Source organism: Choloepus didactylus (genome assembly GCF_015220235.1).
Source record: "Choloepus didactylus isolate mChoDid1 chromosome 23 unlocalized genomic scaffold, mChoDid1.pri SUPER_23_unloc1, whole genome shotgun sequence".
NCBI classification, from domain to species: Eukaryota; Metazoa; Chordata; class Mammalia; order Pilosa; family Megalonychidae; genus Choloepus; species Choloepus didactylus.
Genome location: NW_023637590.1, coordinates 1,648,626 through 1,715,747, shown reverse-complemented (window position 1 = coordinate 1,715,747; position 67,122 = coordinate 1,648,626). Strand labels below are relative to the sequence as shown.

Below are 67,122 nucleotides of genomic sequence, written 5' to 3'. Positions count from 1 at the left end.
AATGGTGAGGACGGGCACGGGGAAGGGACCCCAAGCCCACGGTGGGGTGGGGGTCCTTCCCCGGTGTCCCTGGAAACCAGGTGGCTGGGGATGGGCAGCCGGAGCCGAGCCGAGCCCCAAGCGGGGACCCATCTCTCCCCACCCCAGGCACGCGGGCCCGTGGCTCGGGGCTGACCGCTGTGGCCGTCCAAGAGGGTGACTCGGACGTGGTGGAGGTGCGGCTGGCTGGAGAGGCCGGGGGGCTGCAGGTGCTGCTGAACCAGGAAGTTCTCAGCTTCGCCGAACAGAGCTGGATGGACCTCAGGGGTGAGTGGCCAGCTTTGGGGGGGCGTCTGACGGTGGACAGGTAAAATGACTCCCGTCTGGGGTCTGCAAGGGGGAAGGTGGCCTCGGCTAGAGGGCAGGGGTCCCTGCAGGGGCTGGGCTGCTCTCCCCTCCCAGGTCCCCCACCCCCTGCCCGGCCCACCGCGGGCAACCCCGACCCCCACATTTTCTCGGCGGCCCAGGCATGTTCCTGTCGACGGCCGCCGAGGAAAACGTGACCATCATGTTGGCATCCGGGGCCGGCCTGGAGGTCAGTGCCCAGGGCCCGTCCCTGAGCGTGGCCATCCTGCTGCCCGAGAAGTTCCTCATGCAGACTCGGGGTCTCCTGGGGACGCTCAATGGGGACCCCTCCGACGACTTCACCCTGCGCAACGGACGGGTGCTGCCCGCGGACGCCACGTCCCGGCAGCTGTTCGCGTTTGGGGCCGACTGTGAGTGGTGACCGCGGGGAGCGGGTGGGGGACTTTGGGGTCCGGGGCCCAAGGGGGAGACCCCAGCCCCACGGCCACCGGGCGCGTCCCCTCTGCAGGGGCCGTGCAGAACGCGTCCTCCCTGCTGACGTACGACTCCCGCTTCCTGGTCAACAACTTCCTGTACCGGCCAAAACACGACCCCACTTTCGAGCCCCTCTTTCCGGAAGAGGCCGCCCTGACCCCTGGTCAGGAAGCCGAGGTCATCGCTCTGTGCGGGGATGACCCTTTCTGCCGCTTCGACGTGGCGGCCACCGGAAACCTGAGTGCCGGAAGCTTCACGCTCGCTGCCCATCGGCTGCACCTGCAGCGGGCGGCCAGCCTGCAGCCCGGTGAGGGCCGGCGGCGGGAGGGTGGGCACCTGGGACAGGGACCCCCGAGCCCCCCGGGCCAGCTCAGCCCGGTCACCTGTCCCCGTCCCTCGTCTCAGTGGTCTCCTGCGGCTGGCTGGCCCCGCCGGTCAACGGGCACAAGGACGGCACCAGATATCTGGAAGGTTCCACCGTCCGCTTCGGCTGCGCCGGCGGCTACAGTCTGGCCGGGGCAGACACCAGCACCTGCCAGGCTGACGGGACCTGGTCCACGTCCACACCCAAGTGCCAGCCAGGTGAGGAGGCCTTGCCCCGCCCCAGCCCGGGGCCCCCCTCACCTGTCCCCGCCGTTTCACGCCGGCCATTCCACTCTCCCCAGGACGCAGCCAAACCGTGCTACTGAGCATCGTCTTTGGCGGCCTGGCCGCGGTGGCACTGGCCACGGTCATCTACCTGGTAGTGTGTCGTCGCCGCAAGGGCAGCAGGTGAGGGACCCGGGCTGCGGGGAGCCGGGGGCAGCCCCCCACCCCTGCCACGTGCCCGTCGGTCCAACCCCGTCTCGCTTGCAGAGACATCTGGGGCCCGCAGTCGTGACGCCGAGCTCACCCGGCCAGCGGCTGCATCGGGGGTCCTGTGGATTTCCTGGGGTCCCCCCAGTATGGCCACAAGCGGGCAAAGCCCCGAGAATGGACCCCCAGGACGTTCCCACGTCCCTACGTCTGGACGTCTGAAACCCTCAGAGCTGACATCGGTGCCCGCTCTGCCACCTGGGAATCCCGGAGCCCAAACTCTGTGCTAGAACCTTCCATTCCTTACCCTCGAGGCTCTAGTCCCTCAGGTGTGGCTGTGGGCCCTGGACTTTGACCCATGTACCCCGAGTCCTAAATGGAGCTGGAGCACCCGATATCTCAGACCCCAGAGTGCATAGCCCTGGACCCTGGATGTGCTGCAAACTGGCCCCCCAACATGGGGACCCCCCAATGCCGAGCTGCCTTGGTTCCCCGTCCCCACTGGAGGCCCAGGACCCCGGAGTGGAGGATGGACGGCCCCAGTGGCGGTGGCCGTGGGCTGGGACCACCCTTTACACTCCAGGCTTGTACATGTAACTCTTTGGGGGGCTTTGCTGGGAAATAAATACCCCGCCCGTGCCGGGAATGGGGGGGAAGACACAGCCTTCGGCGCCCCTTCCCTAGTGTTCCTGCATGTCGTCACCCACCAGCGGCCCCCGGAAGTGAGCCGAGCCTGGGTCCCGCCCCCTTCATCCCCTCCCGGGTCCCTCACCTGGGACAGGGTCCCCAGCTCCCCCCGGCCTCTGTCTCTAAATCTGTAAAGTGGGTTCGAGCATGGGGGCAAAGTCTGCAAAGAGCAGCAGGGCCACCACACTGGGGTAGGGGTGGGGGTGCTTGTGAAATGGGACCCCAGCCTGGGGTCCTCTGGAGACGGAGCCTGAGCCCGGGGTCCCCCGGAAGCCAGGTGATGGGTGGGAGGGGAGCCTGCAGGGGCTGGGAGCTGGCAGGAGGGTGATGTGGACCCCCAAGTTGTCCCCCCTCCCTTTGTGGCCAGGGGCCTGAATGGGGGTCGTGGATGCTGGGGGCAGGGTGGGCAGGGGGTCAGGTTTGCATCTTAGGAAGATCTCTGGGGAAGTTGGGGTCCCCCCCCCCACAACCAGGGCACATCTTTCTGCAATACCAGAAGTGGCCACACGAGGGCGGCAGAGGCTGCGCCCGGCTCCGTGTCCCGACCAGGCCCCCCCTGGACCCCGGGGAGGGCGGCGCTGGGCCGCCAGGGGTGGGGGGGCTTTCACTGCCACAGCGGAGGTTCGTGTCACTTACCCCTAGGGGACACAGCTGGCCCTGGCCCCCCAGGGAGGACCCCTTGGGCAGAGGGTCTCAGGCAGAGACAGGGAGCTAGAGGATTGGGGGAAGTCCTGCTGGAGGGCTTCCTGGAGGAGGTGACCGAGCCAAGCCTAAAAGGGAATGAGCCAAGGGGGAAAAGTGCTGAGGGTGAGGCATTGTGGGGGCTGCCTGGCCCCTGGGGACCCTAGAGGAGGGAGCTGGGGTGGGTGTGGGGCAGGAAAGCCCCTCCAAAGGTGGGCTCAGCCAACACCCTCTGTGCCCGTGCCTCCCACCCCCACCCCACCCAACACCCAGCTCTCCCAGCCTTCCGGGGCTTTCAGGGACTCGGGACAGGGTGGGGCCCTTGGCAGCGGGGCAGGTACTTTCCCCTCCCAGATGAGGTAAGGCAGGGGCTCGCCCACCACAGAAACCTGGGTCCCAGGGCACCGCTGTGCCAAGCCAAGCCAGCCTGGCACCCAGCAGTGGGTGGGGGCAGCCTGCACACATGGGAGCAGGCCCCCAGCAGGCCGGGTCTGCAGCCTTGGGGGAGAATTTCAGCTGCAACTGGCTGGAAGGGTGTTCCAGCACGGGAACAGCCTGAGCAAAGGCTCAGAGGAAGCAGGGCATGCGGTGGAGTGGGGAGGGGGCTACTTCACTCTAGGAGCAAATCATGGCCCTCTGCAGGCTCCCCCACCCCCGGGGCCCCCAGGCGAGGAGAAGGGGTGCACTGTCTGTGACCCTGGCTCCAGACGGTCCCAGTGCCAGGGGCAGGCCAGGCTGGGAAACCCCGACACCTGATCGGGGTTACCCAGAGGCCAGGGGCACGGCTGGACCTGTGCAAAGGGGCTACATGCAGACCCTGGAAAGTCCAGCTCCCAGCACACGGGCAGCTTGGGGGAGATGCCCCAGGGCTCAGAGAATGGGGGGGCCATGGGAATCACAGCCTCAGAGCCAATGGCCAGCTGTCTGCCTTTCCCATCCTTTGTACCCCTCATTCTCCAGGGGGGAAAGGTAACCCAGAAATCCAGGGAGCTGGAAATGCAGGTGGTGGGAGCTCTGAGAAGTCACATAGGAGACAGGGAAGCGGGGGCTGTGCAGGAGCCAGGAACCCAGGACCCTGGGCTGCAGGAACCCCTAGAATCCAGGAGACTGGGGACGGACCCCTTCTCCCTCCATGTGCCCTCCAGGGGACCCCTGCCCTCTTGAAGCTCAGTGTTGGCCTGGAGCCACTGTGGTAGGTGCTCCCCGAGGTAGAGGGGCTGTCAGCACAATGGGTTGTTGGAGGAGAAATCAGGGAAGGCTTCCTGGAAGAGGTGCCTCCAGTAAAGTGGCAAGGGATAAAAACCAGGTAAGGAAGGGAAGTTGAGCTGCCCGGGAGTCCATGTCCTCCTCTTTGGGGATGCGCTGGCTGTGTTCCAGTCTCCCAAGCAGGCAGGGGGGTCATGTGACCGAGCTCTAGCCAAGAGCCACTTCCAAGCCCATGGTTTAAAAAATAATCCAAGTGGCACACTTGACCAATTGAGTCCCTGGCTGGTGGACATTGGAGCTGAACCCAATCTTTTGCCCCTTCAAATGTGGTTGTGCTACAGGAGGATCAAGTCGTCGATCAACAAGGTGGTTGAACAGTTCGTGTGTTTTCCTCCTGGGGTTGTACCTCCGACCCTTGTCAAGCTTCTCGGACAGATGGAAAGTTTCGTGGTGGCCCAGTTATGTGTCCTCTTGGCCAGGCTGGATGGCATTTCCCAGAATCCCCTTCCCCACGGGTTTCTGGTCAGGATGGCTCACGAGCGAGATTTTGGGGGGAGATTTGGGAGGGCGGAAGTGAGGCCAGTGTGCTGGCTCATCCTTGGTGTCACTTTTCTGTGGACCCAGCTCCTCTGCTACAGACCAGGGCACCCCGTCCTGTGCCACGGGCCACGGGCCTGTCATGGCTCCAAGCCCCAATGTCTTCACTGCCTTCACCTGTTCTTGATGTCCGGTAGTGCAAGTCCTGTGATAAATAAAAGGTGGTTTATCCATGCCAGGGAATATTATTCAGCTGTGAAAAGGAATGAAGGGCTGGCACAATGACTATTGAAGACATCATATTGAATGAAATAAACCAGACACAAAAGGACAAATATTATGTGATTGCACAGCTACGAAATAATTAGAGTATGCAAATTCATGGGGTCAGAAATTTGAATACCGTTTACCAGGGGCAGGGGTGGATATGGGGAATGGAAAATTTGCATATTCCAGTTATTTCCTACAAGTGAAATTATTCAATAGACTGTCCTTTTGTGTCTGGCTTAGTTCACTCAACATAGTGTCCTCAAGATTCATTGATATTGTTGCGTGCATCAGAACTTCATTACTTTTTTATGGCTGAATAATATTCTACTGTGTGTATGTAATACATTTGGTTTATCTAGACATTGGTTGATGGACACTTGGGTTGTTTCCACCTTTTGGCAATTGTGGACGATGCTGCTATGTATATGGGTTTGCAAATCTCTGCTCTAGCCCCTGATTTCTTTGGGATATATGTGAAGAAGTAGGATTGCCAAGTCACATGGCCATTCCATGCCTAACTTTTTGAGGAGCTGCCTAACTGTTTTCCACAGCGGCCACCCCATTTTACATTCCCACCAACATTTCATGAGGGTTCCAATTTCTCCCCATCCTTCCAACACATTATTTTTTGTGTTTTTAAATAATAGCCATTCTAGTGGGTGTGAAGTGGTATCTCGTGGTTTTGACTTGCGTTTCCCTAACGGCTAATGATGTTGAGCATCTTTTCATGTGTTTACTGGCCATTTGTATATCTTCTTTGGAGATAGGTCTATGCAAGTCCTTTGACCATTTTTTAATTGGGCTGTTTGTCTTTGCTACTGAGCTGCCTGCTGGAGTTCTGATTATGATGGCATTGAATCTATAGATGAATGTAGAAGAACTGGCATCTTTAAATGGGCTAATCCATGAACATAGTATAGCGCACCATTTATTTAAGTCTTCTTTAATCTCTGTCAATTGTATTTTGTGGTGTTCAGTGTAGAGGTCTTGCATGTCTTTTGTTAGCTTTATTTCTAGGTATTTGGTGGTTTTTAAAAATGCTATTATAAATGATTTTCTTTCAAAAAGGTATATTTTCTGTTTGTGGCTGGTATATTTTTTGTATATTTTCTTGGATTTCAGTGACCTTGCTAAATTCACTTATCTCTAACATATTGTGATGACAACTTTTTTTCTTCCTTTCCAACCCTGACACCTTTAATTTGTTTTTCTCACTTTATTGGGCTGGCTAGGACTTCCCATGGCCTATTGAAATCCAGTGATTCTTATCTTCGCCCAAGGAAAACTTTTTACATTCTACCATTAAGTAACCACCCCTTATCAGATGAAGGAAGTTTTCTTGAGTGTCCCAGTTGCCAATAGTGTGTTTGTTTGTTTTTAAATCATAAATGAATGTTGGGAAATTTTCCCAAATGCTTTTCTGTGTCTGTTGATAAGGCCAGTGATTTTTCTTCTTTCTTCTGTTGGAGTAGTAAAGTGCCTCGCTTGATTTTCTAATGTGCAACCAACCTTGACTAAACCCAAATTGGTGGTGATGAGTTACCTTTTCTTGTCTGTCTCTGGATTTGGTTTGCTAATTTTTTTTATAGTCCTGTGTTTTTTGTTTTTAATTTTTATTCTAATAACATACATACAACCCCAAATTTCCCCTTTTAACCACATTCAGATATATAATTCATTGCTGTTAATTATGTTCACATTTTCTGTGCTATCATCACCACCATCCATAACTAAAACTCCTCCTTCAATCCGAAGAGAAGTTCTGTACAGTTTCAGCACTAACTCTCCACTCTCTGTCCCCACCCTGGTCCCTAGTAACCTAGAGTCTAGTTTCTGACTCTATGAGTTTGCTTATTCTATATTTCATGTCAGTGAGATCATATATAGTATTTGTCCTTTTGTGTTTGGCTTCTTTCACTCAACGTGTCTTCAAGGTTCATTCATGTTGTTGCATGTATCGGGACTTCATTCCTTTTTATTGCTGAATAATATCCCATACATGCCACATTTTGATTGTCCATTCATCAGTTGACGGACACTTGGGTTGCTTGCATCTTTTGGCAATTTTGAATAACGCTGCCACGAACATTGGTGTGCAGATATCCATTTGAGTCTCTGCTTTTGTTTCTTTGGGGTATAGACCTAGTGGAATTGCCGGGTCATATGGTAATTCTATACTTAACTTTCTGAGCAATTGCCAAACTGCTTTCCATAGTGGCTGCACCATTTTACATTCCCACCAGCAATGAATGAACATTCCTATTTCTCCACATCCTCTCCAACACTAGTAATTTTCCATTTTTTTTTAATCGTAGCCATTCCAGCGGGTATGAAATGGTATCTCATTGTGGTTTTGATTCGCATTTCCCTCATGGCCAATGAGGTTGAGCATCTTTTCATGTACTGATTGGCCATTGCATATCTTCTGCGGAGAAATGTCTATTCGAGTCTTTTGACCATTTTTTAATTGGGCAGTTTGTCTCTTTATTGTTGAGTTGTAGGGTTTCTTTATATATTCCGGATATTAAACCCGTCTTGAATATGTCATTTCCAAATATTTCCTTTCATAATTTAGATCACCTTTTCACTTTCATCATCAAGTCCTTTGATACACAAAAGTTTTTAATTTTGATGAGATCCCATTTATCTATTTTTTCTTTGGTTGCTCTTGTTTTGGGTGTAAAGTCTAAGAAACCATTGCCTGACACGAGGTCCTGGAGACGCTTGCCTGTGCTTTCCTTCTAGAAGTTTTACATTTTGTTTAAGAGTTTTGCATCTCTATTCATGAATGATATCGCCCTATACTTTTCCTTCTTGAAGTTTCATTGTCAGGCTTTGTTGTCAAGATTATGATGGTTTCATAAAAGGATTTGAGCAACGTCCCTCTTTTCTGTTCTCTGGAAGAGCTTGTGTAAGACTGGTATTTTTCTTCAATCAGGGTTTGAAAGAATTCACCGATGAAGCTTTCTGGGCTTGGAATTATTTTCTCGTCAGTGTGGGACATCGTTGTTATTTCAATTGGCAATGCTGATTCATGAGAGAGGTTGAGCAACTTTATATGTTGTAACAGCTTTATGCAGTTGTCGTTCTGTGGATTAGTGAGTCATATCCCTGTGCATATTTTAATGAGTTCTTGGTCTTTAATATTAAATATTTAAATATCAGGAAAATAAGCCTTACATTTGTGTTGAGACTATTTTCCCCCAAGTTTTTCACTGGTCTTTTAAGATCTTTTTCCATATCAAAAATTTTAATTTTTATGTGTCCAAAATTACCAGTTTTTTCTTGTTTGGCTGCTTGGTTTTTTACCATGCCTTAAAAAGGACTTCCCTGCTCTAAGAATATAAACAAAAATTTTTTTTTGAGTTTTCTTATGATTATTACATGGTTTCATTTCTTATCCTTTGCCCCAACTGGAATTTATTTTGGTGTGAAGTAAAGGGTAGGGGTTCTGCTTTATTTATTTTCCCAGATAATAATTTCCCCTACTTGCTCCAACACTTCTGGAACAATTCATCTTTTTCTTACCAACTTGAAACACTCCTTTAGCATAGACAAAATTCCCATATTTATCTGCATCTTTCTCTGGACTGGGTATTGTGGTTGATTGCCTTAACTACAGTGTGTTTATTATGTGCTTTAAAATATAATGGGTTCCATTTCTTGAAAAAAAATTTTTTAACCAAGGCACCAGTACAATTCAATGGGGAATATGATGGTTTTTACAATAAAAGATCCGGGAGCAATTGCATAGGATTTTTATTTGTTTTTCAACTTTCATTTGGAAATGACTTCAAACCTATGGGACAGTTGCAAAAATAATACGAAACCCATGCAGAGCATTCCAACATACTCTCCTTAAATCTACCAACTTTTAACATCTTGCCTCATTTGCTATATCGTTCTGTCTATGCATGCATCCATTCATCCAATGTCCCACCCATCTATCAATCATCTGTCTATCTATCTATCTATATCATCTATCTATATCATCTATCTCTATTTTCTAAACATTTGAGTGTGGGTTGTACACATCACGCTCCTTGAACACTTAATATTTGCATGGATTTTCCTAAGAACAAGGACATTCACTTCTGTAACCATTTGAAGTACAGTTATCAAGTGCAAGAAATTTAACCTTGATAAAAAGCTTACAGTCTATATTCTAATTTTTAAATTATGTCCCAGTAATGTCCATTATTAGATCCTGTCCAGAATCATGTATTGAATTTAACTGTCATTGTCACTTTAGTTGCTCTTTTTATTTTTTTAACCATGGAAACATATATACAAGACGAACTTTTCCACCCCAACCACTCCCAAACACAGCATTTAGTGGGATTAATCAAAGTCACATACGCTGTTCAAACCTCACCACCATCCATTACCGGAACTTTCCCATCTTCCCAAATGCACAGGATTTTTTTGGCTTTCATGTTTTGTTGTATGATCCATCTCGGATTAATTTTTGCATCTAATGTGAGGTAGAGGTTAAGATTCATTTTCTCCATTTCTCTGTCCCTTTCCCACCCCTGGCACTTACTCTCTATGACTCCTTGAACATTCAAATTTTGGTATTCTCCTCTGCAAAATGAGCAAAATAATAGCCCCCTCTACTCTTTGTTAGGGAGAGTTATATAAATTGAGTTAATACATTAAAAAGCAATAAAGAGCACCTGACAGTGCCCAACACATGATTTTGTCATTATCTATAGATGTATATTCAAATGAAGGGAGAATCTCTGTACCCCCAATTTCTTAGTTTGTTTTTGTCAAGAATAGGTGCTGAATTTTGTCAAATGCCTCTTCATTCTCTATGGAGATGACCTTATGGTTTTTCTCCTCTGGGTTCAAGTTTCTCCAGAGAACAAAACCACCAGGATATGTGTATAGAGAGACGTTTATTTTTTTTTACTTATGTTTAATGTATTTTTATTGTGAACTTTAACATATATACATGACAGTGATAACTTTCAAAACACGATTTAACAAGTAGTTAGAAAGCAAATTTCAAATAATATCATGGATCACAGGTCCACAACTTCAGCCATTCCCATTATTGTAAAATATACATACAGAAAGGTGTTAACTCTCGATGCACAGCTCAACAAGCAGTCATGTAGGTAATTGCAAAAATTGTTATGAGTTACATTTCCACAGTTTCAATTCTTTCCTTATTGTGCAATGCAAGATATATACAGAAAGGTGAAGACTTTAAAAGCACAATTCAAAGAGCAGCTATAGAGCAAATTTCAAAGAATATTATGGGCTACATTTCCACCATGTCATTTACCTCCTTCCAGCTCTTCCAGCACCCCAGCAGCTGAAAATATATGTATTTATATAAAGTTTCAGTATTCATAGACCTTTGTTTAATCTTATCTTGTTTAGTGCTACCCCTTCCTTTCATTTAATCTTTCTCCATCTTCAGGGGTGTCTGGGCAGTGAGCACCCTAACTTGTTCATATTGAAAGGGGGTGTCGACAGTATGGGGAGGGGGGCTGCATCTGATACTTGTTCTTAAAGAGGCTGTTGCCTCTGCATTTTAGGAATTGGCGAGACACTTATTTTGTCAAAGTTTTCAGATTTATTTGGCTAGAGATAAGCCATCTTTTATGATACTTTTGACTTCCTCTATCTCTGAGGTTATTTCTCCATTCTCGTTTCTTATTCCATGGAGCCATTTCCTTCCTTTTTACTAATTGATTGACTAATAGTTTATCCATTGTGTCTATTTTTCAAAAACCCATTTTTCTGATTTCCAATCCATCCATTTTCACTTCAGTTGTTACCGAGTCCTCTTTCTGCTTTCCTTATTGTCCTCTATTCCTTCTGATCATTTTTTTTTGCTGCAGTCTTAAGTTAGATGCTTTATTTACTTTGATTATTCTTTATTGATGTAACTCTTTTAAGGCAACGAATTTGCCTCTGAGGCCTGCTTTAACTGTTTCCTAGGTGCTGATAGGTACTGTTCTCACTATTATTTTGGGATGCTGCAATTTTGGTTTTGATATTCTGGGGGTACCAGAAGATGTTTAAAGAGACAGATATAAGCATCCCTGGGGTGATCTGGCCATGCCTGCTGGATGGCAATGCTGGTAGTTGGGGTGGGACGTAGGCAAGTCCTCCAGGCAGGATGGGCAGGGAGGGGCAAGGAGGGGGCTTTCTCCTGGGGCCCTTGGGAGCCAAGGAAGTCTCCACACAACAACGGGCAGGATCAAGGTGCCATTTTCGAGGCTCTTCAGGTGTCACAAGAGGGGGCATGTGGCTAGAGGTAAGGAGGCTGAGGAGGGGTGGGGAGGCGGGAGATCAAAGGGAGGGTTGACCAAAATGGCTGGGGAGAGGCAAGCCTCGGGGAGCTTCCGGCTGCCTTGGGATCACCCTCTGGTTGACGTGTTGAGTCCAAGGTGCCCGCGGAAAGCAGGCACCCCAGAGGTGTTGGGCGGCTGGATGTGCAGGTCTGAGGTTACAAATACTCATCCAGAGCTGGCCTGGGGTGGAGGGGCCCATCAGCTCAAGGATGGTGACATCCTCGGAGGATCAACAACCCAGGAAGATGCTCCCCTTGGGTGCGCCAACAGTGGGGAGCCCCATCCCTTCCTTCTGATGTCCCAATGCACAGTGATCCTCTCTGTGTGCCCTGGGCAGTGCTGCTGGGAGGGAGGTGGAGGCCCTTCCGGGGCCAGCTTCAGACTCACGGCTCCCAGCAGCCTCCCAGACCCGGACCAAACACAGGTCTGATCTGGGATGGCTGAGGTCGTGCCTTCTCCTAGTTTCCTTCGGCTACAGTGTTTGGGACAGCTGAAGGCCGCCTGCACCTCTCGGGATGGGTTCCACAGCCTGACCCAATCGGTCCTTCCCCAGCCATGCAGTTTTGGCAGACGAGAGGTGGGCCCAGGGCTCCTGTCAAACCCCAGAGAGGTGGGTGATGTGGGAATTTCCGTGGACACGCTGGAGCCGTGGCTCACGGTGGCCGAGAGCTTGGGCTGGAGCCTCCGTGGGGGTACATGTCTAACAGGCCCATCCTCGGGCCCCACCACCTCGGAACTCCCTTCTTCCTTCCAGGCTCACCTCTTCTGCACCCCTGACCTTTGAACCAGACCTTCTCTTTCCAGAACACCATCCCCACCTCCCTTCCAAAGCCAGACCCCCAGGGAAAAGCTGGTGACCCCGGGCCTGGCTGAGTGCTCACATGGATGTCCCCCGAGGGTCACCATGGGGTGCTGTGAGGATGGCGGATTGAGGGCTGGGGCGGGGGCTTGGCTCCCTCATCCCGTAGACCACCCTTTGCTCCAGACTGGGTCTGTCAGACCAGCCCCCCTGATATGGGTTGAACTGTGTGCCTTTAAACTATATGTTGAAGTTTTAACCTCCAGTGTATCTGAATGTGACCATTTATGGAATAGAGTCATTCCAGATGGAATTAGACCAGTTAAAACGGGGCCACCGAGACCCCTCCCAGCTCCAAGTCAGGCCCAAATCGGGGTCTTGAACCTTCTGGGCCCGTCTCCCCACCTGTCGTCAGCTAAACCACAGCTCCCAAATACATCCACCGTCCCTATGCTCGTAACTAGTGAAATGGGCCTTATACGGCAAAAAGGGTCTTTGCAGAAGTGATTAAGGATTCTGAGACGGGGAAATTTTCTTGGTCCCAAATGCCACCCCATGTCCCTAAAAGAGAGGGGCAGAGGCCACTTTCACAAATGTTTAGCAGAGAAGGAAATATGGCCCCCAAGGTAGAGACTGTAGTGAAGCAGCCACGAGCCAAGGTGGCTCCCAGAGTCCGGGAATGGGGTTCACCCCGAGAACACCCTGATCTCCGGCGATTCTGACTTCAGACTTCTGGACCCTGGAACTGGGAGGGAATGACTTTCTGGTATTTTCCACAGGAGACTAAGGTATCACCCCCAACTTGCTTGCCTGAAGGTCCGGGGAAGTGGGAGGCAGGGCTGCCCACAGTGACCCCCAAATGCACCCCCACACCCCGGTGGAGGTACGCCCCATGGGACATTTGGGGTGAGATGGGAGCAGGGGCTCCAGGAGCCAGTGTGGGCAGGACACCCTGTGTCCATCCAGCTGGGTCCCCCAGGCCGGCCACTGACCAACCTGTTCTCAGCTGGTTTGGGGGTTCATTGCACTAGGTTGGAGGTTCTCAACTGGGGGTAATGGATGGCAGACTTGAGATATTTGGGTTGTCTCACCAGGATGGGGAGGTGTGAATGGCGCTTGGGGGTCAAGGCCAAGATAAGCTCAGCATCCTTTAATGCACAAGACACCCCCAAACTCACACATAAAGAATTGTCCAGCTCAAAACGTCAATACTGCCGAGTAGTAGGAGAAAGCTGGTTTCCAGAACATGATCTGTTGGGGCTGGAGGCGCCTCATATCTTGCTTCCGCCAAACTTTTCCTGGCAGGGAGACGGGCTTTGGCCAAGGGCCCCCAGCGAGTTGGGGTGCAGGGGGAGCAAGCACCCCCAGGCCACACCCACTGCCTTCGCGGGGGCAGGTTGGCTGCAGATTCTCCCACAAACACCAGACGGGGCAGATTTGGGGGAGCAGGGGGGGCTGGTCTGGTCGTTCTCTGAGCCTCAGTTTCCCCCCTCTTAGAGGGTCCAGCGCTGGGCCTCCAGGGGCTCCGGGAGAGAGGCTTTGGGGGATGCCCAGCCCCAGGCTGCCCTCCCCGGCCTCAGTTTCCAAATCCAACCGAAGTGCGCCGTGGCCACAACCAGCCTGGGCGCGGGGCCAGCAGGGACCTGGAAGGCGGGGGGTGGGGTACCCCGGCTCTCGGCGGAGCAGATCCTGTCTTCAGTACCCGGCAGCCTCCCCGCCCTTTCTGGGGTCCGACACGGCGTCCACACAGGCCCCCTCCTGGGACACAGCCTGCACCACGTTCAGGAAATATGGCCTCGTCTCCCGGCTCTGGCCCCGCGCCTGCAGCCCCTTCTGCGCCTCCTGGAGGGGAGAGAAGGTGGGTACCCAGGTGAGTGGGGCTGAGACTCAGCTAACTCCAGAGGGAGGAGACCCAGGGGCAGGACTCGGAGAAAATCGACCCAAACCGCTGGACTGGGGAGGGAGGCCTGAGTCCTCAGACCCCATGGGCTTTCTCAGGAAGGACTGTTGGAGGACAGCCCTGGGGTAACCACGTCTGGGGTGCTGGAGTCCCCGGCTCCCACTCCATCCATCTCCTGAAGATACCAAACGCTTCCGAGAAGCGTGGCCTCCAGGGAGGATGGAGGAGGAGGTCCTGGGCCAGAAGGACTCAAGACGTAAGGGCCTCCCCAGCTTGGGTCTCCAGCTTGGGGCTCTTTGGGCCCAGGGACCCCGAGTTGTGGAGGAGAACAAGGCCCTGGGTGTCAGGTGTCCAGGATCAGCAACTTGAGCTCTTAGGCGGATCTGAGATCTCAACACACTTGGGTGTCACTTGTAGCTGTCAAACCCGTACAAGTTCAGGGCTGCGTTGGTTGAGAATCCGGCCAGGAGAAAACCCACCTGTCCTAAGGAAGGTTGCTCCCTGGGCTCGAGACACCAGAGGCCCTGGAGCCTGAAATTTCAGAGCAGGAGGCCCTAAAAACTTAGGTGTGGAGATGCCGATTCTGCAGAGTTTGAGGGCACTAGGGACCTCCACCAGCCCTGCCATCTTGTTTTCTAAGGTGTTGTGTACCTGGCCTCGGCGTTCAGGGCATCACACACCACTCTGTAAAGGGGCAAAACTTCTGGGAGTGGAGGAACTGGGGTAACTAGGGCCCTGTGTTCCCAGAGACCATTTGGGACCACCATGCCAAGAACATCAGCCCACCAGAGCTCTGGAATCCAAAGACACCTGGAATGGAAAACCCCGGTATTCTCCAGACCTCAGGAGAAGGCCTCCAGCTCGAAGGCCATCGGTCTGGGGGTGGGGGTGGGAGGGCACAGTCTTCGGAGCACTGTAACCGCTGATTATTGAGTTCTAGACCCTCTGATTGTAAGTTCCTCTGTGCCCAACCCACTAATTGCTCCTTAAACTTGAAGACTGAGGTCCACTAAGACCACAGGATCTATGGTTTCTTAGAGTCTAGTGGTGAAAACCTAAGTCCCTGATGGAATAAGGCCCTCCTTGCCTCAGTGCCCGGGCCTTGGCCACGGAGACCGTTGGAGACTCAAGGATTTTCTCAATGGAAGGCCGTAGATCTGCGTCAGCCAATATGTTGACCCCACAGGGAGCTGAGGATCCTGGCTTGTGGGCCACTGGATTCCATAATCCCTGGCATCCAGACTGTCGTCTCCTGTGTTTTTGGAGTCTTAAGTCTTTCGAGTGTCAGGTCTGAGACCGGTGCTCAGGGATTAAGGACACGAAAGGCTCAGCCAATGCTCAAGGCGGGAGGACTTGGGAAGACCAGCCTGGAGCATGCCATCCTTGGATCTAAATTTCCCAAGGAAGCACTGGAGGTATTCCCGTCACTGGGAAGACCCTACCCTGGGAGGGCCTTGGCTTCAAGTCCCAATCTCTGAGGTTCTCAGAAATTACACACCACCTCAGACTAAAAGCAACTCGGCCTGTGTTTCTCAGATTTCCAAGGGCCATGAAAAGAGGCATTGAGATCAAAAGAGGGTCACAGGAAAGAACCTTGACCCCCAGCTGGCCGAACTGACCCCAGTCATAAAGCTTGGGGCCTGGAAAAGCGTCCAGCCTTTTAAGCAGGTCCTAGCAAAGGGCATCTGACAGCCCAGAGAGGCTCTAAAGGAGCTGGTCATCTGGCCAGGATGGGAAAAGTCAACTGAGAGAATTTGCTTCCCCCATCCCCAGACTGGCTTTTGTGGGGGAACCAAGAAGTGTCATAAAAACTGACCACCTGGGCAACTCCCAACACCCAGAACAAAGTCAAACTCTGCAGACTTCCACAAGAAATATAACACTCTTTGCAGGTGAATTCCCAGGTAAAAGTTGCAAATCACACAAGGGACCAAGTCACCATGAGGGAGAGTCTGAGAAGCCATGGCCAAGAGAACTGGCTTCTGAAGAATGGCATAAATGCAGAAAGCAAGATCCTGGGGTCTCCAGCCTGGGAGGAGTTTAGATGACACCCCAGACTCTGCCTTGGAGGCCCTGGGGTTCCCCATGGAGGTGCCCAAGCCTTGTAGCCCCCAGAGCCCAAAGCGTGCTTGGCCTAAGATGCCCAGTAGCTGAGTTCCTTGCAGGCGGCTTTGAGCAGCATGGATTTAAGGGGGTCCTGGGCCCCAGGTGTCCAGCCTGGTTGTGGCCTGGACTGCAGCCTCACCTGGCTGAAGTTGGGCTCATATTCCACATGGCCCTTGCTATTGACATGCAGGATGGGGGCTTCGATGGCCGTTCTCAGGTCAAAGCCAAGCCACAGCTTATTCATGATGGCCTGGGGAGAGAAGGAGGAAGAGGTGGGAGGGAGGGGGCCGCCAGCCACCCCACCCCCCACCCCCAGAAGAGGAGGATGAAAGGGCTGCCCCCTAGAGAGGGGTTGCTCCAGCTTGGAGCCCCCAGACTCACCTGGGCCATGGCAGGGATGATCAGCTCCCCGCCAGCCCCTCCGATCACCAGCTTTGACCCCTGGGCTGCGTTGAGCAAGATGGAGGGGGCCATGGATGACGGGGGCCGCTCGCCTGGAACTGGGAGTCGGGCGGGGGTCACTCGCAGCCTCGCTTGCTTCAGAGCCAGCGCCCCAAAATGCCCTCCACCCCCTGCCTGCTCTGTCCCCCTTCAACGCTGAGCGTACAAGGTGGGGTAACTGGCCTGCCCTCACTCCTCTCCCCACCTGAGCCCTGAGGCACCTGAAGGTTGGGGGTGCTGGGGCTCCCCACTCTCACCGGGTGGAGGTGTGACCCCAGAGCCTTGCGGGGATCTCCAGCACAAGTCCAGGAGCTCGTTGTTGAGAAGGAGGCCTGTCTGAGGTGAGTACACCATGGCGCCAAAGCTGCAGAAAGGGGGTGCCTGGGCTCGCGGCTCAGCTCCTTCTCCACCCGCCATACCTAGCGTTCGAGCCTCTAACCTCCGGCACGCCAGAGCGGTGACTACCTGGCACTGCCCAAGTGGGTCCCCCGAAACCCACCCATGCCCCTCATCAGGCTCAAGGCCACCCCCGTCAGCAGCCGTTCCAGCCAGAGCTGTCAGAGCTGCCACGGGAACACGCAGGGGGAGCCCAGGGCACCAGTGGGGCCCAAGACCCAACTCGGGAAGTGGGGTGGCTGCTAAGGACCAGGGGGCAAAGGAGCAGGCCCCCCGCCCACCCCCAGGCCCCACGCACGGTGTGTTGATGGTACTGGTGGCAGCCACTGCACTGCCATCCTCGCCGATCACGGACACGTGAGCCGTGCCCGTCCTGTGGCCCCAGGCCCCGGCCAGGCGGTAGTGGCTGAGGGGGTGGTCTCCCCGGGCGTCGATCTGCTGGCGGACGTGCCGGGCCAGGGCCTCCCCCAGCAGCTCCTGGGAGGCGTTCTGGGGTGGCCCGACAGGTGGCAGGGGTCAGACCTACACCCAGACCCCTGCCCAATCCTCCGGGCCATCGAGGTCCCCCTCCTCTCTCCCCACAAATGCACACTTGCCCCTTCCAGTCCCTAGACCCTCCGCAGCCTCCCTGCCAGGCCGTCCCGGGCACCCACATTTCCTGCCGGGGTCTCCAGGGTCCAGAGTCTGAGCCCTTGGCCAGCGGAGCGGATTCTCCACCAGCCCAGGTAAACTCACCTGGGCCTCCAGGTGGCTGCGGGGGTCCCACAGCCGCCACCTCTGGCCTCCCGCGAACTTGAGGGTCTCCACGAGGCGGTGGTACACATCCACCCTCCCTTCGGGCCTGGCCACGGACTCTGCAGAGAAGTTGAACCCTGGGGGGGAGTGAGGGCAGGTGGGGTCACCCTGTGGGAGGGGCCGAAAGGAGCACCCCCCCCCAAGAAAAAAAGATTTTCCGCATCATAATGCCTGGCACCTGTGGCTATTACCTTATCTGGCAAAAGAGGTGACTAAGTTAGGGACCTCGTGAGCTCACAGAATGTTACAAGAGAGACACACAGAGGAGAAGATGCAGAGAAGAGGAGGCAATGGGGACCACAGAAGGGGACAGGAGAGATGGGGCCACAAGCCAAGGGGTGTCGGCAAAGGAAGAGTCTCCCCCAAAGCCTCCAGAGTGGCCTGGCCCACTTGTCGATTTTGGACTTTGGGCTTCCAGAACTGCCAGAGAACAAATGCCAGGATCTTGCTTTCTGTGCTTGTTTATGCCATTCTTCAGATGCTGGTTTTCTTGGCTGTGGCGTCTCAGACTCTCCCTCATGGTGACTTGTTCCCTTGTGTGATTTGCAGAAACCCACCCAGTTTGTGATCATGGGTTACAGGGCCCCCGGAAGCTAAGACAGTCCGCCTGGGATGGCCCTCAGCCCCGGGCCCTGCTAGAATCTTCTGTGGCCTCTGATCAGCTGTGCTGAGCCCCAGATCTGCTCCAGGCCCCTGGATAGGCAGGCCCCATCTCTGCTTCCCGCCTGCTCCTGCACCCCGGGCCCGGGTTTCCTGGTGGGCAGGGGGATTTGAGGGGCAATGACATGATGTCAGACCCTTCAGCAGAGCCCCTGGCCTGGGCTGAGCCAGAGGCCAGTCCTCCTGCCTCACCGTCTTGACTCACTTTAACAGCCCATTTGTCTGTTAACACCGGGTCATAGATTGGGGTGCAGAGCTGCAATGCAGGTTCCCGGCTGGGGCAGGGGCCCTGGGTGGGTGGCCTGGGGTGGGGCAGGGGGCTTACCTTTCAGCACGTTGAGGATGAAGCTGAGGATCGGGCCCCCCGCAGGCGGCGGTGGTGAGTACAGGGTGTAACCTCCCAGGGGCACCTCCAGGGCACCCCCCACCTCAGGGCGGAAGGCGGCCAGGTCCTGCAGCGTCAGCCGGCTCCCTGGGGTGAGAGGGGCAGGGCTCAGGGTGCCCAGCCCAGGCCAGGCGGGCCATGGTGCAGACGGGGAAACTGAGGCAGGAGGGCCCACACAGTGGGAGCAGATGGGGAAATGGAGGCAGGAGGGCCCACACAGTGGGAACAGATGGGGAAACCAAGGCAGGAGGGCCCACACAGTGGGAACAGATGGGGAAACCGAGGCAGGAAGGCCCACACAGAGGGAACAGATGAGGAAACCGAGGCAGGAGGGCCCACACAGCGGGAACAGATGGGGAAACCGAGGCAGGAGGGCCCACACAGAGGGAACAGATGGGGAAACCGAGGCAGGAGGGCCCACACAGAGGGAACAGATGGGGAAACCGAGGCAGGAGGGCCCACACAGCGAGAACAGATGGGGAAACCGAGGCAGGAGGGCCCACACAGCGGGAACATATGGGGAAACCGAGGCAGGAGAGCCCACACAGGGAAACCGAGGCAGGAGGGCCCTCACAGCAGGGTTTCTCTTGTCCCCCAGAGCACGTGGCAGCAGCTAAACGCGGAGGGGTGATGGAGGGTCGCTGGGCAGTGGCTCCCAGGCTGAGTCCTTGGAGCCGGGACTGGGGGGCAGGTAGAGACCAAAGGCAGGGATGTGGGGGTGGGGGAGCAGATTTGGGGGTGGGGTGCACAGTCCCACCTGTGCCTGACGACAGAGGAGCCCCTTTTCCGGGGAGTGTGGGCCTCTCCCGGGCCCAGGCCGGGCACCCCTCTCCATCCCTGGCACCCAGACCCCAGGCTCCTTCTCCAGCTGGAGTGGGGGCTCCGGAACCCCGGTGTCCTAACCCTGCTTGGCGATGTCCTCCACTAACATCCGGGCCAGCCTCCCCGTGTACAGGGCCTCCGCGCCCTCCGCGGCCACTGTCTCCAGGGTCGTGGCCAGCGCTGGCCAGGGCAGCGGGTCCTGAGGCCTTAGGGGTTCCGTCGCGTTGAAGAAGAGCTGCCTGGTGGTGGAGGCGGGGTGGGGGAGCCTCAGGGTGGGCTCTTGTGGGGTCCTCAGCACCCTACAGGGGAGGCAGCCCTGGGCTGGGGGCCTGGGGGGCTGCGGTGACATCGGTGTGGGGTGGGCAGGGTCCCGAGGATTGGGTGCAGCCGATGTCCCCCATCCACGCCGTGCCCTGGAGTCCGGAGGGCACATTCCTTGGCAGATCCCAAATCCAGTGCCCCAGTTGTCCCTCCACTTTGGCCATACACTGCCCTCCAGCCTAAGCCCCTCCTGGGTTGGGGTCTGTCACGGGGACCGAGCCACAGGTGCTGGGCACCCTGTCCATATGTCTGCAGTGTTTGTGGGGCGGGAGCCGGGAGATGTCTTTGAGCCCAGGGCCCACCCGGGGGACACACTCACTGCAGGGACGAGGCATACAAGAGGGGCCGCAGGTAGCTATTGTTCAAGAGCCGGCCGAGGGTGGGGGACACGCGGTGGTCCCCGCGGAGCAGCACGATCGTCGGCCGGAATAGCTGTGCCCAGGGCAGGCGGCCGTGGCGGCGATGGGCCACGGCATAGCCTCGGAGCTCCCCGGGCACCCCGATCCACTGGGCTCCTGCCGGGCACACGGTGTCACCCCCGCTTGCCCCCCACTCCTGCCCAGGGTCCTCTATGACCCCACACTTGGGCCCCCAGCCTTGTCCCCACCCCAGCTCCCCGTGCCGGTGGCAGCCAGAATGAGCTTTGGCCATGACCCTCCCTGTTCAACCCTCCGTGGCTCCCCAGTGCCCTTTGTACAAACTCAGGTGCCAGGTTCTGCAAAAACTGGCCTGAGGACCCTCCACTTCTGTGCCCCTCCAACCCTCCATGGCCACCTCTCTGTTTGGGAACAACCCCCAGGAGACCCTCCCCCAGGAAAACTCCCCCAACCCCAGCTGGTCAGGGCCCACCCCCCGCCCCAGGCCTCACCTGTGCCCAGCGGCTGGGCCTTCTCACACTGATCCAGCAGGCCCGGGACGTGGCTGGATGGCACCGTCTCTCTGGCGTTGATCGTCTCCACCTTCCCTGGGGTCGGGGCAGGGGGTCAGGGGGTTGGGGGGTCAGAGCGCCCTTCCGATGGTCCCTGCCCTCCATAGGCCTCAGCTTCCCTCCCTGTACTGCGAGATGGCCGCTGTGCTAGCATTAGGGTCAAGACCTATTTTGAGGGCAGCTGAGGCGGCGGGGGTGGGTGAGGGGCAGTGGGAAGGGGTCCGGTGGACGGCCCAGCCCCCGTGTTTCCCGAGCCTGGTCACCTGGGCATCACACACGGACCCACCTGTGGTCGCGTTGTAGATGGTGAAGATGACCCCTCCGCCCAGGCCCGTGCTCTGGGGGTTGACGACGCTGGTACACACCAGGGCCGCGATGGCAGCGTCCACGGGCGTGCCACGCTGCTGGAGGACAGCTCTAGGGGACATGGCACCGAGTCGGCCACCTGGCTCCCTTCCCAGCCTCCCCGGCCACACTGGCTCACCGGCCACTCACTGGGGAACAGTGACAGGATGGGGCCACCCATCTGCTGCCACCAAACCCCGGCTTAGGTCAACAAACACACAGGCAGCCCCTCAAGTCCAGCTGCTCACCAGTTGACAGCACTCTACAGTTTGCAAAGCAGGATGCCATTTACACTACCCTTTGCCAAGTACAAGGCACTTTTCAGTTTGCAAAGTGCTTCTGCTATCGTTATTCCCGGGTTGTTTGCAAAAGGCAGGGGTGGGTCTGTGCCAGCCGCTTGGAACCTCCCTGAATTCCCAGGAATCGTCCCTGGGCAGCCTCCACTCCCTGTCACTCTGGGAACATGCTGGCCCCACCCTTTCAAAGCTGGACTTTTGAGGACTCTCAAGATCCAGGGGGTGTTTCTGGGAATGGCCTCCTGGGTGCTAGTCAGGCCGACCCAGGTCAAGGAGGAGATCCTGCCCTGCTCAGCTCACCTCTTCCCTCAGGCCTACTAGCATAGTTATAATATTTTTTAAAATTTGAAAATAACAAGTTTTGGGGGGGATGTGGAGAAATTAGAACTCTCACGCTTTGCTGGTAGGAGTGGAAAGTGCTGCAGCCACTGTGGAAGGCAGTTTGACGGCTCCTCAAAAAATTAAACATAGAATCGCCAAACGACCCTGCAATTCCACCCAAAAGAATTGAAAACAGGTGTTCCCAGCAAATACTTGAACGTGACTGTTCATAGCAGCATGATTCAAAATGGCCAAAAGATGGAAACAACCCAAATGTCCATGGGCAGATGAGCGGATAAACAAAATGTGCATCTGTGCAGTGGAGTATTACTCTGCCATGAAAAGGAATGAAGTGCTGGGATGTGTGATGACATGGATGAAGCTCAAGAACGTCATGTTGTGTGAAAAAAAAAAACCAGATGCCAAAGGACAAATAGTGTGTGATTTCTTACAGGAAATACTTGGAATACACAAATTTGTAGGGACAGAGCGGAATGGGGTGGGGGAGGGGTGCGTGGGGAATGGTCACCAAATGAAGATGAGTTTGGATTTCGGATGATGGAAATGGTCTGGGAAATTGATAGTGGGGAAAGTTGCACCGTATTGTCAATGTCCTTAATGTCAAAGATTAATGGTTAAAATGCTTTTCACGTTATGTATATTTTGCCGCAATTAAAAATAAAGAAATTTTTAAAAACTGGAGGGGGGGTTGAGAATAGAGAAGATATGTGAAAATTATTTACACATATAAACTCAGAGTAAAAAGATATCCCTTCAAATGATGAGACAGGGGCAAGGAAAAACAGGGGAAAGAAGTGGTTACTGGTTAGTCTCATTATTACTCATAGTAGTAAACCAATAAAGCCAAAAAAAAAAAAAAAGAAAAGAAGGAACTAAGGGCATTATATCTTATATATCTAATATTATAATTATATAAAACACATAACATAACAAATGAAGATACTAATTTAACAATAACCATCAGAACAAAAATACAAAGTCTTCCAAACACCAAAAGTTATCCCAAAAAGAGAACTAAAAGGATGTATTTGCTTGCCTTCCCCAAAAGACACACAGGACAAATAAATCAAAAGCAAATGACAATGGTTGCCTTTGAAAGACTTAATAGGAGCAGGGTAATATGAATAGACAATAATATGAATAGAAGTGAAACTTCAGAGAATTCTCTTTTATACACTTTTGACTTTTTATTCAACAATAAAATCAAAACACAAGAGGATGAAAAGAACCTAACCCTAAGGCTGAATATTCAAGCAGAAAGAAATTAAGTTCATAGTAGGTCAATTTGATGAACTGTACATCTTTTTTTGTGGGATGCATCCTAAGGACAAAAAGAACTGAGGGGTGACTTGGGTTTTACCTCGTAGATTTGACTTCCGCGGCAACACTGTTGGAGCAATCCCGAAACTGTTTTGGGGGTATTTTGGGATTGACATTTTGGGCACTTCTATTGCCTTGGGAGAAGGGATATACAAATGTGGGATGCAGAAGGAAAATTCCAGTAATGTCGGGTCCAAACTGGAGGTGGACACATGATCTTTTTAAAATAGATTTTTTTTCTGGCTCTGTCCTTCAAATGACCCAGAAGTGATACACTATCCTAGTGGTCATAGGCATTCCCGACCCCCAGGTCGTGGTTTCTAAAACAAACCGATTTCGGGTCTGGTTGAGAAAATAGACAAGTTGATCTTGGAATGTCTTCTGCTGACAACCAGAAAGTGCCCTATAGCCCTGGAGACGTGAGAAAGAAGCAAGCTTCTGGCTAAAGAACTTCCCACTGGCCAAATCCGTGACCCTTTGAATAACAGCGATTTTTCTCATTATTGAAGTTTTAAAATCCATGAGTCGAAAATGATATTTGAGAATGGTGGGCTGGGGGGTGAATCTCTTCTTTCCAGAAGACTCCCCAGCTAGCGAATGTGGAAGGAAAGACAGGTTTAGAAAACCACCTTTTTATAAACGCAAATGAATTTATTCAGACAAGGATCAAAATCGATGCTAAAATCATGAGGTTTGGGACAATGTTTGGGAAAAGGATATTTACATGGTCTTAAAGTACCAAAGCATATGTTACTGATTTAATAGGGAAAAATGTACCCTTTGGAGAGGGGAGATTTGGAAGATAACCCCTGAACAAGTGATCCAACTTAGCGTCACCGAGGATGGTATGGCCTTAAATTTTGTCCCCTTTACACGAGGCAATCAGAAGGGAGAAACAACATCTACTTGATATTCTTGATAAACATGTTTAACCTGAAGCTAATCATAAAGAAACAACCAGACAAATCAAGATTATGAAGGAAGTTGTAAAAAACAACTGGCCTAGCTTCTTTAAAATATCAAAGTTATTTAAAAAAAATCACGTTTTTTAAAAGCCGGGGACTGTTCTAGATTAGAGAACACTAAAGAAATATGAAAATCACTGCTTGGATACAGGACATACAATATACACATACATATGCACATACATCATTAAAATTACTGGGTCAATTAGGAAACTTTAATTGGACTAGGTATTAGATAACATTATGGCATAAAGATTAAATTTCTTGAGAGTGATAAAGGTTATTATTCTCAAGAATAAAGTGTCATGATGAATGCAATTTACTTTCCAAAAATGTGGATCTGCATAGAAAAAGAAAGAAAATGAGGCAAAAAGTTAACGGCGCAATTAAGTGAAGGTATGTGGGCATATATTTCATATTCTTTCAACTTTTCTGTAGGTAAAACATTTCCAAAATAAAAATATAAACATTTAGGGGAAAACTAGTCAGAACACAACAGTTTATATTTTTATAAAGTAAAATGAGGAAAATTTGTAGCTTTAAATATATATATATATGTATATGCAAAGAATAGAGGTTAAAGATCAATGTATCCGTCTCATAATTTGTATTTTCTAAGATGAATCTCAAGATGAATATTTTTAAAAATAGCAACTTAAACTCAACAGAAGTAGAAAGAAAAAAAAGATAAAAGCAGAAACTAATGAAAGACATAAACGTATAATAAGGAAATTAAACAATGCCAAAAGTAACGACAAAAGTAAAAATGGTAAACCCCTAGCAAAATGGATCAAGAACAAAGCAAGAAAACGTAATTATTGATTTCAGAAGGGAAGAAGGGAATTCTTTGCAGAGCCTGTAGATGTTACAAAGATATGAGGAGGTGGTGAACAACTGTTTGCCAACAAGTTGACAATTTATATGAAACGGACAAATTCTTGGACGGAACTTAGCAAACTGACATAAGAAGAAATAGAAACTCAAATAGTCTTATATGTATTCCAGAAATAGAATTCATTCTTCACACACACACAGAAACCTATAAATAACTTGGGCTCAGAAGGCTTAACCAGCAAATTCTTCCAAATACTTAAGGATAAAATAATACCAATCTTTTTTTTAAAAAAATCCACTTCCATAGTACAGAAAAACAAAAGAGAACGTCTCCCAGTTCTTTTTCCGAGGCCAGTATAACCCTGATAGCAAAGCCTGACGAGGGCGTTGCAGGAATGGAAAATTACAGACCAATATTTCTCATGGACGTAAAGACAAAAGTCCTAAACAAAACATTAGCCGATCAAATGTAGTGAAATCTACAAATGATAATCAATCACAAGCAAGCAGGATTTGCTTCCGGAACGCCAGGGTGGTTTGACATTTACTGCAGTTTTTAAAAGGGAGAACCAATAGTCAATCATCTCAATAATGCAGAAAATGCATCTGCTCACAGCTGGTAGAAAAGTGGGCAAAGGATTTGCACAGTGGCTTCAACGAAGAGAACATCCAGGGTGATCAAAAGTCCATTCTTAACCCCTGACCTTAGGTGTGGGTTGATTGCTTGTCCCTCTATCAGGAAATGTCCCCCAAACAGGGGCTGTCACGCTTAGCAGTGCTCCAGCCACACTGATGGAGGACAAAAGAGATATTTGCACTGCAGGTGGAGTTGCGCAAGCACGCTTTCACATGTCCACAGCCGCCGCTGGCCGGCACGGCGTGTCCACAGCGATGAAGACATGGGCTCGGAGCCAGCCACGCTGGAGCTCCAGCTCCCTGGCTGCACGACCCTGAGTCTGGGTTCCCTGAGCTGTGCAATGGGGGGCACTGTGCACCCCATGTCCCTAACCGGCCTGTCCCCGGGAGCTGTGGGCTGTCACACACCGATTCAGCCATGCACGCTCACACACACACATGCACACTCACATGGCCGTTTCCTCCCGAGCCCCAGAGGGGAGGAAACGCGGGGCTTCCTGGCCAGCTGGCTGGGAGTACAAAGAGGCATTTGGGGGGTGCTGGGAGGGGAGGAAGGGTGGGAGCTGGGCCCCGGGAGACCTTGCCCAGAGTAACTCCCCTACCCTGAGCCTGCCCCCGATTTGCCGGCTCCCCGCCCATTTCACAGATAAGGAAACTGAGGCTCAGGTGCAGAAGCGCTTGTCCAGAGCCCAAGCTCCCCCCAACTCTGCACCAACCCTCAGCCACCCGGGTGGGCTTGGAGCAGCTGATGAGACCCAAATCGCGGGGCACCCCCAGCCCTCCAAGAGTCCGTCCAGCCTCCAGTCCTCTAGAAGCTTTTCTCCTCCAGCCTTTTAGGGGCCGATCCCAGGGGGCTGGGCAGGCACTGCAGGCCAGGGTGGGGGTAGGGGAACTCTGGGGAGACCCCATTCCCTCCTGCAGCCCTGGGGAGCTTCTACCCCTGCAGGGACAGCAGGGGTGACAGGGGAGAGAATGACAGTCTGGGGAGTGTCTGCGGACTCGGACGCCAGTCCCAGACGGGCTCACTGACTCCAGGATGCCATAAATCAAATGGAACCAGGAACCCCCATCCCCTGGGGATGGCAGACGTCCCCAAGCCTAAAAAAATGTCACCGATCCTAAAGCTCTCTTTCATAGCCTCAGAACACCCAGTTTGCAAAGAGGCGTAACACACGGGGACCTCTCTGCAGGGGGATGACAGTGAGAAGGGACGCCGAGAAAGGCTGAGGGTCCCTGGGGGTGAGGGGCCAGGGGACCCCCCTCAGGAGCGATCTTGGGGGAGGCACCTTCCTGACCCCCCTCTTCCCCAGCCCGATTAGTGACCCCCATCTGCCTCAGTAAAGCTGGGGCCGTCTCCAGGATCCTTCCCCACTCCCGGCTTCTTAAAACAAGAACAGGAAGTGGGGAGCGTTGTTTGACAAGCCCAAAAAACACTGTGCAGAAACCAAAACCATATCCGCTCTCTCGGACCGGAGGGGGGTTGGAGAAAGTGAAGGGGGGCAGGAGAAAGCTCTGATCAGAGAACCCCCCACCAGAGACAGTTTTGGGGAGACACAGTGGGCCCAGACGACACCCCCCCGCCCCTGCCTCGGAGATGTGGGGAGCAGTAGCCCCTCATGCTGGAGCCGTGCCCCCATCCCGAGGTCCCTGGGCCCTGAGATCCCCCCACCCTTGCATGCATCTTTGCAAATGGATTCATCTGCACGTTCTCTGGATTGGGGAAGGGGCTCTGCTTGGGAAGGAGGGGTGCTGGCGTGAGCCTCTGGGGACAGAGTAGGGGAGGAAGGGAGAAAAAGTGCACAAATGAGCACCCAGAAGGAGACAGCGTGTGGGGTGATGCAGCAAAGAAGCAGGAGCTGGGAACATCTTCAGCTGCCCGGCCGCCCGCCCTCTGGGCCGGGACTCGAGCCAGGCCCCCCTCTTTCCTGCTGGCTCGGGGACTGTCCCCCAGGATTACAAAGCACTTTCGGTCTTGACAATGGCCTAGGAGGCCAGTGCAGATATTCCGGGAAGCAGAGCTGGAGCAGGGACCCGGGGAGGGGCGTAGGGGTGTGTGTGCTTTCCCTGGCTTTTGTGGGTCCAGTGGGGGGCCGGAGGGGGTGCCCTGCCGTGTCCCGCCCTGGCTGGCTGCAGAGGCTCCCTGGGGCCGGGTTTCCTGGAAAAGGTGGGAAAATGACAACCGCTGCCCTGTCCTTGGCAGTGGCACCGGGCGAGGAGGACGCGGGGGATGTGGCATCCACAAGGGTGGGTTTTCCCAGGTTGGGGAAGACGTGGAGCTGAGGTCCCGGGCCAGGGGCTGGGGTGCTGTTGGTGCACCCCGGAAAGCCAGAACCCAGCCATGGAGCCCGACACCCCTCGGAGAGGATCCCCCACTCCGAGCCGGGCACAGCCTCAGGACAGGCTGGGAGAGATCAGGCTCTGCAGCCGGGACCCCCCACCGTGGGCTGCACAGATGGGCCCCCCTGAGAAAGTTCTGGTAACGGATGGAGGCAAGCGCAGCCCAATGCTGGGTGTGACGATCCCACTGAATCGGACGCCAGAGTGGCCGCGATGGGAAAGTTTGGATTGTATTTTTCTGTTCCCACAATTAAAGAGGGAGGGAGATTAAAGAGAGAATAACATCCGAAGGCAATGCCTGATTGCAGACAGGATCTAATAATCGGGGAGCAAAGGAGATTATTGGGACATAGGAAAAAGTTGGAATAAAAAAGCATAAACAGGATTTATACCAATATTAAGCTTTCGAGCAACATTGAAGTTCCGGAACTTGCTAACTGCACTTACGGCGGTTTTATTGGTGCATAGCCTGGTTCCTGGGGAGTCGAGGTGGAAGTATTAGGTGTTCAAGGAGCGTGATGTTTACAAACTACTTTCAGATGTTTAGAAAATAGATAAACAGACGACAAAATAGACAGAAGGAAAGATAGATGGAAAGACGGATGCAGCCAATGTGGCAAAATCTTAAAAGTTGGTGAATGTGGGTAGGTTGGAGATCCCCCTATAGATTTTGTAATCTGTTCATAAGTGTCTTGAGAGTTTGAAATTATTTCCAACTTTTAAAAAGTTAAAAAAATTATATTTTTAAAAAGACGGGTCCCCTGGGCTCTGGGGCTGGGAGGTGACCCCCTCGGTGGCCCCTGCCGCCCGGTGGGCATGCCCAAGCCCCGTTCTGTGCAAGGGGTCCCCGGGGGGCTGCTTCTGTGCACACCGGCACACGCACACACACGTGTGAGCCCGCGGTGCACTCTCACCACCGCATGCAGGGGCCCCGGGGAAGGTGGCTGCCAGCCCCACGCGTGTCCACCCACCCCTCACTCACCGTCCGATGTCCGAGCAGACTTTGGAGTCGGCGGCGACGGCCGCATGGGCATAGCTGCGGGGTCCGCAGGGGCTGCGGTGGCGGGAGAGCAGCACGGCGGGCACAAGAATGGCCGCCGCCAGCCCCAGCCCCAGCAGGGCCAGGCCGACCGTGGCCCCGTGGCCCCGTGGCATGGCTCCGGGGCCCGGTGAGGATGAGGGGAGGCAGGTGGACAGACGGACAGATGGAGAGAAGGACGGAGACAGCCGCAAACAGACGAGCCGTACAGACGGACTGACAGATGATTGGACAGATGAACAAATAGACGGGGAGTGGGGGGGTGGGCAGAGAGACAGACAGATTGACAGACAGGCCTGACCGCTGGACAGACAGACAAGGACTGGCTTATAGATGGATGGACAGAGAGGTTTACAAGTGGACAGACAGACAGGACAGGCAGAGAAGTCAAAGACGGATGACCAGATGGACAGACAGGAGTGTGGACGGACAGTCGGCGGCCAGAGCGGGGTCAGGCTGCTCCCCTCTTTTAGCGCTCGCCCCGAGTTGGCGGCGGTGAAGACAGAGCTGGCCGCACGCCCAAACTTCCCAGCTTTCAGCTTCTCCGCTGGGCTGGAGGGGAGCCAGGCAGCTGGGTGTAGAGGGGAGTTTTCTTTCCAGAGAAGGGAGGTCTCACCATTAACCCCCTCCCTGCCTGTCTGGGCACCCCATGTGCTCGGGGACTTGGCCGTCGCCCCCAAAGCCATTGCCCCGGCTCCCAGCAAGGACAGGAAAGCGGGGTTCGGGCCTTGGGCACTGCCCTGGCCCCGGCTCAGCCTCAGCTCCTTCCCCCAAGGGGGTCTCTGAGGTGGATAAAGAGAGTAAGGGGGTGACTGGGCACAGAGATGGGGCTGCGGGGGGCCCGGACCCTGTCCTGCCGCTGTCCCCCCTGCCCCTCTCAGGCTGAGCGTCTGCTTCCCCGCGTCCTGGGCCCAGGTCTGTACACGCCCTGGGGAACTCCTGCCCTGAACGGGCCTCTCCCCAGGGGACACAGCCCCCCACAGCCTCCCCACTGCCCTCCCAGCGGACAGCTGTCGTCTCCATGCTCTTAGCCTGGGCGGTCAGAGCAGCTTTCCCTCCGTCGGTGCCGGGCCACGCGGCCCGTCGTGTCCAGGGCCCCAGAGGCTGTGGGCCGGGCCTTCCCGGAGGCCCCCCTCCCGCGGCTGCCTTCTGGGGGGCCCCACTGCAAACCGCCCCCCCAACACCACCAGCAATCAGTGACATTGCTCAATCAGGAGCTTAAGTGCATTTCTGGGCTGGGGCCAGCCCGCCACAGGCCTCAGGGCCGGACGCCGGGGCAGGGGACAGCAGCGGGGACGCCCCCTCCCGCCCCTCACCCCCACTCTGCCGTCCCGATCGGACGGCAGAGGTCAGGGGGCGAGGATGGACGTCAGGCTGCACCTGGCCAGACGTGCAGCCAGGAAAGAAGTGGAGGGAAACAGGGAGGAAATCAGGGCTGGGAGAGATCAGCGACTTGCTGCGGGGTTCTCGGGGTCCTGGAGAACCAGGGTGCAGCCCCCCAACATGTTGCATCCACATCCGGGAAGGTGGGGGGGGTAACCCTGCTTGTATAGACCCCTATTTCCCTGCAGGCACTTTGTCACGTGAAGGGACACCAGATCCATCGCTCAGCCCCTGGGTCCCTTCCCTGTTGTCCCCCCAACTTGTGCTCTCAAGTTTGGGGTGGCCCGGGCCAGGGGATGTGGGATGCCGTGTCCTAGTGTCCCCTTCCAGATACGCCCTCTCTGGGTCACATCCACTGATCATCCCAAGCCCTGACCCCTGGGGACCCCGGGACTTGGTCCTGCTCGCCAAACCCTGCGAACGGGGTGACCTGCGGGGAGCTGAGCACAGGCCGGAGTTCCTGTCTGGGATTGTGCTTGGAAAGCTCCCCCTGTCCCAGGCCTGGCTCTGATCGGGGCACTTTGCTTCGGCCTCTTGCCCCATCCCCTCGAGGAGCACCCCCTGCCCACCACCGAGACCCTCACGTCACCCCACAAGTCCTCTCAGCAGGGCTGAGAACGAGGTACCGGGGCCGCCACGCCCGCTGCCGCGTCCTTAGCCAGAGCTGAGGTGTCCCCTGCTGGCCGATTCGAGGAAGTGGCCCTGTCCAGCCCGGGAAGGCACATCTGGGGCCCTGGGCCTGGGCCTGCCCTGCACCCCCTGCCCCCCGCGTTTCCAGCACCACTGGCATGAGGAGCTCGGGGTCCAGACTTCCCTTCCATGCCGGCCCGATGGCCACATCTCATGCCCAAGGACGTGGGGACCCAGGCCCCTGGTGGGAGATGACCAGTTGGCGAGGCTGCCCCGGGCCTGGCACTGCGGCCCCCCGTTTATTGCTGATCGGCTGCTCCCGGGGCCAAGCGTGTCCCCCGACCCCAAAGTCCGGCTCCGGGCCCCAACGGGCCTCACGCTCCCGTCCGCCGGCCAGTCCTGTCCACACCGAGCTCTCAGTAGCCCGCAGGTTCTCCTCCCTTCCTGGAGTCCGAGGCGGCCGCCCAGCCGCTGTCCGTGCGCACGATGGCCTGCACCACGGCGTAGGTGGACGTGACCTCCGTGTGGTGGTGCCGGCTCTCCAGGGCTGCAACCACGGCCTGGGGGCGCAGTTGTGGGGAAGGACAGGGTCTTCAGTGAGGCCCAAGCCCCGGTCCCACCCCACCAGTGTGGCCCTGGGCTTTGCAGACCGGGACGGGGCCGTTTCCGTCAAGTTCCGGGCCGTTGGGTGTCATTGGAGCCGGTGGCCCAGCCGGGCAGGGGGCCGTGGGGGGCCAAATGTCCATCGGGGATGGCTCGGGAGAGCTGCGTCTCCCACACACACACACACACTCTGATTCCCCCGCCGTGACTCAGTTTCCCCGCCCGGCACTCCCACCTTGTCCAGGCTCTCCTCCAGCTTTGTGGCGTTGGGCAGGAGCTGGTTGTGCAGCCGCGGCTCCTCCACGGCCCGCTTCACGTCGTAGCCGAACCACAGGCTGTGGATAATGGCCTGGAGGGGCGTTGGGGACTGGGGTCAGTCCGGCCCGGGGACAGGGGCTGGGGGTGCGGTCGGGGAGCATGGGGGTGCTCCTACCAGCGCGGTGGCCGTGGTGATCTGCGTGCCCCCCGAGGCGCCCACCACCATGTGCACCTGGCCGTCCCGGCCGACGATGATGCTCGGGCACATGGACGACAGCGGCTGTTTCCCTGCGGTCAGCGGGGAGGGGACGAGAGACGCGCGGGTCAGCTGGCCCGGCCCGCCCAGGCCCCCCCACCTCGCCACGGGGCACCCCCACCTGGCTTGATGAAGTTGGCCGGCGAGGGGGGCACCCCAAACTGGTTGGTGATGTTGGGGGAGCTGAAGTCGTCCATCTCGTCGTTGAACAAGATCCCGCTGACCCTGGAGCGGATCTTGGAGCCGAAGCTTGGGAAAGCCGGGTCAGACGGCCGGGACCCCCCAACCCCACCCCCCGACCCCCTCAAAAAATACCCAAAACACCCCACGAGCGCCGGGCTCTTGGTTTCCCACCACACGCCGCCCTCCGGAAGCCTCTGCCCACCGCCCCCATCACTGACCGCCCCGAGCGTCCCCTACTAGAGGTTGATGGTGCTCGTGGCCGACACGGCACTGCCATCCTCCGAGACCACCGAGAGGTGGGCCGTGCCCCCGTCGTCGGGCGTGTAGTACTTGGGCTCGTAGTACGACTCGGGGTGCGTGGTGTCGTCGGAGATCCGGGCTCGGAGCCGGGCGGCAAAGAACTCGGAGCTCATGTTGCGGATCGCCTGCCGAGACCCCAGAGCCGGCCCGAGGAGTGGGGAGTGTGGCCGGGGATGGGGAAGGGGGGTGTACACAGGGTTATGCACTCTAAACCTTCCGGGGCTCCCCAAAGTCTGGGGAGGGGGGGCCGGGGCATCTTGAGCGGCCCGAATGACCGGCCTCCCTCCAGCCCCCATCTTTGTCACTCTCTGGCAACCTGGAATGTCTTTCTGTCTGTCCCTCAAGTCCCTAAACTCTCACCACATTCAATCAGGGAATCCACACCTGCAAATCTTGCAAACTGTGGAAAAATTCATGCTGGCAAATATTTATGGAGCTCTGCTGCATGCTCAGTGCCGGGGGAGTCAGCAGGGTACAGACATGCAAGTCGCTGCCCTCATGGACCTCACAGGGTAAGGGGGACAGGGAGGGATGGAGTCACCAGGGAGGACTTCCTGGAGGAGGCGGCATCTCGAACGAGGCCTGAACGGTAAGTGCAAAGGCCCAGAGGCAGCCTGTGGGTGACGGGCACAGAGCGAATGGGGCTACAGGGAGAGGAGGCTGAAGTTGTGGGGAACACATCCCTGGCAGGTGTTTGAACCCCATGAGTTGAGTTGGCGGGCGAGGTTGGGGCTGGGAGGTGAGCAGGAAGGTGTTGGCAATTGGGATTCGGGTGGCTTTTAAAAATCACAAGCCTGGGTGACATCCCCAAGGGGGCAAGGCAGGTGGAGAAGAGGGAGCCAGAGAACCAGCCTGGAGGAGAGAGCAGAGAGGGATCCTGGAGATCGAGCAGAGGAAAAGTCTCCAGTGGGTTTCAGCAGGATCCCATGGATTTACAGACTTATGCATGGAGCAAATGTTGACCCCGAATCTACTCGGAGGTAAAAACAAAAAAAAGGACAAATCCAGGATGTGAGTGGGATGTCCTGCAAGACCACAGCCTTGGACTTGAAAAAACCATTGCAACGTGCAAAGCTTGGTGGATCTTGGATCTAAAAAACACAGGGGGCCCTCGGGAAATTTCCACATGGGCCGTGACAGCGCGTGCGTCTCCGTGGCAGGTTTCTGGTGCCAAAATCTCTTGTTCGAAGCGAGATTCTGGAGTCAGGGCTGCAGCTCAGGGCTTGGAAAGGGCTCTCACGGGCTGCGAAGTTGTTTTTTTCCGGAATGTGGAGCCCACAGTGGCCTCCACGAAATGAGGCTGGGGCACTGCCGAAAAAATTCTGCACGTTTCCAACCTGCAGCGCGAGATCTGTACTTCTTATGAAACGAATTCAGAAAGGTGATGGATGGAGAGAAAAAGAGATGGGTGAAGAGAAGGGGAGGGAGATGTTGGCAAAAAAAAAAAAAAAAAGCCCACAGTTGGTGACGTGTGGGTGAAGAGGACACGGTTGTGAGTTGGCATTTAAAAAAAAAAAACAAAAACATTTTGGTAGGTGTGAAAATTTGCAAAATAAGAGGTTGAGGAGCTGTGTGAGCTGCTGCTGAGAAGGGGAAACCGAGGCTGGCCATGGGGATATGGCGGCGTGGGAGGGGAGGGTGCCCGGTGGAGCGGGGAACAGTGGAGGCTGTTGGGAGAAGGTTCTAGAAGGGATGGAGAGGACGGGGTGGGGGCAGGTGAGCTCTAAAGGGGAGCAGGGGGTGCCCCCTGGGAATGAGCCGCCTTAAAAGGGGAAATGACGGGGCAAGCGGCCGAGGGGAGCTCTGCAGACAGAGAACCCTCCCTCCCTTCTGGTAGCTTCGATCCATCATCTCCAGGACACAAGACGCCAAGACGCTTTGCTGGCGGCGATGGGGGTAGGAGGTGTGGGGAGAAACGAGGGGGCTACAGTCTGCACCCGTGGTCGGCAGCTCTGCCCCCCATGCCCCGTCAGGAGGGAAATGCACAATGGGGGTTCTGGGGGAGGCCCAGCGTGGAGCTGGGGCACCAAAAGGGGGCTCAGGCTAGGGTCCCCAGGGTGGGGGGTGGCACGAGGGAGCAGGTGGACAGCAGTCACTTATCCTCTCCCCCCAACTCCTTCTCATCCTCCCCAGAGCTCCGGGGACCCCTGGGCTCCCAAGAGCCTTCCCTGCAGAGTTAGAGGGGTGCCAAGTACCCACGGTCCCGTCTGTGTCCCCCAGCCCTGGCCACCCCGTGAGCTCTGCGGGGCCCACCTCCCAACTCCGTGGTGGGAACGGATTAGGAAAGCAAGCTCAAGGCTGGGGCGGTCCCAGGGCCCGCGGTGGGCACAGCCCCTGCCCCTTACCTCCGTCACATCGACGAACTTGGGGTCCCCGAGCAGCGTCCTCTTGGCGTAGGCGAACCGGAAGGCCTCCACGATGCGGTGGTACGTCAAGCCCTTCTGCTCCGGGGTCTCCACGCTCTCCTCGGAGAAGTTGTAGCCTGCCCAGGCAGAGCAGGGCTCGGGTTGACACATCGGGGGGAACCAGGGACACCCCAACTCTGCCCAGCTTCTTCGCCCCCTGGAGGAGGACTTAACCAACCAACAGCGGCTGCCTTGGGGGGCCCGTGCGAGCTCGGGGTGTGCGGATGGAGAGAGGCAAGGCCCAGAAAGTTCTGCACCTGGCCTGGCCCTCATTGTCCAGCCCGAGAAAGCGCCCAGGCTTGGGGGGCCACTTACCCTTGAGGATGTTGAGGATCAGGGCCAGCACGGGGCCGCTGAGCGGGGCGCTGGGCATGTAGAGCACCGCGTCCCCGAGGCTGATGTTCAGGGGTTGCTCGATTAGCTCCGCGCGGTAGCTGCTGAGGTCCTCGGCTGTGATGATGCCCCCTGCGGTGGGGTGGGCAGTTCGGGTGGGTCCCCGACTTTCGGGGGTATGTGGCTATGCCACGGGGGCAGGGTTGCACCTCCAGGGGCTCCCCTCCTCCTTCCAAGCCCCCTCCCCTGCTTGCCGCACCGGCCCCCCCAGGTCTGTCTGCTCCTCTCTGTGCAGCCACGGGGGTGTCTCTAAACGGGAAATATCTGCTCCCAGCCCCCTCCTCCTGAGGCTAATGGGTGGGCCACTGGGGACCCCGGATCCTACTAGAGAAAGGGGCTCCTGGCAGACAGGGTATTTACAGGCTAATTTTCCATCCGTGGGATCGCCCTCCACGGGAAACGCTGACAGAAATAACACACGGTGTGAAAAAGGCTGGGGCCGTGAGAACCTGTCACCCAAAGCCCCTCCAACGCTCTTTCCCCACGGCATCCCCTGGGACCCTCCTGGTGACGGGCCTAAGCCGGTCCCGCCGCCGGGATTGGCATTGCGTGCTCTGCCTTGTCGGCAGCTTGGGTGCCGCCTCCTCCAGGAAGTCCTCCAGGATTCCCAGCCCACCAGGGCCACGAGAACCTGCCACTCAAAGCCCCTCCAACCCTCTTCCCCCACAGCATCCCCTGGGGCCCCACTGGTCCCACCATCGGGATTGGCATTGCATGTTCCGTCTCGTCGGCAGCTCGGGTGCCGCCTCCTCCGGGAAGTCCTCTGGGATTCTCAGTCCGAGATCTAGTGCTCCGGCCTGCGCCTCCACTGGGGGGTGCTTTCTCGCCTGGACTGCGCAGCCTCGGCCTCTCTCTGCCCCAGGGTGCCCGCTGCGCCCCGAGTCACCCGCTCACCGGCCTCCCGGATGTCCTTGACGATCTGGGCGGTGAGGCTGCCATTGTAGAAGGCCTGGGCACCCTCGCGGGCCAGCGTCTCGTACGTGTCGGCCAGCCGGGGCAGGATCACCCGCTCTCCTTCCTGTAGCACCTTCCCGTTCCGGCAGAGCACCTCGCTGGGGCAGAGGGTGCTCGGGTGAGGCGGGCCGGCCGGGGACTCAGGACACGGTCCCCCGATGTGGCGGGAAGGGTTTGCCCCGCCCCAGAGCCTTGCCCCCCCATTGGTGCAAGTTCTAGAAGCAGAGAATGTTCCCCTGCCCGTCCCCCTACACACGGGGCCCTCGGGGACCACACCGTCCCCACTCAGGGGCAGCCCGCTGACGCCCGCTGACGTACCACAGCGCGGGCCACCGCTCGATGGCCTCCTGGCTCCTACTCAGGGCCGCGGCCAGGCCCTTGCCCACGGGGAAGCCGTCTCGGGCGAGCTGGATGCTGGGCTGGAAGAGCCGGGCCCAGGGCAGCCGGCCGTGCCGCTGGTGTGCCAGCTCGTAGCCGCGGATCTCGCCGGGGACGGCCACCGACAGGCCCCCTGCGACGGAGAGGGACACGGTTGGCGGCCACGGAGGGGACGCCTTTGATCCGTGGGCAGCAACCCTGGCAGCTTCCCCAGACGGGGCCGGTGGGGGACCGAGGGGGATATGGGACCTCTGAGGTCACCCCCAGGCTTGGCAGGCAAGAAACGGAGTCAGCACAGCCCCTAGAGCAAGCCCGGGCTGTCATGCAAGGCCGAGCCAGCCCTGCAGCAGGGGACTCCATTTCTCTCTTCCAGTATCTCACCGCCTGGCCTGTCCTTCAGGTGCAAAGGCCCTGGGGTCACCTTGCCCGACCCACCTGCAAATCCTTCAAAGGGTGCTCGGTGTCAGCCGTCCCAGCCGCCCCCAGCTCCCCTGCACCTTCTTGTCCCTCGATCCTGTGGTTTCCCATCGAGCAGCATCCCCAGTAGCCGCTGACACCCCTCATCGGCTGCCCAAGGATTCTGGGCACCTACTTTCCCCTTCGGGCCCGGTTAGAAAAGGTGGCACCCCACAGAGGAACAAATGAACAATGAATGAATGATCCGAGACACAGTGGGCTCGACCTTAGCTGTGTGACACCAGTCGATCTGCACGACCTCTCTGGGCCCCAAGAGTGCAGGGAGGATGCTGGGGGCTACTGTTTGTCATGGGAGGGTGGAAGGAAGGAAGAGGTGCTCTCCGGAGCTCCCCGCCAGCAACGGCCCGGCTCTGCACCCAGCACCCCAAACCAACCCCACGCACCCCTCACCTTCCTGTGACTGCACCGTGCTGTTGAACATGGTGGCGGAGGCCCGTCCGGGGGCTGCCTCGCGGGCGTTGATGATCTCGGCTTTTCCTGGTGGTCGGGGGTGGGGGAGACGGCGGGTGGGCAGGCGGGAGCCACGCGGGACCCCGCACCTGCCTGGGCCCAGGCTCCGCCCGGCCGAGCTGCACCCTCATCCTTCCCCACAGGCACTCACTCATGGTGCTGTTGTAGATGGTGAGAAACAAGCCACCGCCGATGCCCATGCTCTGTACGTTCATGAGCCCCACACACAGCAGGGCCGCGATGGCGGCGTCCACCGCCGAGCCGCCGTCCTTCAGAGCGTCCCTGCACGTGGGGGACAGCGGGGAGCGGGACACTGTGGGCTGCCAGCCCCCTACGCACCCCCTGTCCCCCTTGCCGGAAAGGAGGATGGAAGGGGAGGCCATAGGCATATGTGTTTCATCTTGTTTCCATTTAAGACATTAAAGACACGTAACTCTAAAACCAACGGCCTTATATTTCCCTCTTTTTCTAGCAAACAGCCACACATGACAGCTGCCACGGGGGAAAAATGGCAAACTGTGATTTTTTTCATGCATGGCCTATTTTCCATTTACGTCGAAATGATTTTTGTATCTGGAGCGAGACGGGACTCCAAAATTAAGAAAGACTGCCGAGCGTCTCCAAAAAGACAGGCGCTCGAAGAGCTGAGGAAAGGGGTCCCTGCTGACGGCTGGGTTCTCAGGTTTTGAGGTCTCTTCTCCCCTGACCGGGGGCTCCGAGAGGGTCCCCGGGAATGACGCGCCCCTCCACACGTATTTACAGGTGGGGAAACTGAGTCTCGGGGGCCCCACTCACCTGCCGATCTCTGAGCAGTGCTTGGCGTCGGTGGCCACGGCCGCTCTGGGGTACACGTGGTTGGGGTGCGAGGAGGGTGAGGTGAGCCAGACGCAGAGGATGATGACAAGCACCACGAGGACGGCGGCCAGCAGGCCCAGCACCACGTACCGCCTCTTCATGGTGCTGCTCACGTGGAGCACAGCGTAAATGCCAGGCCTCAGAAACGGGGACCCCTGGCTCCTTCCGGCTCAGGCTGCCGGGGCCCCCATCTCGATGTTTCCAAATCCTCCCTGCTCACCCCTGGGCGCTCCAGCTCCAGTAAGGACCCCATCTCCAGCGGGGTCTCCTTCCTGGGAACCCCCGGCTGGAGCCTTCTCTTGCTAAGGGGACCCCTCACCCCAGCCCGAAGCCCAGCACGACTCAGGGGTCCCCCGGGGCGGCCTGCCCATGGGTGCTCACCTCCGTCCTGCCCTTGAGGGGGGCACCTGCCGTGTCCCCCCTGGAATAAGCAGATCAGCTGCCACAGGTCGGGACTTACCTTCTGTCAGTGGATGGGAGCCCCGAGTGTCACCCGGGCAGGTGGCCCCGAAAGATGGGAAGGTGTAGCTGGGCCCCGTGGCCACGGAATCTTTTCCAGGGACTCTCTCTCCAAGCAGCTGCCTCGTCCTCCTGAAAACTGAGTGGGGGCATGTGAAGCAGGCCCTGTACCCCGTCCCCAGGGGGTCCCCTGCAGCTCTCCCCACCTCCTGCTCGTTTCTCTGCCTCTGGGTGAGCACCGGCGTTGGAGAAGGGGGCAGCGGCCACTCACAGGATGGTGTGGATTCTCGCCTTCTGTCCAGGCGTGGTCGAGAGAGGGTTTAAAACAGAGCAGGACGGGAGGAAGGGGACAAAGCAGGTGACAAAGCAGGAGAAAGGCTCGGATGTGCGCTGGGTGGTGGGGGGTGGGTTCGAGGGGGCAGGGGCTGGGCTGTGGGACCTCGGGCAGGTCACTCGCTGTCTGCCCCCAGCTCGGGGGACGTGGTAAAGATTACGTGGTGTGACGTGCTGGTGCTTGGTTTTAAATCCAATGGCCACTAAAATCATCAGAGCTGTGCCCACGATGTTCTGGAGAATAGAAAAGAAGCTGGCATCGAAGTGCAGGAGGGTCATGAACATGGGGACCAGCGGCTTCCTAAGTGTTGGCAGCCACTTTGACCCCATGAGGTACCCACAGGGGGCTGGGGTGGAGGACGGCAGCGGGAGCCCTGTGATAGCATCTGACTATCATCTTGAGAGTGGAAGTCTGGAAACTTCCAGCCCTCCCCTGCAGAGGTGGAAGCCGAGCCCCAGAGCAGAGGGGGCCCGGCGGGTAAAGCCTTTACCCCAAGTCCCCCACCCCACCCCAGGAGGCAAACCAGCCTGGTTCTCTGAACTCCGCTCTCCCTCCCGCTCCCGTTGTCCTCTCTGTCCTCCTTGAGGTGGCCCGAGGCCTCTTGCCAAAGTGCCAGACCTGCCCTCCCTGCTCCCATGGCCAGTCCATGCCCTCCGCCCTCCCCCAGGCCAGCACAGCCCACTGGGCACATGGCAGTTTGCACCCTGGGGAAGTTTCTGGGGTGGGCACAGGTCAGGATTAAGGGCTCCTTATGGACACAGCCTGTCCTGGCAGACAGCAGCTGGGCTGGCCACATGTGGCGTCCATTCTGGACCCAGAAAATTCCCATCCCAGGCGGGTGGGCAGCAACGGAGCGGGGACCCCTCTCATCCCTCCATCCACCCAGGTCCCCTTGGGGTTCTCCCCTCTTCTCCGGACCCACAACCTCCCCAGGATCAAGCTGCAGCCCCCCAGATCCTTCCATCTGCCCAAGGGCCCTGGTGGGCTCCCCAAGAGGGCAGGAGGCAGCCAGAGAGCCTCAGTCTATTTGGGGGCAGGGGTTGGGGGTTTGCGGTGACCCTGGGCCCTGTCCCCTCCTCCCTGGCCATTGCAGCCGGCAGGCCTGGTCCAGCCTCCTGCAGAAAAATGTCCCCAGCCTTGCGGAAGACGCCCTGCTGGGGGGCCCCCCGGCTTCCTGCCCTCCCCCCACTGAGTTCCCAAGCCCAGCTCGGCGGCAGGGGGGAAACCGAGGCCCGAGAGCGGTCAGCCTCGGACCCCTACCCAGGCCGCTGTCCTTGGGACCACCCCATGGGGACCCAGAAGACAGCCCTGGGGACCGACAGGCGGCTTTGCCTGCCTGGGAAAGTCTCGGCCCCGGAAGCTGCTGGAGGGGGGGACCCAGAGCCACACCTGTGGCCCCCGCCGAGCTGCGACTGGGGACTGGGATCTGGGGGTTGCTTGTGTGCTCACCTAGTCCCTCGGGGGAGAAGAGGCATTCCCTGCAGGGCGATCGGAGCCGTCTGGGAGGGCGTCCGGCGGGCTGTCTCCAAGAGACGTCCAGCCTGGGCAGGGAGGACGCGGGGGCTGACGTCACCGCAGGGCCGCGTAGTGGCCCGGCCTGTCCCCAGGTGACTAAAGTTCACACGGCCCTGGGCGGGCCCCGGCCGGGGTGGGGTGGGGTGGGGGGTTCCCACTTGCAGATCCGCTTGCTTCCAAAGGGTGGGTGTCCACGGGCCAGCCCCACAGGCCGGTGCCCCCCGGCCCCTCTCGGAGGGTCTGGGGCCTCCAGAGCCAGACGTGGGGTCCCCGAGCTGGTTTCCGCTGCCACCCGGGGCCCAAAGAATCGCCCGGAAGGAGCCCAGAGCGGGGCCAGAGCCCGTCCGCGGTGACCCAGCCTGGCCACCTGTCCCAGGAGCAGCTGGGCACTGGGGCCTGGGGACCCTTGGCCTCCGTCTGACAAGGACACGGGTCAGCGGCTCCCCGAGTCACAGTGCCCTCCCCCACTCCCCAGGCTCCTGCAAACCGGGTCCTCTGATGGCCGGGGACCCTGAAGCTGGCTCGGTGTCGGGACGAACCCCACTCTGGGCACCCTCCCAGTGGCCCCAGGCTGGGGGTGCTACACGGGAGCCCCTTTTTCTGACCTGCCTCCCGCTGCAGAGCAGGTAATCAAGAGGAGAGACAGGGTGGCAGCCAGGGGCCAGAGCCCCACCAGCCTGTCCCCCAGGGCCGGACGCTGGTCAGGGACATCGGGGTGGCTTGGCCCTGCCTTCCGGGGCAGTCGGCTGGGAGGGGGTCTGCAGGGGAGGGACACAGGACTCTGTCCCCAGCCCCAGGCTGCTCAGCAGTTTCCACCCCGCCAGGGATGGCACGGGACACGCAAGGATCAGCAGCGGCAGGGGGGCAGCAGGCAGAAGGAATGGACAGAGGACCCCGAGAGGAAAACCCTGGGCTGGGGCAAGTTGGGGGACGGAGGATGTTGGGGCGTAGATGAAACCTGGCAGCAACTGCAGGATCGCAGAGAGGGAGAGCAGGGGGAGACGAGAGAGTTGCCTCAGTAAAGGCTGTGCCAAATGAAGGAGGCCCTGAGTAAGGGGAGGTTGTCACAGTCTGTCCCCATCAGCCCCCCACCCTCTCGTGCAGAGTGGGGCCTCTGGAGGAGGTGGTCTGGGGGAAACCATGTCACCTTGAGGCTGGGGTGGGGTGGGGGTGTCCCCTAGACCTCACAGCTCCTGTCCCGGGCAACGTGAGGTAGTGAGCTCCCCATCACTGGGAGTGTGCAAGTGTCACCCAGCCAGAGATGGCTGCCTCTGCCATTAGCATAATCCCCCCCCACACACACACCCCTCCACACCTCCAAGGCTGAACACAGCAGGTTTCCTGGACATGGAAAGAGAGGAGCAGGAGAAAGAGACAGAGCTGCCAGCCCGGAAAGTCTGTTAATCCTCCAACGCAGCCAGATGGCTGTGTCACCCAGGTGTCACCGTAATGTCAGAGCCGCCAGGGCAAAAGTGGGGCACAGGCAGAGCCCAGCCCCAACCCCATTTCCCAGATGGGATACCGAGGCCGAGCCAGAGGCAGCTTGCACCTGGAGGCCCACAGAACCACAGGTGGGCCCGGAACCCCCCCACCCTGGCCCTGCCAGCCCCACACCTTGGGGTCCCTTCTCAGCAGCTGCCCGAGCCCTGCACACAGCCCCGGATGGGAAACTTCTCGGCCATCCAGACCTGAAGTGGCAAGTGTCCCTCTCGTCGCCCACCCGGGTGGCATGGGGTTGAGAGTTAGAAAAAGATGTCTCCTTCCTCGCCACTCCCTGCCGGAAGGCTGTCACCATATCTTTCTGTGTCTGTTGCGATCACAAGGCAGCTGGGTGCCCCCTGGGGTTGGGCAATGGCCCCTTGCACAATCCCCCCTGCCCCATCCCCCAGCCCACCCACAACAGCACCCAGAGGCCTCCCCCCCCAACACACTGCAGCTTCCGCTCTGCTCTAGTGCTGCCCTCTCCCCACCCCAGGCCTCAGTTTCTCCAAGCTGCTGTCCCCCACCCTCCAAGAGTCCCACTTCCTGGGAGCCCGGTGGCTCCACCCCAGCCCTTCCCCACCCCCACCTCCACCTGAGGCAGGGTGACCCTTTCAAACCCATCGGCCAGGCAAGGGCCAGAGGTCTGCAGTATAGACCTGGTCAGACAGATGTGAGCCCCCCGCCCTGTACCCCCAAATGCAGCTCACCCTGGATTTCTCAACCCAGGCTCGGAGAGGAAGAGGGACCCCTCGAGACCGCAGCCGAGCACATGGCCTGGGCTTCCTTCACCCCGTCTGCAGCATTCAGCTGCTCAGAGAGGGTGAGCTGTGCTTTGGGGTCACACAGCACTGTCGGGGGTGGGGGTTGGGGTGTCCCGGCTCACCTGGCCCCCGGGGTTGGCTGTCCTGCCACCCTCCCTCCAGGCCTGAGCGAGTCCCCTGCTGTGACCGCTGCTCCTCCCCCACCCCCTTCCCCTCCAGGGCCTGGGGGAGGGGGTGGCTTTAAAGGCACAGGATCCATTTCAGGTTGGGAAAAGTGCTGGCTGCTGGGCCCGCCCCTGAGACAGCGGCACCCAGGACAGCTCAGGACCTCTCTCAGCTCAGGGTGGGGCCCAACCCTGGAGGAGAGAACCCCAGCTCCGAGGGCTTCACGCAGAGACAAGGCCAGACCAAGGTTTCCTGGGGGAAGGTAGTGAGCTCCCCGTCAGTGGAGGGGTGTAAGCATCCCGGACCCCCACCAAGCCAGAAGAGTCGAAGTTTCTCTGCCCCCTGTTCCCCACCCTCAGGGCTGCAGGTGGGGTGTCTAGGGGCTGTGACTCCAAGGACCCCAGGAAAAACATGGCCCAGGGGGGCCTTTAGTCATCCAACTGCTTGGGGTTACGAGCAAGTTGCTGATAGAGGACAACAACCAGTGGAGGCAGGAAGGGGACAGAATGGAGGACAGAGTGGGAAGGGAGTCGGGGAGGGGCCCCCAAAGCCAAGCCACTTCCTGGAGCCCCAAATGCCCAGTCTGCTCATGGAAGGGGTGTGGGGACCCCCCAGATCACCAGATACACACATGGCCTGTCACCAGCCAGTTTCGCCATCGTTAGCCCAGCCCTGGCTCATTCGTTCATTCATTCGTTCCTTCATTCATTCATTCCCCCATCAGATTCTTCTCTCTGGGAGTCCCCAGCCTGGTTGAAGATGGGACAGCTTGGCTGGCAAAAGGACCAGGCATCCGCCAGAGCTGGGATTGGCGTGGGGAAGCCACACCAGCTGGAAGGTACCAGAACCACGCGGTGTGGAGGCCTGGGTAGGCCCCCCCTGAGCCCTGAGGTGTCAAAACTGGAAAGGGGGTGACCCAGCTCAGACCTTGAGAGGTCAGGCCCACGTCTCTGGCCTTTGAGAGCCCCGGGAGGTGGTGAATATGTCACCAAGCTTGTCACCCATTAACCTCGGCTCACTCATTAAGATCCTGGTGGGTGCCTGTCCCTGGGGCCGGGCTGAGCAGGCAGGGCCGTGGAGAGAAGGGGGTGTGGGTGGGGGGCCAGCCAGGCTTGGGCTCTCTGGTGTCCTGGTGTTTTGAGGAGTGTCCCTGGGCCAGTGGCATCGTGGGGTCACCATCCTGCCATCCCAAAGCCTTTCCTCTCCTAATCGTCCCCGGGGCTGGCACCGTGGGGGCCCTGGCCAGACAGGGGGGCCCCAAGGGCTTGTCCGGTAGGTGGGGGAGGCTCGGCACAGGCCCAGCTCCCCTCCAGTGCCCTCCAAGGCTCCTACCTGCTCCGGCAGGTTCGGATCTGCCCCACCTCCGGGCCTGGAAAAGCAAAGCACCCAGTGAAGAAAGTGGGGTGCTTTTGGTGCAGGAAACCACAGTCTGGGAGGGGAAGGGGCTTGCCCACCACACCGATGAGGCCGTGCAAACCACTTCCTGCAAGAGACACCCATTGCAGCCTTCCGCCAGGCCCCGCTGCCCTTGGAGGTGCCAACCAAGTCTCGTGGGCCATGGGCAAGGGCCCCAGTGGGTAGAGACACGACATCCCAAAGGCGGGTCCGGGGGGAAGTACCACCTTCCCATCCACCCCTCTGGGAGCCAGGAAATCTGATACAATCCGGGATATTTTGTGTTCCTGGCACTGAGTATTCCCTTGGTGAATTGGTTAAATGCAACCGACTTGGAACCTAAGCATTGTAGTGTCTTGATTCACTTTAGAATGGCAGAATCTCAAGTGTTTGGTTCTTCCCTCTCGCCCTGGAAAGTTTGGCTTGCATACCCACCCTGACGGGGAGCTCACTACCTGTAGAGATGGCGAGTCCATTTACAGATGCAAGTTCTTCCCGAGGCTGAGCCCCGAACTGCCTTCTGGTAACATGTTCTGCGGGCTGTGAGAGGTGGCCTGCTCGGGGGGGAGCAGGGGGAGCCCTGCAGACTAGGCTAAAGGGATGGAACAGAGACTCCGGCTCAGTGAGGGGGCTGGGGGTGCCCGGGCATGGCGGGGAGAAAGCAGACAAGTACAGGCTGGGTACACGCACAGGCAGAGAGCCCCTGCACCCCCACAACTGGCCGCCTCCCCTCCCGGAGAGCCTGGCCCACACCCCCGGCGCCCCTGTTTGCGGCATTCCCCGACCCCAGCACCCCGTTTGAAGTGAGGATGGAGGCTGGACCGGGGCCAAGTGTGTGGGCTTCAAAGACGCCTGCTTGTTAAAGTAACTGCCTTCTGGAAGCATCCGGGGGCAGCAGGGCCGGCCTGGCACCTCGTGGGGAACAAGTCCAGCTCCTGCACTCGGGGGGGGAGAGGGTAGAGTGGTCAAGGGCCTGGGCCCCGGAGCCCCTGGTTCAAATCCCACTGCAGCCATGCGTGCATGGCAACCACGCAAGATTCCCATCTGGAAAAACCCTCTCCTGGCGGCTGAACTCTAGGCACACGGCCCACCCTCTCCTCCCTGCCCAAGGGGCACTTAGAACATCACCTCGTGATTATCTGGGTGCCAGGGCGCCTGGCTTGTCTCCACGCCCTTGCCATCTGCACCCCCAGCTTGGCCTGTGCCCCCCTTGTCTTCCCTGACCCCACTGGGGCCACGTGGACCCAACACCTTTGGGTCTGCACCCCGGTCTCTCCCAGGCCTCCCCACCTCTCCGGCAGCCCCTTCTTGATCTCCTTGGCCAACCCAAGCTCCCTCCCCAGACCTCCCCAGCCACGGCGGGGGGCCCCTGCACCCTCACTTGGTCCTGCTACACCTGACCCCCTCTCTCCACCCCCACACACACACTCTGGGCCACCCCTCACCTGGCGACACCTCCTCGGCCGAGAGCTCAGTGTGCAGATCCGAGCGGGTCCCTCCCCGATGGAAAAACCCTTCACAGGCCCCCTCTGCCCGCCGTGGGAAGAAATACCAGTTTCCTGACGTGTGCCCGCCTCGCTGGGGCCCCACCCCCTTCCCCTGGGCTCCCACCCCTTGCTAGGGCAGGCCCTTGGCCTGAAGCTCACTCCCTTTAGTTCCTGCCTCAGTGCCACCTCCTCCAAGAAGCCCTCCTGGGCTTTCCCGGTCAGGGGCTTTCACCGGCTCCCGCCGTGCCCAGGAGCTCCCCCTCTGCAACTCCCCACTGCCGGGCGAGTGGATGGATCCTGTAAAATACCATAGAAAGTGCATGCCTAAAAATAGCTTGCACAAGTCAAACACCACTGCATGCCAAGCTCTCTCCTCTCTGTGTCTTGAATCCAACGACATCTTTGCCAGAAGGGCATTTTATGTTCCCCAGAGGTTTGGCAGAGACTACCTACCTTGCCTGGTACGTGGCACATCCAGTAAGTGGCAGTTCCAGGGGATTTGAACCCAGACCCCGAGCCTGTATCTGTAACCCCTGTGCCCCTCGGCCGTTTAGAGCCCTCAGGAGAAGGTTCTAGAAAACCCATCCCTGTAAGGATGAGCACTGGGGAATTTTTATTTCCATAGAGCATCTGCCTACTTCCTCTTGGGCAATCTTCCAAAACCATCTAGTGTCCTTTTTTGCAGTGGCAGCCAGGAAGCTCACTTGCTGTGAAGCACCATCAGCCCTGGGCTGGGCCTCCCTCCCCCCGGGCTTGGACTTTCCAAATGGGGGTTCAGGGGATGGATAAGGGGCCCAAAGTTCGGCAGGTCGAGCTCCAGCCCGGCTTTCCACCCCTCCCACTGGGACACCCAGACCGTGTCTCCCTGTCTCTCCAGCCGGGCAGCCCCATGGGTGGCTGAGGACTTGGGGAGCTAAAGGTGTGGCTGTTGCCGCTACTTGGCTCCTGGCAGGCCCCTCTTGGGTGCCCAGGGTGCCCCCAGTGGGATCTGGGGTTCGACTATGTCCAAGGCACCCAGCTCTCAATTCTGGCTTCCCAGCCTCTCACCTCACCGGCTCCCCAGAATCCACAGGGGGTGCCCTGTAGGGACCTGGTACAAGTCCCTGAATCTCCACATCAGCCCTGGGGGGCTGGGAGGGCAACATCACAGCCCCCCCACTCCCAGGGGGGTCTCCATAAACCCTTCTCTGCTGCCCCGGAGACTCCAGGAAGACGGGGCCAGCAGCCATCAGCTAAATACACATGGAGGCCGATGGGGTGAAACGAGGCCACCCCCTCCCTCCCATCCACCCACACACTCCTGGGGGGCGGCCCTGTCTCTGGGGGCCCTGGCCCAAATCAGGTGAGATAAAACAGTCGCTGAGAACCAACCCCACCCAGGCACCCCCACACAGCAGGCAGAGGGAACCCCATCCAGGGATTGAGAGCCGGAAGCCACTCTCTCCCCCTTCTTGGAAAAAGGTCCTCCAGGAATCTCTCGGCCAGGGCCATGGAGGGCAGGAGGGAGGGAAGGGGAAACAGGTCTCCGCTTTCCACGGGCCTGTGGGCTCTGGGCACCCCTCTCCCCACCATGCCCCCTTCCTGCCCCCCATCCCCATCGCCCACCCACCCCTGCCACTGTCTTCTCCCAGGAGAGGGGAACACGGCCAGATCAGGATCTGGAGCCATCCCAGAGCTGGCTCCAGCTCTGAGGATTTGGGGGGGAGCTTACCGGGCTGGGGGCTCAGGGCGGGGGATCCGAGAGGCCTCGGGGGCCCCGGGGCTCCTGCTCTGTCAGTTCAGCGGCAGTGCCCGGGCCCTGGGCGCGGGCAGGCTGGCAGCCGTGCAGTTTTGCCAGGAAGGAAACCTGCTGTGCCAAGGTGGCCCCGGGGCTGTGCCAGTGCAGATGGGGAGAGCAGGCAGCCGGGACCCGCCAGCAGATGCCAGGGAAAAAGGGGGGCCAGGAGAGTGGGGGTGCCTGGGCAGGCAATGGGGCCTGGGGGTCAGCTGGCGGCCGGGGAATCGAGACAATCTGCTGTGCTCTAACTCGTCTCGGGGGCTCAGCCCTAGGGGACCACAAAGTCTGACACCCAGCACCCTGTCCCTCCACCACACACAAAGCCTGGGTGGGCGACACGTCACCCAGAGGAAGGCACCTGAGTCTGTTCTCACTCACCACCCTGTCAGGGGCGCCCCACCCATGTCCCGTGTCTGCACACCCATCCTTGCAGCTGGGCACCTCCTCGTTGCCTATGAGAGCTTGGGGGTCTGGAGCCCTGTGACCCCCTCCCCAAGGAACGGGAGAAGGTTCCAGGGCTGGAGAACAGGGGTTCACCGGCATGCCCCATCCACGAGGGGCCTGGTCCCTGGCTGCAGGGAGGGTAGGTCAGATCCTGCATCGCCACACTGTGGGGATTTCCTGAAATTGGGTGCTTGCAAAGGGCCACCAGACCCCCAGCCCACCCTGCCCTGACTCCAGGTCCAGTGCTCCTTGCATGTCCTTCCTGGCTTGTCTCTGCTGCCCCCCAGCCAGACCCTTCCCAGGGAGCCCTGTGGAGCTGGCCCTGGCGCGGGGGGGAGGCCAGGGAGCTTAGGGAGGGGGTCTTGATGGGGGGAGAAGGTGAGGCTGGAAGGGAATTGGGTGGTGTGAAGCCGGGGGGACTGTGTGGGTAGAGTTGGGGGGCCGCTGAGCGTGCCCGTGTCTCTGGGGGTGGAAGTTGAGGGAACTCAGAGCTAAAACCCCAGATCCGGGCTTTGGCAAGAGGGGTGCAGAGCCTGGGACCCCAGTTTGCCCATGCAGCCCCCTGAGACACATCCCCAGCGTGCACCATTTGTGCTCCTAAGCAGCAGCTCGTGCCCACTGGGCACACAACGCCGGGCATCTACGCATAACCACACACCTGGGCTGGGAGTGTGGGGCTCCACCAGGTACCCGGGTCCCCCATCCAAGGTCTATGTTTTCTGGCCCCCGACATTGCCACTGGGCAAGCCACTTTCCCGCTCTGTCCCTGCCCCATCCTGGGAGCCGAAATCCAAGTGTGCCTGCCTCTGACCCACAGATAATTAGAGATGGGGAAACTGAGGTTTATGGAGAAATGGGAAGCCTGGGGCCACAGAGCAAATTGGGGGCAAGCCAGGGCCAGAGCCCATTCTCCAGCCTCCACCTGCAGCCCCACGTTTCCTTTCTCTGTGCCCGGCGGGCTGGAAAGGGGGAGCTGGCCCTTTAAGAGGAGCTGACCGGAGCGGCGGAAGTGGGCTGTGGTCTGGGGCCCCTGTCTGGGTCACCCCAGGCTCACCAGCCGCCCCTCCCTCGCTGGCATCTGCAGCCTGGACCGTGCTTTAAAATGCAAATGGCACGGGACTGCGGAATGAGCCAGAAACTGCTCAGGGCTCCCCGCTGGCCTCTGTCTGGGATGGCGTCTGGATGCCAAGGTACCGGCTGAGCTGGCCCTGTCTCGTATCCCACAGGGACCCTGCAGCATTAGCCCCTGGGCACCCCCATTTGGACTGTCTTCCTGTGCCTGGTGCTAAGGCTCACAGCTTGTCACTCTCTAGATTTGGGTGCGGGGGTGGGGGTGCCCCATACAGGGGGTCTGGGGTCCCCTCCGGGCCCTGCCTGCCCAGACGGCTTGTCAATTCCATCGATCGCCATTATTTGTTGATCCCGTATTTGGAACTTCGCCTCCTCGCTAAAATTTATCTGTCACCCCCCAAATCAACTGCTGGCTATTTCACGGTCATTCGCGGACATGCTCAGAGACGTGGAAAATTTGAGTGTCCCGATTTGCACATGTTTCCGGCTGAGTTTGGACAAGGCAATGCTCTGACTTCTTATTTCACTTCTCAGACTGTAAAGAAGAGTCCTTTTTGCAGTATATTTAGCGCCACATTTTTTTGCATTTTTGTGCTGTTTTTTTTTGTGTGTGTGCGTCTGATTTCGCCATGTCAAGTGGCCCCTGAGCGTAGTGCCGAAGTGCCGTCTAGCACTCCCAAGTTCAAGAAGTCTGTGGCATCCCTTATGCAGGAAACGGGTGTGTTGGACAAGCCTTGGGTTGGCTGTGAGTTTGGCGTTAAGGAATTGGCCTCTTATTTAATGAGCTCCAATTCCCTTGCCCCCACCATGCAACTTCTGATGGAACTTGCTATAAAATGTATGTTCAGAGGCTTTGTTTCAATGTTGCTCTGAAAAGTTCTGGATGCGACGATACTGTTTCTAGATGGGGTCAACCGGGGGCAGTCACAAAAAGGCTGACGGAGCAGAGAACTTTCTAGGGAACCACTGTATGCAGTTGTAAGGGGAAGCAGCAGATCTAAGCCGTCTTTAAGCAGAAACGTCCACAAAACAAGATTATGGGTTGACCAGTTGATGACAGGCTGTGGCCTGTGGCTGGTGGGAATCTGACCTGGTCATTCCCCCCTCCAGGGCCCTGGCTCCACATCTGCCAATTCAGTGGCTACAGGGGGATTTTACAGAACAAAACTACCACAGACAGGAATCGAGTGAATATCCTCTAAATGGACCCAAATTATGGCCAGCCCCATGAGGCCTGTGGGAAGACAGGAGAACGTGGCCAAGGAGGGAAGGCTGGAGGGCCTGGGGCCGGAGGTGGGGCATGCTTTCCGGGTGATTCCTGGGCTCCGGTGCCTGGGAGGACAGTGCTGTCGGCGTGAGCTGGTGGCTGCAGCTTGGGGAAGCTCGGGGACAGATCCCCAAGGGAATGCTGGAGGACAGCGGCACTTAAGGGTCACTGCAGAAGCAGGAGCCCTTAAAGAGTTTCCTTGAGCGAGCCCCCAAGCCTGGAAGAGGTAGGGTGTCACAGCCCCCCATTGCAGGGAACAGGCTCTAAGGTCTCCGGACCTGCCTCTTGCCTTCACTGAGACTGCTGTTGCGCCAGCCCTTTCCACCCATGGCTGTCCATCTGATTGCTCCACGTGGCTTGCTTTCCTCCATCAGGCCTCAGGGAAGGAGACAGAGATGGGAACAGAAATGAGGGGCATCTGCTCCCAAACCCCAGCCCTTTTGGCTCTCTGCCCCCAGGACCTGGGCCCAGAGAGGACCCTCCTCACCAACATCCTCCACAGGAACGTGGCCTTCCTCAACCTGGCGGACCCCATCTCCCATATCCTACTCGTGAACTTGGCTCGGGACCTGCAGTGCCCCAGTCCCCAGGCTGGGCAGCATGGCTGAGTGGGGCTGGGTCCCTATCTTGCTTGCTGGGTGGCCTTGGGCAGCTCCCTGGCCCTCTCTGGGCCCCGCTGCCCGGGCTCTGTGTAGCAGGCTGGCTAGGAGCTCGAGCCACTTGCCGGCTGAGCTGCACCCAATCCTGAAAAGTGAACATCCTGTGTCGAGTTGGCCCCTTTTCCCAAGCGGCAGCACCGTGCACCCCTCGGAGACAGATGGGCTCCCCGCTCACTCTTTCAACAGTAGCTCAGGCTGCCAAGCCCGTACCGGCTCCTCCTCCACGTGCCACCAGCCCCCCTTCATGTGCCACCTCTCTGCCCAGAACCCTGCACTGACAGGTCCCGTGGACACCGTGTCCCAAGTATCGAATGCCCTGGTTCCAGGGTAGCTGCACAGCCACACAGACACCCCGAACCCTGGTGCCTCCCTCCCTCACACCCAATGTGGCCAGCCACCGATCCAGTCATGGAGAGCCCCCTGTGTGAAGCCACAGCCCCCCACCACGGCCCCTCCAGCTCTGAACTCCCGCGCCCACTGGCCTCGCCACTGGGGATTCTGTGGCCGCCGGGGACGTGCGTTAGCAGGGGACACACAAAGAACGTGCGAGGCCAGTGCCAGAGCTGGCTCCAGAAATCAACCTTGTATTTCGCTGGGGTCTCCCAGTGGCCAGGGTGCAGAATTGAACTGCACCCCCACCCCAGGCCCCGTCACCCCTGACCAGCCCCCCGCAGCACCCTTGGATCAGAAGAGGAAGATATGCTGACCTGGGGCGTTCCTGGTCCCTGGGGAGGTGTCTGTGGAGCTGAGTTCCCTGGAGGGGGCCTGGGTCCTGCCACCACCCTGCGGCAGGCCCCCCAGGGAGGTGGGGGGCACCGAGGCGGGCAGGCGGCTGGCCGATCGCCCGAGACGCTGGCTCTGGGCCGAAGGACGGAGAACAAGAACCCATTGTCTGGGCTCCCGCCTGCCGGGCTCTCACGCTGGCCTCGAACTAGCCTGTCCAGCCGTCAGTGGGCAGCCTCCCCTGGCCCTGAGCCAGGCCATCCGCCCGTGTGGGGGGCAGGGTGGGGGGTGGGCAGCTTGGGGTGGGCATGCCGGGCAGCCTGTGCCTGGGGTGGGGTGCAGGAAAGAGCTCGGCCCCCTTGAAGACCCTGATGTGCAGAGGGGAAGCAGCCACAGCCCCTTGGGGTCCCTTTCCAGTCACGCTGTAACTGGCTGACCCCTGGCAAGCAGAGTTGGTCCCAGGAGGGGCAGCTCACGGTGCCCCCAAATCCCACCTTGGGTGACCCTTGTCCTCGTCTGCATCCAGTTTGCACCCTGAGAAGCCCGGATGGCTGGTGGCAGCAGGTGCTCTGCGTGCTAAGCTGCCCTCCCCTTGTCACCTGCTTCCTGAAGAACTTTCCAGTGTCCAGCTCCCCAAGGGTAGAAACCCCTGTCACCTGCTGCTCCCTCAGTCCCTGGCCTGTCCCCCGAGGTGACCCCGGCAGGCAGCAGCTGTCTCCTCGCAAGAGGCCACGAGTGAGAGGCAGAGTCTGGGTCACGACGCCCACTGAACAGGGAAGGAAACTGAGGCATGGAGAGACCGAGCGACTCGCTCCGGGCCACAGCCTGTCCTGAGTTTCCTGTGGCCCTCGGAGCCCCCTCCCCGATCACGGGACGGGCCAGGGGCCCAGAGCCGCAACCCGGAGCTGGGCCCGGCACGGCCCCCCGGCCTGCCCACCCTGGTCCAACTCAGTCCTGGGGGCCCCTCGCCCAGCCCGGAGCCCATGGGGGACCCTGGGATGTGCTCGCTACACTCAGCTCCCCAAGTCAGGCCCGCCTGCCCAGGGGGCCAAGTTCAAACCACAAGAGGGCGAGCTAGAGGGTGTTTGGGGGGGGCGGTGGGGACCCTCCGTGGTCTCCCAACTTCCGTTCCCGCTGAGGATCCAGGGAGCCCCTTCCTCACAGCCCCGAAACCTCCATAGCCCCTCCATAGCCCCCAAAGCCAGGTTCCCACCCTTTTGGGAAGTTTATCCTCATCCCCAAAGAGTCAACCTCCTCCCATGAAAAAAGAGGGGCTCTGGAGTCACTGCACCCCGATTTTGAGACACAGTCGCTCCCTGGTGGGGGTGCCTGGCTGTGGACCCTTGGCCTCTCCAAGCACCCATTTGTGTCTTTGGGGAACACAATAATCGGACAACGGCGGGCACAGAGTAAGGCTCTATGATTAAGTGCTCATCCTTACATCTGCGAGGGGGAAACTGAGGCTCAGAGCGGTTTTGAGCATCGCCCGCAGCCACCCACTTAGAAATGGGAGCTCGAACCCGGCTCTACCTGACCGCAGGGCCTGGGGCACCCCCCCCACCACCACCACCCTGGGCTGCCCCTGATGGGCAGAGTCTGGGGCCTGGGCTGAGTCCACGCCCTGCCCACAACCCTTGAGAAGACCCCGCTGGCTGAGAAGACTGTGGGCCTCTCGGGGCTCCCGCTGTCATGTGGCGTGTCACGTGGGCAGCTGAGCAATGAGCTTCAGTGCCCAAAGCTGCCCGGCCTGGCCCGGCTCCTGCTCAGTGGCCACCGTCCGTTGCAAGCCCGAGGGCAGCTCGGCCATGGCCACCCCTGCAGCCGCTTCTTCCTGGGGCTTTGTGGCCACCAGGCTGGGGCCCGAGCCCCTGGCCTGCTGTGCTAGGTGACCCGAAGCCCGCCAGGGCCCCTGCCACCTGCCCGACTGATGTGCCCAAGCAGCCGGGTGCACGGGGGGCACCCCACAGGCCCCCAGAGATCCAGAGCAGCTGCTCAGCCTGGGCTAAGGGGACGGAGCAGGGGTGGGCTCCTGCAGGCTCCCCACCCCAACAGGAGGTAGCCCAGCACTGAGCTCCCTGCACACGGAGAGCCGATAGCCATAGACAAGCAGCCCTGGGGATCCCCGAGCACGTGCAGGGGGTGGAGGGGGGCAGAGCAGACCCCAAGCCGAGGCTGTCCCAGGACGGGGGGCACTGTCTCCCCTTCCCCAGGCCTCATCCAGGTGGGCTCTGAAAGCCGCGGTTACCCTCACGGCCCTGGGTGGGAGGAGCTGGAGCTCGGTCCATGGGGGAAACTGAGGCTCAGAATGGGGAAGCCAGTGTCCTAAGGCCCCTGAGCAGAGCCCGAGGTTGGGTTTGGGGCAGTGGGACCTGCCAGGCAAGGGGGCAGAGGGAAACCCCGGGCCAAGCAGAAGGCGGGGGTCCCCAGGTCAGCATGGGGTACAGCTCTCGTTCTCCCGGAACAAGGCTCAGGGGACATTCCGGGCCAGCCGGATGCACAACTTCTCGAGCCCGAAGGGAGACGGCCAAGAAAGATGAGGACAGGGGATGGTGTTGGGGACAAAAAGAACTGCAGTCCCTAATCAGGAGGCAGTGGGAACCAGCTCAGCTTCTGCCTTGCTGTGTGACCCAGGCCAGGCTCTCACCCTCTCTGGGCCTCGGTTTTCTCCTCCCCCCCTATTTCTGTGAGAAATAGCGCTCGACGCCCACAGTCCCTTCCACTCTGGGATCCCACCCAGGCCTCCTGCTCCAAGGCTCGGAAGGCCCAGGATTTTCTGCTCTCCTCGCAACTCCCTCCTGCCCTCCTCACCCCCTGCCCACCACCGGTTCGAGTCCAGCTCGCGAACCCTAGCTGTCCCTGCTGGCAGAATTCCTACCAGAATGCTGCGTGGGAGCCAGGAGTCTCCGGGCGAGCTCCGGGAGAATCCGGGGTGGCAGCAGATGGTTTTAACCTCCCTGCTTCTCGGACGGAGGAGAGGCACGAAACAGCTGCCCTGGACAAGTGGCTGCCAGGCAGGTATCCGTGGCACTTCGTGGGGCGCTCGTGCCCAGGCCTCTTGGGTTTCAGCGTGGCCGCCGTGGGCAGGACGCTGAGCTCGCTTGGGGACCTGGGGGCCTGTGCCACACGCAGCCCGGCCGGACAGAGGACCTTGCCAGGCCGGGCCTCTGTCCCTGCCCCACCCCTGTGCCTGCTGGCGGTTTGCCCTTGCAGTGCCCGCTCCCTCGTCTTGGTTACCAGGTACCCCAGGATGGCCTGGCCTCATCCTGCTGGAGCGAAGATGACATCAGGTTTCCCGGGTCCGTGGGGCCCTCTGCCCGGGGCTCTCAGGCTGGGAACGGGCAGGAGCCCAAGCCTTTCGGACCGAGCAGAGCCAAAGCCGTTTGTTTACTGAACGGGCACTTGCACAGCTTTCCTCTGTGCCAGCGGCGGCTCTGAGGGCTGCACGCTCGTTTGCTTCTCGTTTGGGCACTTCTAGGAGGGGAGGTGGGCCTGGGCTGGCATCCCAGGGGTGCCCCGACTTCCGCGAGCCCCTCCTCTCACTGGCGGGCCCCTGTGATGTTTTGGATCTCCTGGCATCAGTGCCAGTTTGGGAATCTACCTGGAAGGAATGGTTATTTCCTTTTACGCAGCGATCAGTTGTCCTGGTTAAAGGCTGCCGGGCCCTGTGGTGGAGGCTGGGAGAAAGGTAACAATAGATATTTTTGGCAGAGTGTGGTGGGGTCCGTGCTCAAGGGGGACCCAGCCTCCCCCTGCCTTTGGGGGGGGTCTGGGGTCCGCAAACTGCCTCAAGCCTGAGAACACGTTGAGGGGCTGTGACTATTTCAGTGGTTCGAGTTAGACTTTACTTACTTGATCTGGAAATCTTCTGCTTAGGTGGATAAAGTAGGAACTGAGTAAATTGCCCGTCTATTTCTCAAGCAAGTAAAGCAGGATCAACAAACAAGATCCGATTCTGCTGTCCTTTCTAGAAGTCACATCCATCTCGGCTTTGGGGATTGGGGGCTGCCCAATCTTGGGGCACCCCCAGGATCCGATTCTCCCCATTGCACCTGAGGCAGCAGTTGCCACGGTAATCTCTGACCCATGCAGAAAGGGGTGACCTCAGAGCTCTTCACAGAGGCTGGGGCTCACCCCACAAGTTGGTGGTGAAAGGTGAGTGATCTGGCCCCGTAATGAGCAGGTTTCATCTGTTAAATCCACATCACCATCCCACTCTCCTTTAGTCTTTGGATTCTCTCTGCAATACTCCAAGGAAGTTCTGGCACTGACTTTTTTTTTTTTTTTTAATGTTCTTTGGAAGAAAAGCTCTTTATTTTGCTTCATTTTTTAAAAAATTCAATTTTATTGAGATATACTCACAAACCATACAGTCATCCACGGTGTACAATCAACTGTTCACAGTGCCATTATATAGTTGTACATTCATCACCACAATCAATTTCTGAGCATTTTCATTACCACACGCAAAAAGAATAAGAATAAAAATTATAGTAAAAAAGAACACCCAAACGTCCCATCCACCCTCATCCCTCCCTATTAATCATTTACTTTTTGTCCCCATTTTTCTACTTATCTGTCCATACACTGGATAAAGGGAGTGGGAACCACAAGGTTTTCACAATCACACGGTCACACAGTGCCAGGCATTGAATTCTATGTTGACAGGTTTTTTTTTTCTTTCCATATTTTAAAACTGTTGTTCTAGTGTCTTCTTGCTTGCATTGTTTCCAGTGAGAAATCTTCCATGCTCACCTTTGTTCCTCTGATCTTAACATTTCTTTTTTTCCTCTAGCTGCTCTAAAATTTTTTTCTCTTCACCATTGGTTTTGAATTATGGTATGCTGTGGTGTTGGTTTCTTTGTGTTTCTTGTGCTGTGGGTTCAGTAGGATTCTTGTATCTGTGGGGTTTATAGTTTTCATCATCACCAAAAAATGGAATGTTTTGTCCACTATTTCCTCACATGCTTTTTCTGCACGTCCCCTCCCCCCCAAACTTTTTTTAGGGATTCCAATTACTCCTATATTATACTGCTTGAAGTCCCACAGGTCATTCTTTTCTTTTCTTTTTCAGATTCTTTTTTCCCTTTGTGTTTCATTGTGGATGGTTTTATAGCTATGCCTTCAAGTTCACTTAATCTTTTCTTCTGCATTTTCTAATCCGCTGTTGATCCATCCAGCTCTAGAAGTTCAATCTGGGTATCTCTTCCTCTTATGTCTTCTTCTTTTTAAGTCTTCCATGTCTCGACTTAATTTTGAGCAAACGGAATACAGTTCTAATTCTAACATCTTTGCAGCTCTGAATCTGTTCTGACTGATGGTTCTCACTATGGACCTCGCCTTCTCGCCTCTATGTGTGTCTGGTAATTCGCAATTGGGTGACAGACATTGTGAATTCTCCCTTATTGGGTGCTGGATTTTTTTATATTCCTATAAATGTTTTTGAGCTTCGTTCTGGGATAAAATTGACCTGGAAAGAGTGTGATCCTTTCATGTCTTGTTTTTATGATTTGATAACCACGTCCAGAGCATTCGCCTGGGGCTAGTTATCCCTCACTCACTAGGCGAGACCTTCCTGGGTATTCTACCTAACACCCTGCGAGCTGAATTTTTGTCTGGCTGGTGGGATCGGGCTGGTCCCAGCCCTGTGTATACCAGACACTGTGCCCTCTAATCCTTCTTGTTGGTTCTGTCCCAGTCCTGGGTAGTCTACTCGTGCTCACAGATGATCTGTGTCCTGCAGAATAGTAAAAAGAGGGACTTCCGGGTCTCCTGGGTCCTTTCTGTGCAGCTTTCTTCTCTCTGGTGTTCCATAGCCTCGGCCTCTCACACTCTGAGCTCTGACCCCTCCACTGGCAGGCTCTGCCTCAGTTTCCCCTGCCTCCTGCTGCAGCCTGGAAACTCTGGCAAAGCAGTAAGCTGGGGCATTTGTGATCACAGAGATCACTCCCCTTCATTGTCGGATCACCAGTGTCTGGAAAAAAACATTGTGTCATGTATTTTGTCTGGGTTTCTGGTAGTTTTAGGCATGAGAGTATATATTTAGTCTGTTACCTCCATCTTGGCCAGAGGAAGAAATTCTGTCTGCCTTATTTTGATCATTTTTTAAAAGGAGGTTTTGGAATACCCAGCAGGTAAGTATGGAAGCTGGGAGAGTCGGCAACAGTGAAACCAAACTGAGGCTTGGAGAGAAGTGGTCATGGCAGTAGACTCAGAAACAGATTCTACGTTTCCTCAACCTCGGTCTAGCTATCTTGATTCTGTATCTCATCTCTCTAAGTTGTTTTTCTCTTTAAAGAAATCCTTTCTAAAGAAAATAAAGTTTTTAAAAGCTTCCTTAAGCATTCAGATCACCACATCATCTTAAGACCACTGCTCTCCATCTGGAAAAAGCTGGAAGCTTATTCTCTAGAGGGGGTCAGCGGGTCTCTGGACTAGGGGACTTCCTGGAGAGATGGAGGATGAGGTGACTCTGGACAGATGCTGAAACCCCCTCACTCTCTCCTGCTGAGCTTCCAGAAGGCCAAGAGCTCAAGCTAAAGCCTTCTGATATGAGATTGGAGTTTCCACCAGCAAATCCTGACCACCCAAAAGCAAAGTCCTAAACGTATAGACATTGGGGATTTCCCCGCACAAAGTTCAATCAGACCACCTAACCAACACATATTCTGTTTAATATCCCATTAAAAAATATAAACAGACTACTGATGATTGCCAGGCAGCTAAGGAAAGTCTGCAACATGAAAGACTAAATGCAAATTGCAGGGAGATAAAAGCTTCAACACAGCACAATAATGTCCTCAGAGATCAAGAAGATATTACAACCATGGAACAACATATGATAAAAAATTAAAAAAGAAACATTCACGGAATCAACTTGGAAAAATCTTCCATGACGGAGATCCAAAGACAAGCAAATGGGGAGTTGGGGAGCTGGCAAGTTAAGTCCAAGAGGTCTGTTGGGGATTGAATTATGAACCCAACCCCCCAATCCCACCCCCCAAAAAAAAACAGGTTCTCAAACTTAATCCATCCCTGTGGGCATGAACCCATTGTAAATAGGTGTAAATAGGACCTTTAGAAGATGTTATTTTTAGTTTAAGTGTGGCCAACTGAATCACTTTGGGCTTTAACTCAGCTTCCTGGAGTCCTTGAGAAGCAGAAATGAAATTCAGACATAGAGCAAGAAGCTCGGGAAACAGCCAGAAGCTGCACATCAATGAAACCCAGAAAAGAGGCTGCCACATGCACCGGCAAGTGACAGAAAAGCCAAGGACCAAAGATGGCTGGCAGCCAACCCCAGAATGCTGGGGTTTGGGGAGAGCATTGGGGTACAGTCTTTGGGGTAGAAAGCATTGCCTTGCTGACACCTTGATTTTAGACTTCTGTTAGCCTCAAAACCGTCAGCCAATAAATCCCACTGTTTAAGCCAACCCATTGTATGGTATTTGTCTCAGCAGCCAAGACACCAATACAGTTTTTGCTATCCAAAAGTGGGATGCTGCTACTGCAAATACCTAAAAATGTGGGAATGGCTTTGGAATTGGGTAATGGGGAGAGGCTGGCAGAATTTGAAAGCAGTGAACTTGGATATTTAGCTGAGATTTCCAAGCTAAGTCTGGCAGCTGCAGCTTGGCCTCTCCTTGCAGCTTATAGCGAAATGAGAGAGGAAAGAGATAAACTGAGGACTGAACTGTTAAGCACAAATGAACCAGCAAATGATGATTTGGAAAATTCTCAGCTATCCAGGTTGTAAGCTCTATTGGGGACCTCCCCGAGCTTTTGGGAAGCCAGTCCCCAGATGACAGGGCTCCAAGTGAGGGTTTAACAGAACATCCCATTGTCAAAGGACGAATGGATGAATGTGGGTACAATCAGCCATCTCAGTGGAAGTCAGGATTGGAGATGCAGTTATAAGGGAAGATCTCTGGAAAGCTCTTTCGTCTGATGGTTTGGACCCCCTAGAATTGCATGTAAAACCAGTAAGTTTTTTGTGAAATTTGTATGAACAGAAGCAATGCCTGAAAGGGACAGAGAAGGGACAAATGAAGGAAAAGTGACTTCAAGGGCAAAACTATGGAAGCAAAAGTCTGGAACAAAATGATCTCTTTGGGCCAAGAGAGCAGGACCACCCACAAGTGTGGAAAGGACAGGTTCACCCTTGCACTTGGAGGGGGTCAAGTGATCTGCTCCAGTGCTTGGAGGGGGCAAGCCATCTGCCCCAGTGCTATGCACCCTGCTGTTTGGGGAGAGTGCTACCACCACCCCAAGGCTCTGAGATGGTGAGGTCTGTGCTGCTTCTGGATGCCGTTCCGATTCTTGGAGAGAGCAGCGCTTACACTCTAGGGTTTGGGGAGAGCATGGCTCCTGTGCAAGTGCTTAGAAGGGGTGGGGTTACTGCTTCATCATGCCTGGAGGACAAAGTTCCAAGCCACAGATGGCTCTCAGACCTAGAGATCTAATGGAGTTTGCCCTGCTAAGTTTAGGACTGGAACACATGATCCCTGTTTTCCTCCCAATTTCTCCCTTCTGGAATGGGAATGTTTATTCTATATCTGTCTCCCCATTGTACATTGCAAGCAGATAACTTTTTTCTAAGTTGCACAGGTACACCAAATAGAGGAATTTTGCCCCACGATGGACGCACTATGCCCACAATTGATTTTGATAAGACTTTGTACTTAGCATTGTTCTAAAATGATTTAAGGCATTTGGGATGGTGTGATGGTTGGGTTCATATGTCAACTTGGCCAGGTGATGGTGTCCAGTTGTCTGGTCAAGCAAGCACTGGCCTAACCGTTACTGCAAGGACATTCTCTGGCTGGTTAATAAACCATAAGGCTGGTTTATTAAATCATCAATCGATTGCATCTTTGGCTGATTACATCAATGAAGGGAGTATCTTTCTCAATGAGAGAAGCCAACCAGTTGGATTTAATCCAATCAGCTGAAGACTTTTAAGGGAGAAAAGAGAACTTTCACTTTTTCTTCAGCCAGCCAGACTCTCTTGGGAGTTTATTAAAGAACTTCATCGGAGTTGCCAGCTTGCAGCCTGCCCTACGGAATTTGGACTCATGCCATCCCCACAGTTGCATGAGTCATGCTTATAAAATCACATACTTACAGATATCCCCTGTTGGTTCTGTTAACCTGGAAACCCTAATAAAGATGTTGTGATGGGTAAATGTATTTTGCATGTGGGAAGACCATGAATTTCTGGGGTCTAGTGGGTGGGTTGTTGGGGAATAATTACATATCCCAGAAAGACGTGTTCCTAATCTTAAGCCATTCCTATGCGTTTGAACCCATTGTGAATAATGTCTATTGAAGATGTTATGTTTTAAGCTGTGCCCAAACTGAGTGAGGGTGAGCCTTAATCCAGTGCCTGACGTCCTTATAAGCAAAGGAAATTGGACAGAGAGAGAGCCAAGGAGAGCAGCCAGAAGCTGGAAGGCAATGGAACCCAGGAGAGAGAGAAGACGCCACCATGTGCACTGTCATGTAACAGAAAAGCCAAGGACCAAGGATCACCGGCAGCCAGCCCCAGAACACCACAGTCTTCTGGGAGAAAGCATCATCTTGATGATAACACAATTTTGGACTTCTTCCAGCTTCAAAACCCAGTCCCATACACAAGAGCAGAACTCAGAACGGCTTCAGACTTCTCCACAGCAACACTGGATGCTAGAAGATAAAGAAACGATGCCTTCAAAATTCTGAAGGAAAATAGGATCTCACACCCAGGCGATTCAAGTATGAGAACAAGACGGTTTCAGCCACACGACATCTCCAAAGACCATTTCCCAGGCACCCCTTCTACGAGAGCTGCTCCACCAGAACGAGGTAACAAACCAGGAGAGAAGAGGCTATAGAGAAAATCGGAGATTCAAAGAGAAGAAGTGCTTCACCATGACAGCAAGATGTCAGGCATAGAGTAAGACTTCTAGATTGGGGCAAATTGGGAAGAAAATATTGATTAAATAGATGGGGTGTCCCTGTCTTAAGAGATTTAGAGAAGCAGCAAGGAGTTTGGGGTTGAATTAATAACAAATGGATAGAAACTAAGCAAGCAAAAGTGCAAGATGATTATTAATTATAGGGAAAATTATTAATTTCCTGGTGTGGGAAAGTCATCTTGTCTACCATATGGAACATCCAGTCATCACAGTAGAAACACTGAATATGTTCTAAGTAAAATTACAATACAACTATTTTGGGAACATGATTGATAGGAAGGGACATGTATAGTAGGCAGGAGGAAGAGAGAAGTAAAAAAACAATGCCTAAAATTGAAATATCAAGAAGTAGCCATGCCAGCATGCTTAAATTAAGAGACATGGAGGTAAGTAATTCCTCAGTTAAGAGTTGAAAATGAATTTTTTTTAGTGCAGTTTTATTGAGATATATTCACACACCACACAAACCATCCAAATAGTCAATCACTGGCTCCCAGTAGAGAATGATTGTGCTGAGGAGGGTGGGAGGGTTGCTGTTTTCCATAATAAACCTCCTAGAATTGTTTGTTCTTTCAACACACGTGCAACTGATTTTTCTAAAACGCAGGCTACAAACTGTTTATAAAGATATACATGTGTGCGTGTGTCTTTCCAATTTTAGGTCCTTTTTATTGTTTTTCAAATTTCCAAATTTTTACAGTGAATATTCAATTAGATTAGAAGCATAACTATAAATGAGAATATTCTAAAGGTGCACTCCCTTTTCTTTTCAGGATCTAGGTAGGGTAACGGCTAGTTTTCACCGTGCCGAACTCTTGCACGGTGGCTGTATCACGTTACATTTTCATCAACAGTGTACAGGGGTCCTATTTCTCCACATCCTCGCCAATGCTGGGCAGCGGTCAATGGTTTGGCTGGACAGTCAGGAACTTGGAGCATGATTGTAAAACTGGTGACGAGGAAGTGTGGGGAGGAAATATGTGGATAGAGCTTTCTGAATGGGGGAAAAACAGGCAGCTATTGCCTCACATGATCAGCACGTGACCTCAGCAGAGGATTTTCATAATCAAGAGGATACGATGATCTGTTCTGTAAGCACCAGTCAGCCCTTCCCCAGCCACTCCTCTCTCGGCCCAATGGTGGCAGGGATGGCGGTTATGCACGGGCTTAGTAACACAGACTCCCACGCACCAAAGCTGACCTAGCCACGGCCACTGCTAAATGCTCATCTGGGGGCAGAAGAGAATGACACGGCCCCCGATAAGTCAACATTTCCTGGGGTGACCAGCCTAAGCTACCCAGTGGCAGGTTGATTGCAACGGACCACTTCCCCCATGGGAGGTACAGCATTTTGTTCTTACCGGAATAATAGACACTCTGGACAGATCTGCCTTCCCTGCACAAAGTGCTTCTGCCAAAACTACTGTCCAGGGACTTACAGAATGCCGTATCTGCCATCGTGGTGTTCCACATGGCACTGCTTCTTGCTGAGGAACTCACTTCACAGCCAGTGGAAGTGTGTGCTAACAAGGATGGTGACGGTCTTAGCGTGTTCCCTGTCATCCTGGAGCAGCTGGCTTGACAGAAAGGTGACTGGCCTTTTGAAGACTCAGTTACGGCACCAACCAGGAGGCAATACCTTGCATGGCTGGGGCGGTGTTCTCCGGGAGGTTGTGCATGCTCTGAAATCCGTCCACTCTATGATGCTGTTTCTCCCACAGCCAGAAATGGCGGGTGGAAATGGGTTGGCACCGTCCACTATTATCCCTACTGATCCATGGCAAAAGTTTTGCTTCCCGTCCCTGCGAGCTTATGCCTAGCTGGTCTTGAGGTCTTGATTCCAAAGGGAGGATGCTCCCACCAGGAGACAACAGTGCTTCCAGGGAACCGGAAGTTTGGGCTACCTCAGGCCACCGTGGGTTCTTCTTGGGCTCCTCGAAACAACTGGCTGGGGTGACTGGCTGCAATTACCAAAGGGAAACTGGGCTGCTACTATATGGTGGTGAAGAACATGTCTAGAACACAGGAGATCCCTTAGGGTGTCTCTTAGTACTTCCATGCCCTGTGATTCAAGTCAATGGAAAACGCCGACCTAATTCAGGCAGGACTACGGATGGCCTAGACCCTTCCGGAATGAATGTTTGGGTCATTCCACCAGGAAAAGAACCTGGGCCAGTTCAGCTGGCCATTCCTCAGAATGGGTGACAGAAGATTGTCACATACCAGTTATGGCCAGGTGAGCAAGTTCAGAAATGAGGACTATAATCATTGAATATTTATTTCGTTATGAATGTTTGCATGTATACATTTATATACATATCCATGTACGTACGTAGGTATACATTAAATACAAATCTTTACCTTGCCTTTCGTATCCCCGTATCATACAGCATAGATTTACTAACTTAACGTCATAGTATTTAAAGTTACAGGATATCAAGGAAAAGAGTGAATATGACCCAAGAATTTTGCACCCTCTTCTGGGAAAGGGTTAGTGCATTTCCAGTTGTGCCCAAGATAGCCGAGTCACGTTAGGCCAAAGGATGACTTGGCTGTGGTCTCTGTCTGGAGGTTTTCTGCTTTAAGGAGATGTGTTTGGGTGCCAAGTTGACAAGGTGTGGACTGTGGCGGTTAACTTTATGTGTCAAACTGGCCAGGCTGTGGTTCCCAGCTGTTTGCTCAAACACTAGTCTCAGTGCTACTGTGCAGGTATTTGTAGATGGGATCAGCACATATAAACAGCTGACCTTATGCAGAGATGACCCAATCAACTGAAGGCCTTAAGAACAAAACACTGAGGTTACTCAGAGAAGGTATTAGGCCTCCAGGTGACAGCTATCTGAGTTTCCAGCCTGCTGGGCTGCCCTATAGATTTCAGATACATGGGCCAATTGCTCAATTCTCTGGAAACCCTGACTGATAAACCAGTTTGTTCCAAGCCTTGAACAATCTGTCCAGTGAGCACACTGTTTTAAGGGTCAATAATTGATCTCTTTCTTCTTGCTGCTTTGCACTGTGGCGTACAGTATACTGAACTCCTGCAGGAATTCTTTTTGGGATCTGAGTTTTGCAGGCTGCTCCCGTTAACTCGGCTACACTGGGAACCATGGATGGGCCAATCAACCAGCGCTGGTTTCATGAACTCACTCACAAGAATCTGCTTGCGTCATTAGTTTATGAGCCACAGATGTTAGCCACTAGAATTCTCTGGATTACTTTCTTTTTAAACATAATTTCATTGAGATGTGTCCACACACTATACAATCCATCTGGATTACTTTTTAACATTAGATTACTTTTACCAAATGTCGAACCAGAAGGATATACAGACCGCAAAAGATACTGGACTTTTTCTAAGGCTGGGACCACCCCCAGGCTGGGATGGTAAGCTAAGTTTATGACGTTCGACAAAGATCAAGGAACGAGAAACAATCATGTTTTACAAGCTTTTCCGGGATTCAACCAGCAACTGGCCCGGAACAGCGGCTTACACTTTTTATCACTAACTGCACTACTTGAAAGCACTGGCATTCTCCCAGGATACCTCCCGGGGGGTCATATCTTAACCCGCTGCCAAAGCACACAGAACACCATGCTCCAAAACGAACACACAGTCCTTGTTTTCTCAAAAACAAAACCAGATTTATTTAGGTTAACATTGCTCTTACTGTAAAGAGAAAGGTGTTAAAAGAAACCGAGGACATATACAATAAACGCTCCACAAACCCACCCAGACAAGCCAAAGGGAAAAAAAAGGGGGGTAAAGTTCTGTTCAACAGTTAATTTTATCTTCGCTTCTGGAAGATGTTTCCACGTCCCATTCCGCGTCCTCGTCCTCGTGCAGCCACTGAAAGAGAGGAAAGGGAAAGGATGAGGCCAGGGCATCTGGTGAGGGCTTGTGTCGTTCTAAGATGACAGAGATGGAAGGGACCGGAAAGGCTGCCTGGCCCCGACCCCCTGCCCCATCTCATTTTAGGGGGGTGGGGGGTGGTGGCTGGGACCTGGCCTTGCAGCCTGGCCTGCCTCTCGCCACGTGTCTGGGAGGCAGGGCACTGGGAGCGAAGGTGGTTTGGAGAGCAGGCCTGAGAACCGGAGCTGAGCCGAATTCCCAGGGCTGCCCCGGGGCTGGCTAACGAAACAGTACAGATGCAGTTAATTCACTTTTGAAATTCGGAAACAGATGTGATTAAATGCTAACTCGATGAAATCTGGGTGAGGGATTTTATATTATTCTTTGAGCTTTGCTGCAGCCTGAACTGTTTCATAATAGCAGAAACAAACAAACAACAGAAAACAAAAACTCTCCCTCCTGCCATCCTCGTCTCTCTGTGACCCAGGGGTCCCAGGAGGGGACTGGGGGCTCTGAAGGATGAGTAAGAACTGCTGCAGCTGCTAACTGGAGCCTTACCCTCCTCTCCTGATGGTCCGGGGCATCCTGAGGAGGGAGTGGGGTCCCGTAAGAAGCCCCACTCACCTGCCGACAGAGCCAGAGCAAGGGCTGGGAGAGACGGGTGGCTTGGGGCTGGGCAGGGGGCCCGGGCAAAACTTGGATGATGGTTCCGTTTTTTGCTGAGGATGGGGCAACCCTTCCCTGAGTGAGCGGAGAGCAGCAGTCCCAGCCAGAAGGACGGCATTTCTGAAAACCACTCCTTCCTGTTCTATCGCCCAGAAGGGCAAGGAGATTCTCTGATCGGTTTTCCGGGAAGGCTTTTTGAAGCCGGACTCCACTGCGTCTTTGAATTCAGGGGCCACCTCGTCTGTGAAACATGGAGAGCAGCCAAAGGAGCGGGTGGGGAGCCTGTAGTAACACCCCCAGGCTGCCAATGCCCTGCCGGTCCAAGGGAGGCTCTGCCAGCCGTGCTTGCTGCCACGGCCCACCAATGCCGCAGACCTCTTCCGGGACCCGAATCCAAAACCTCTCCCCGGGTAAATCCAGGAGAAAGGCCAGACTCAAGCACTGGGAAGAGGCCGAAGTCCCAAGTCTGGAATGGTCCAAAGGATTTATTTTCAAAGACAAGACATTTTGAAAACAGCAGCCCATTCCCCTTTCATGGGTAACATGGCTCAAAACTGCTAATTTCTTATGTGAAAAGAGATCCCCAACATCGGCAGTTCCCCAGGTACATGCCGTG

At 56.0% G+C, this 67,122-nt stretch overlaps 5 protein-coding genes and 1 long non-coding RNA gene across 18 annotated transcripts in view; 2 read left to right on the top strand and 4 right to left on the bottom strand.

The window, feature by feature from the left end:
* Nucleotides 1–2,277, top strand: part of SUSD2 (sushi domain containing 2) — a 6,162-nt gene extending 3,885 nt beyond the window's left edge. The window contains exons 9-15 of the mRNA XM_037823570.1: nt 1–4; nt 148–306; nt 507–755; nt 854–1,126; nt 1,225–1,401; nt 1,485–1,590; nt 1,675–2,277. The exon at nt 1–4 is cut by the window's left edge and continues 140 nt beyond it. Coding sequence (XP_037679498.1) covers nt 1–4; nt 148–306; nt 507–755; nt 854–1,126; nt 1,225–1,401; nt 1,485–1,590; nt 1,675–1,699 — 993 coding nt within the window. The 3' untranslated portion in view covers nt 1,700–2,277. The remainder of the gene's footprint in view (nt 5–147; nt 307–506; nt 756–853; nt 1,127–1,224; nt 1,402–1,484; nt 1,591–1,674) is intronic.
* Nucleotides 2,278–13,240: 10,963 nt separating this feature from the next.
* Nucleotides 13,241–30,989, bottom strand: GGT5 (gamma-glutamyltransferase 5). 2 transcript variants are annotated; one of them, XM_037823540.1, is made up of 12 exons: nt 28,917–30,989; nt 21,146–21,276; nt 20,800–20,895; nt 20,251–20,446; nt 19,692–19,849; nt 18,729–18,875; nt 17,684–17,820; nt 17,247–17,437; nt 16,810–16,916; nt 16,493–16,605; nt 16,251–16,361; nt 13,241–13,947 (listed from the first exon to the last, which is right to left on the bottom strand). In XM_037823540.1, the coding sequence occupies exons 1-12, from the start codon at nt 29,657–29,659 to the stop codon at nt 13,801–13,803; spliced, it is 2,277 nt and encodes a 758-aa protein (XP_037679468.1). In that variant the 5' UTR covers nt 29,660–30,989; the 3' UTR covers nt 13,241–13,800. The 2 variants fall into 2 exon arrangements, with proteins under 2 accessions (XP_037679468.1, XP_037679467.1); XM_037823539.1 differs by having other exon boundaries at nt 16,493–16,611; nt 28,917–30,984.
* A 274-nt stretch (nt 30,990–31,263) lies between these two features.
* On the bottom strand, nt 31,264–39,089 carry LOC119524875 (glutathione hydrolase 1 proenzyme-like). The gene is made up of 13 exons (XM_037823541.1): nt 38,959–39,089; nt 38,439–38,603; nt 37,795–37,925; nt 37,584–37,670; nt 36,657–36,849; nt 36,279–36,436; nt 35,307–35,456; nt 34,932–35,068; nt 32,524–32,711; nt 32,225–32,352; nt 32,023–32,135; nt 31,825–31,938; nt 31,264–31,546 (listed from the first exon to the last, which is right to left on the bottom strand). The coding sequence occupies exons 2-13, from the start codon at nt 38,597–38,599 to the stop codon at nt 31,403–31,405; spliced, it is 1,704 nt and encodes a 567-aa protein (XP_037679469.1). The 5' UTR covers nt 38,600–38,603; nt 38,959–39,089; the 3' UTR covers nt 31,264–31,402.
* Nucleotides 38,959–46,507, bottom strand: LOC119524876. Of its 12 annotated transcripts, none has more exons than XM_037823548.1 (9): nt 46,256–46,507; nt 46,055–46,138; nt 45,403–45,544; nt 45,065–45,201; nt 44,547–44,697; nt 40,741–40,832; nt 39,452–39,524; nt 39,229–39,251; nt 38,959–39,089 (listed from the first exon to the last, which is right to left on the bottom strand). In XM_037823548.1, the coding sequence occupies exons 1-7, from the start codon at nt 46,494–46,496 to the stop codon at nt 39,478–39,480; spliced, it is 894 nt and encodes a 297-aa protein (XP_037679476.1). In that variant the 5' UTR covers nt 46,497–46,507; the 3' UTR covers nt 38,959–39,089; nt 39,229–39,251; nt 39,452–39,477. The 12 variants fall into 12 exon arrangements, with proteins under 12 accessions (XP_037679476.1, XP_037679471.1, XP_037679482.1 ...); XM_037823543.1 differs by having other exon boundaries at nt 38,959–39,096; nt 39,164–39,251; nt 46,256–46,506; XM_037823554.1 differs by having other exon boundaries at nt 44,547–44,583; nt 45,432–45,544; nt 46,256–46,506.
* LOC119524877 lies at nt 40,949–44,973 on the top strand. Its single transcript, XR_005214888.1, has 4 exons — nt 40,949–41,432; nt 43,015–43,108; nt 43,939–44,052; nt 44,559–44,973. It is a non-coding gene; the product is annotated as an uncharacterized LOC119524877 (long non-coding RNA).
* A 19,103-nt stretch (nt 46,508–65,610) lies between the features above and the next one.
* SNRPD3 (small nuclear ribonucleoprotein D3 polypeptide) overlaps nt 65,611–67,122 on the bottom strand; it is a 16,546-nt gene continuing 15,034 nt past the window's right edge. Inside the window, exon 4 of the mRNA XM_037823531.1 lies at nt 65,611–65,837. Within this exon, the coding sequence (XP_037679459.1) occupies nt 65,776–65,837 (62 nt within the window). The 3' untranslated portion in view covers nt 65,611–65,775. The remainder of the gene's footprint in view (nt 65,838–67,122) is intronic.

Bases quoted from the DNA above. Each gene is read 5' to 3' on its own strand.
- LOC119524875 (XM_037823541.1), bottom strand. From the start codon at position 38,599: ATGAAGAGGCGGTACGTGGTGCTGGGCCTGCTGGCCGCCGTCCTCGTG. The intron at 37,671-37,794 runs GTGAGTGCCTGT...CCCGACCACCAG, and splicing joins CATCTACAACAGCACCATGA to GAAAAGCCGAGATCATCAAC. The intron at 31,547-31,824 runs GTGGGAGTGCCG...CTGCGCCCCCAG, and splicing joins TGGAGGAGAGCCTGGACAAG to GCCGTGGTTGCAGCCCTGGA.
- LOC119524876 (XM_037823548.1), bottom strand. From the start codon at position 46,496: ATGTCGTTGGATTCAAGACACAGAGAGGAGAGAGCTTGGCATGCAGTG. The intron at 44,698-45,064 runs GTAGTGAGCTCC...TGTCTCTTGCAG, and splicing joins TGGACTCGCCATCTCTACAG to GAAGTGGTTTGCACGGCCTC. The intron at 39,525-40,740 runs GTGAGCACACAA...TCTATTCTCCAG, and splicing joins CTTCTCCCCCGAGGGACTAG to AACATCGTGGGCACAGCTCT.
- GGT5 (XM_037823539.1), bottom strand. From the start codon at position 29,659: ATGGCTTTGGGGGCGACGGCCAAGTCCCCGAGCACATGGGGTGCCCAG. The intron at 21,277-28,916 runs GTGAGTGAGGGG...CATGTCCCCTAG, and splicing joins GTCTGCTCGGACATCGGACG to AGCTGTCCTCCAGCAGCGTG. The intron at 16,612-16,809 runs GTGAGAGTGGGG...CCCGACTCCCAG, and splicing joins TGGGGTCACACCTCCACCCG to TTCCAGGCGAGCGGCCCCCG.